The 72089-nt window shown below is 39.3% G+C and overlaps 1 protein-coding gene across 1 annotated transcript; it reads left to right on the top strand.

Annotated features, from left to right (window-relative positions):
• Positions 1-8543: 8543 nt before the first annotated feature.
• On the top strand, positions 8544-48992 carry LOC119775240 (gap junction delta-2 protein). Its single transcript, XM_038273146.1, has 2 exons — positions 8544-9670; positions 47505-48992. The coding sequence occupies exons 1-2, from the start codon at positions 9600-9602 to the stop codon at positions 48352-48354; spliced, it is 921 nt and encodes a 306-aa protein (XP_038129074.1). The 5' UTR covers positions 8544-9599; the 3' UTR covers positions 48355-48992.
• The last annotated feature ends 23097 nt before the right edge of the window (positions 48993-72089 follow it).

The following is a 72089-nucleotide window of genomic DNA, read 5'->3' on the forward strand; positions in this document are numbered from 1 at the left end:
ATCCCAAAGGTGTTCTATCGGGTTGAGGTCAGGACTCTGTGCAGGCCAGTCAAGTTCATCCACACCAGACTCTGTCATCCATGTCTTTATGGACCTTGCTTTGTGCACTGGTGCACAGTCATGTTGGAAGAGGAAGGGGCCAGCTCCAAACTGTTCCCACAAAGTTGGGAGCATGGAATTGTCCAAAATGTCTTGGTATGCTGAAGCATTCAGAGTTCCTTTCACTGGAACTAAGGGGCCAAGCCCAGCTCCTGAAAAACAACCCCACACCATAATCCCCCCTCCACCAAACTTTACACTTGGCACAATGCAGTCAGACAAGTACCGTTCTCCTGGCAACCGCCAAACCCAGACCCGTCCATCAGATTGCCAGATGGAGAAGCGCGATTCGTCACTCCAGAGAACGCGTCTCCACTGCTCTAGAGTCCAGTGGCGGCGTGCTTTACACCACCGCATCCGACGCTTTGCATTGCACTTGGTGATGTATGGCTTGGATGCAGCTGCTCGACCATGGAAACCCATTCCATGAAGCTCTCTGCGCACTGTTCTTGAGCTAATCTGAAGGCCACATGAAGTTTGGAGGTCTGTAGTGATTGACTCTGCAGAAAGTTGGCGACCTCTTCGCACTATGCGCGTCAGCATCCGCTGACCCCGCTCCGTCAGTTTACGTGGCCTACCACTTCGTGGCTGAGTTGCTGTCGTTCCCAAACACTTCCATTTTCTTATAATACAGCTGACAGTTGACTGTGGAATATTTAGGAGCGAGGAAATTTCACGACTGGATTTGTTGCACAGGTGGCATCCTATCACAGTTCCACGCTGGAATTCACTGAGCTCCTGAGAGCGACCCATTCTTTCACAAATGTTTGTAAAAACAGTCTGCATGCCTAGGTGCTTGAATTTATACACCTGTGGCCATGGAAGTGATTGGAACACCTGATTCCAATAATTTGGATGGGTGAGCAAATACTTTTGGCAATATAGTGTATGTGCATGGATAGCGTTCTCCGCCCAAATTTCAGTGAGATCCTCCGTTTTGGCATCATCCCAGGTTGCATCTTTTGATGCCATTTATTGTTAATAGGCTGAGAAGAACTTAGTGTTGTGAACAGGTTAATAGATCTGTGATTTGAAAAGCCAGACATGCTGGATAACCCGCATGTCTGGTTGTATTCCCGCAGCAGTGTGTCGCAGTAAGCTTGTTGCAGGTATGACGCAGACATTTTTTTTTAATGCTCAATATTGAAGCGTGGTCTGCGCTATGTTTATTCCACGCCATAAAGCATGAGGGACAATCACGAACTAGCTGGGGGTCTAGATATGGCCAAGGTGGTGAGGAAGTGAAAAAACGCAAGGGGCAAGTTTGTGCGACATCGGAGGGACATGAGAGCGAAAGAGAGCGGGGATCCAGGTGGAAAAAGGGTCCCAGCTCTCTTGCATTCCTCGCTCTTCTAGCTGGTCCAACTTGACGAGTCGTTTTCCGCGATAATGGTCATACAAACAAAACAAGCCGGTAAGGTACCAAACAGGAGATACGCATATTGTAGAGTGGATGTAGATTTGACTAATCGGAGGCCTCCTGTCTGTGGTCACCTACAATTTGGGAGAGGTGCAGCAAAGTGTCTGCGGAGGTGGCGTCTCTGTGTTCACCACGACACCTACGCAGATGACCTAGTTTTGAACTATAAATCAACTTTTAGTCAGATGGCTGTGAATAGGAGATGACGCGGTCTGCTTATGCTCTCTTTGTTATCAGAGAACCAAGCCAAAACTGAACCGCGCCGAGTCCTACTGTTGAACTAGTACTAGATTTAGCGTGGTTCGGTTGTGTCTGGCACGGTCCAGTTCAGTTGCGTGCCATTTGCACTCAACACTTACTGTGCTCGGACCGTTCTTGGCACGGTTCATAAGGGTTGTGTAAATGGGGCTATGATCACAACCATCTAACCATCGCAGTTTTTTTTGGGCTGAACTCTACTCTGCATACCAAGAACCAAACATGGAGATGCAGCTTTTAGTTCTTATGCTACACTTATCTGAAATTAACTCTGAGAAAACTGTAAAAATGCTGAAAATAAACTACTTTAGGTAGTTATTTAGAGTGGCCTCTGACTGTGAAAGCTAAATGTTGATAGTCAAATTTTGTTGTTTTGATTTAATTATTCATTTGTTATCATTGTTATATATAAATTTCAGTTACTTTTATGCCATAGCAATGTTTTGTTCCCCCATTTTATATACAGCCTTTAGAATGTTCTTACCATTGAAATGTTCTAAAGTATATAAAATACTCTTCTTTTGCCTTCTTGTGGTCAATAAGCCACCAACCTCTCTTGTTACCTTTAGTTAATATTGCTTAAATCAACTTTGTTTTCTGTTCACATCTGAAGTCACATTACCTCAATACTATATTAGTAAATATAGTAAATCACTTTGCAATTTAGCTCAGCTGAAAAACAAAGCTATGCCTGTTTTTCTTGCCTATAACGGACTGGAGCAGCCCCTGTATTGCTGCAGGCAAAGCAGCAGTCCATGTGTGCGTCTCCAGTTTCATCCTTTCATCGTTAGAGAACAAGATACCAAGATACTTAAACACCTCCACTTGAGATAGAGACTAACCCCCAACCAAGAGGAGGCAGTCTGGTTGAAAACCATGACCTCTCACTGAGAGGAGGCGTGTCTGATCCTGGACAATTCCCTCTCATTAGACAACTGCTTCAGTGCAAGCTGAATGTCATGACCTGAAGAAGTAAACAGGGCCAGGTTGTTAGCAAAAAGCTAAGATAAGATCCTGAGGCTCCCAAACCAGACGGTTACCTCATGCCTCTGCAGCAGCCCACAGCGCATACCTCAGGGGACATTGTCCAGTCCACAAGACACATGTAGGTTGGACAAGCTACTCAAATGAGCTCTTTAGCTGATTCCATGAGGGTAAAGATCTGGTACATGTAAGCTTCCTTAGACAAGTGTTGACGTTTGATGCTTGAATATTTGAAGCTCTCCCCTTAGTAATATCCCCGCTCCACTCTGCCACAGCAGCAGTGACACAGCCTCATTGTCATCATTGTAGAGGTTTGTTCACCATGACAGCCTTTTAATCTTCTCTCAGAATCTCAGGTCAAATGTCATCCTTACCTGAAGCCCCATAGGAGCTTTACAGCTTTCTCATTGATGGAGCTGGATTCTCCTGCGTCTTCAGGTTCTGTCATCCCTCCAGAAGAAAATGGTAACTGGATTCAGGAGATCTTTCCACCGTTAAATAATATCCCCAGCCCAGGTCCATATTTCCCTCCCTCCCATCAGCTTGGGATGGATTTGCCTTGAGTTTTTGCTTCCATAAACACATAAGGCACTATTCTACTGGCAACCTGGTACCGTCTTCTGCTTCAGGATTTCCAACCAACCCTAAAGGCCCACTTCTAACCCCAAAAGCTTTCACTTCACTGGTCTCCATCAGCAGATCTTCAGGTTACCACCATAACAACTATAACCTTCTGGCAACAGCTCCTGGAAGCCATATTTATGATGGACAACCTAAACATGGTCCATTCACATTCAACGTCCCCAACCTCCCTCTGGACACGAGTAACCTTTTCCTAACCTGTTCAGAAGCTCTGTTGACAGCCCTGCTCCTCTCATAACAGGATTTCAAAGACGCAACACAGATTTAATACCAAGCCAATTTATGAACCACCTTATGTTTGATCTTTTTAGTTTGTTATTGACATTCTGTACCTCAAACAGAAGTCTAATAACACTGCTATCCAGTGCATAAGCATAGACAATAGTCAGAATTTTCACTCTTAAAGCCTGAGATCTAAAATCCCTTTAATCACCAAAAACTCCAGAATTGAGGCAATTAGCCATAGGGTTGTGAGTATCCTACCCCAAACTAATGCCTCTCTGGCCATGGATGTTTCTGAAATTTTTATATTTTTATATTTAATTGCAAAGGATGCCAGTGCTGGAAGGCCAGAAGAGTTGTGTGCGCTCTTCAGTTGGTTTTTGTCAAAATCCTTGCTGCTGTATTCTGCACAGATTGAAGGTGAGCCAAGGTTAAAAATGATGATAGCATTTAACAGTGATCCATACACTGCAAAAACGATCCAGAAATGAGTTATAATGTCTTAAATTTTGTGTATTTACCCTTAATTTGAGTAGGTAAATACGATTATTTGCCAATGGAATGAGTATTTTTACTTTGAAAATAAGATAATTAGATAATATGCACTTGAAATAAGACAATGCAATATTTTTTACTTATTTTAAATGTAAATTGTCTCGTTCCATTGGCAAAGTGTCTCAATTACCACCTCAGTTCAACAAAAAATGCACTTATTTTAGGAAAAAATTACTTATTTAGATTTACATTTTTTGCAGTGTAAACGATGGCGCCCAGATTTTACTAGAATACTTTTAACAGTAGCAGCAAAATAAACAAAACGCTTTTTTCATCAAAACAAATGAGAAAAATCTTTGTGTACATTTACAGGTAATTTTTGTACAGCCTTTATTTGTTTGTTTTTTTAGACAGTTTGTACGTCTCAGATGTTTAGAATGACCAGTAGTATTGCATATCATCAGCATACATATTATATGACATCTTAACATGTCAGAAAGCCCCTAGGGGGTAAAAAATATAATAAAAAAGGGACATTAATTCAGATGATGTGCGCTACCTGAATAAACCTGGTTCATTAAAATAGTAAAAGACCTTCTGATTAGTAAGAAATTAACCATTTAACCACATCTTTCAATTAGGAACAGTGTGGTCCACAGTATCAAAGGCTGATGTCCAGAAACAGAACGGAACAGTCAGCTGCCATCAGCATATTACTTTAAATCTTTACAATGCCGAATCTGTAGAGTGTGATTTCTGGAAAAAGCAGATTAAAATTAATTTATATCTTTTTTCCTCCAAAAGTGATTGCTCTGCTGCAGCACTCTCAGAAATCTTTGATAAAACTGTAACTTGAAGATGTGTCTGTATCTTTAGGAAAAGATTAATCCAAATTTGGCTTTTTCTACCAGGGGCAGAAGATGGCTTTTTTTTTTAATAAGCAAGGCACAGAGCCAGAAGAAAGAAGAGTTTTATTAGTTTCACAGCAGTAGGACCACTAATGTCAAATAAACAAATATATTAATGACTAATAATGTCATAAAAGAACCGAGGAAGGACAAGGGGTCAAGATGACTTTTTCATTGGACCAAACAGGCCTGTGAAGTTTTTTGTTGACATTGGAGTAAAGAGGACGATGCATAAGAGATGAGGAGAGAAGAGTCCAGACAAAGTGGCGAAGCAGGAGAGTGGCAGGCCCTGGCACGGGACCCTTTGTCTATGAAAAAATCAAAAAGAAGTTGCAGTCTGTGTTTTTAGTAACACTTGAAGGACAGATAGATGATAAAACAATGTTGTTGATGATGTGGACATAAGTCCACATGTAGCCATACAACAGCACACGAAGAGGAGTTTTAAAGACCTCCATGTCAAACAGTGCTTACAGGGTATTGATAATAATAATATTAGTAATAATTAGAACCCATACTTAGTGTGGGGGGTGGGGTTCTGCGTTTGCAGCAGTTCTTCACATGCAAGAAATAATGTTTTCAGTCCCATAAAAGTTTTAAAAGGTACAACTTCAGGCGATGAAAGATTAGAAGTTTTAGAAAAAAGCAGTCTAGTGTCTCTGTTTGAAGATGTCTTTACCCGGAAATCAGACTTTTTCGTGTTAATACCTTTGTGTTAGTGTTTAGTCTCAGTTTAAACTAGGGATGCACTAAAAATTCGGTCAATGGAAATTTTCGAAAAAAAAAAAAAGACACAAATGTACATTTGCAGTTTTCAACTGAAAGACGTTTAACACCAAAACAACACGGCCAAAACTTGCCATGTCGTGACAAACAGCAAATCCGACGAGGGGTGGAAAAGAACTGCAAGCAAATAGCTATGGCAAACTTTTTCGAGCAAAAAAGAAAAAAAAATGAAGAAAGAGCACCGGTGGCGTAATAGAGTTTGTAAGAGTGGAAAACATGGCAGCCTGGTTTTTAGTGAGGAGCTGCAAATCGGTCTCATTGTGCGCTCAAGTCAGTGGCACCAACATTTGGCAGTAGTAAACGTCACCATCACCATTCTGATTATGAGAAGCAACACGGAAAAGAAACCGACAGCGAAAATGCCGACTCCATCTGTGGCGGACGTGTTTGAAAAGACAAGAAAGTTTCCCTGTGATTCTGCTAAGTTAAAAGGCATAGCAAAAAAAGTCAGTGGTAAATAAATATTTTGAGTAACATCTCACTCCTGACATCTCCAGAGGACTTCACCATTAAAATTCAGAGAGCTATAGCTAAACTGACAATGCCCATGTGCATGGCAGTTGGATGTTGTACTACATCCGGTAAAAGTCCAATTCATGATCCTCCACGGACGGGTTCCTGGAGTTAAGATTGCCAACTTGAAGAGGGAGGATTTGCCATTGAACTTCTGGCCAGAGGAAAAAAAACCTAATTAATCTGTTACTCTGTGCTTCGCATAGTGCACTGGTCATGGCCGCCATGGATAATAGCGCGTTGTGACAAACACCAGATACAACCCTGGGACTTGCTCAACAGCCGATACCGCTCTGTGACACAAACCGGTAGGTGGCAGTAGCAGACATCCCAAGTCTCCCTGATATAAATAGTTGTTCACGGATGCCCGTGAGTCGGATAAATTATCCCGGATTTTAGACTATGCAAGATGGTGTTTTTTTAATGTGAGCGAGAGCGTGCAGGCAATACATTAAATTGTGCATCGTGTGCGGATTAGAACTACTTCGATTGTTCAGGCACTACAAGAGAGAGGGGGGTGTGGGGAGGAGGTTGCTTGTGAAACCTGTGCGTATCTGTCCAAAGCGACGGTCTGTTCAACGAGCGTTCCAGGCGACTGGTTGTCAGAGAGCGCACTGATTGGATTAGTCAGAAAATAAGCCAATAAGTTTCGGTTTACTCCCTGACAGTCACCTAGTTACCACTCAAAGCTGTGCATCCTGTGAAATAGGTTGAATCCTCGAGTAAAAAACGAAAATATAAGACACATTTTACAGCAGAATATACTAAAGTATATCCATGTCTAGTGAAGGTGAAGAATAATGAACTGTGTGTGTATGGGGCACGGTGCAGGATGTTCGGCGGGTTCAATAAGCATCTCCCTGAAATGAATACTTGGAACTTGGGATGTCTGCAGTAGTGCTCTTTGAAAAAACATGGATGTCTCTGGTAAAGCACATTCAAATTAATTTACTTTTAAAGGCATACTATGCAACATTTTTCAGTTAATTAATCTGTTCCATAAGGTTTCGATGATTAAATGAGTAATTTCAGGTCGAACAAAGGTTTTCTCGGCCGCCCTGGTGGTCTGTAGGGGAAATATTGTGCTTGCAATTGCAGGAGCCCTCGGCCGGCACCCACAGGCTCAGAAGTCTTGTGCATCGCGAGAGTTGGTCTTGCTTTTCGGCGAGAACTGCTACACGCCCCAAGTGAAAGGCATGCTCGTTGCTAGCGCAGTGGGGATATTTGTGCAGTTATCATGGCGGAACCAGCGAGAAAACAGCGAGAGCCCATGTCGGAGCAGGCAAGAAAGAGGAAAAGGGCTCTCTACCGCAGTAGACATGGTGATTCGTTGCGTTCGCCTGTCTGCTAAGCTCAAAACAACCGCGCCTGGCTTGACGGAGAAACCAGGAGAAAAGCTGAGCATATTTACAACAGTGCACTTTTACTTTCGCCCTCTGGGGGGAGCCTCGCTGGAAAATCAACACCGGTTGCATAGTGTACCTTTAATTAAAAACACTTATTTATTGAAAAGTATGTAATAATTTCATACTTAAAGTACTTTCAGAAGTTTGTATTCTGCATGTGACCGGACTTTTCCTTTAAGCCTGTTTAGTGGATGAATTTATAGGCAATTATAGAAAATACCAGTTTATGACTAATTTAAAAACAGGATCAAAACTGTAGACAGGGCTTACATCTCTGGAGACATTAAGAGTAGGACATGTGGACGGTAAGACATTTTGCAACGTGCTCTGAACATTACATGCCTTTCTATTGTGTAAACAATCATTAGAGTCATTACATTTGTGATATTAATTGGCAAACTGAATTAATAATACCTTGAAGTTTAGCCATGCGTGATTTTCCTGCATAATTTAGGACTCTAGTGCACATTTTAATGACTACCACTAATTGACTTTCCATCGTACCTACGCTCACACACTGATTCTTTTACCTTCTGCCACTCATTCCCCAGTGTAAGCTCAGTATCCTTGCATAGCCTCGGCATAGCGCTGCCTCTCATGGCTCTGTGTGAATGAGAGTGTGTGTGAGTAAGCAGTGATGATCGGCCTGTCACTTACAGCCGGTGCTTGGTATGCAAAGAAGATCACAAAACCATAGATGGAGGGAAGAGAACATTTAGCCGTGAGAGAGGAGTAGAAAATGTTCTTTTATGCCATTCATGGTTTTGGAGCAGAGACAGATAAAGAGGATAGAGACGGGGAGAGGAGGGGGGATAAACATGGTGATGGCGAGTGAGTGAGAGGGGGAGGAGCACAGAGATGATTCCTCTCTAATCCTCTAGACGCACGCTCGGTCTGGCTGCCTCCTGGCTCAGAGAGAAAGAGGCAGACGGAGGCAGGTGAAGGCAAACGGAGAGAAACCAAGAGAGAAACAGGCGGAGAAAAAAAAAACAAGATGAAGGGAAGGGAAGAAAAGAGAACTGCCTTTCTTTATACAGAATGCTGAGACGAGGAGGGAGCTGGAGAAACATGCAAGTCTCTGAGTGTGAAGAAGGAGCTTGAGGAAGAACACGATGCTTCGATCCCGCTGTTCCTGAACCAAACCAGGAGAGTAGGAAGGAGCAACAGGAGGGGGAGTGGAACAGAAGGAATCTCTTGAAAAAAGAAAGAGCACATCAAGACATGCCTGGCTTAGAGAAGGAGAAGCTATGAAGAGAATGGAGGAGATACTGTGGAGCAAAGAGGCAGATCCTTCAAAAGATCGGCTCACATGCACATGGACCTGAGCCCCACCAAACTTACTACGAGATGCTGTCAAAGAACCAGGGCGGAGTGTTGGTGACGGATGTCTGCCTGCACGAACTGCCGCTTCTCCAAACTCAGCAGGAGTAGATGACAGCTGGGTTCTCCTCCGATTCAGGTGAGGGTGAGAGAGCATACGGCCAAGCAGATGTTTGGGAAGTAAACGGAGACCAGGAGGAGAAACGGGGAGGAAAGGGGGAAGACACTCACGTGTGAGTGAGTTAGCAGAGGATTATTTAGGCATCGGGACTTTGTGTGTGAGTGTGTTTGTGTGTAGCTCGCACAACCCAACCATCTAGGAGCTGTTTGAAGAAAGGCAGAACACAGCGGTGCTGCTCTGAGCCTTTCCAGGTTCCCTCACACCTGGAGATCCACCTGAAGACCCTCACTACCTCACCGCTGCACAACAAGTGGACTTTTTGAGCACTTTATCACCAGCGCTGGTTGTTCTCCTGCTGGCTGGGAAGCCCACTGAGGTGTCACTCCTGATTTCCTCAGCCCGGTGGATGCCTGCTACCTTTAACCATGGGAGAATGGACCATCTTAGAGCGCCTCCTGGAGGCTGCTGTGCAGCAGCACTCTACGATGATTGGAAGGTGAGTGGTTGGCAGAGCATCAGGCATGAGAGTAGTCTCTAGAAGGGTCTTTGCATCATTCTTCATGAGAACACAATTCTAATTCCCCCTGTTAGGATGAGAATGTGAGTTACAAGCATCCAGAATATGAGTAATTCTACTGTGCAGGTCAGTGACTCCTGGTTTACAGTCACTGATTGTGGCATTGGGTGGAGGTGGGGGGTGCTTTAGCCTAATTAATTCCCATGAGTGACTTGACGGAAGGGTTATGCATCCTTAAGAGACAGCATTAGTCTACATACAAGCTCTGAATGTCTGGGGACACGAAGTGGCAGGAAGACATCTCCCCTGAGGCTCCCACCGTGCATGCTTTCGCACGTTTCATTTCTCATAATGATTGCTCTGTATCTCTGCCATCTGGTTCCACGGCAGCATTAGAAGCCACAATGTTAAACATGCATCCATTTTTTTACAAAAATACCCCCCATACACACACCCTTTATCAAATGAAGTCATTTTCTGAGCCTGAATAAGTTATTCATTCCAGCCGCTGCAGCTATGATTTATGCATTCTGCTGCATGCAGAGATTTCTTGTATTTTATTTCTGTAAAACTCATTCTCGTCGGTTCTGCAATTATTTATAACATTTTAGCTTCAAAAACCCACCGAGTAAATATGATAAAAAGGTTATGTTGAGCAAACAGCTTGTTACGGAAAGCATTTTCAGGACATCTGTGACACTGCAGGTTCAGCTTAAGTTCAGAAGAAGCTGAATTTCTAGTTCAAATCAGACCCCTCAAGCGACTGATCTACTCGGGTTAGTGGGAGCTTTCAATTATGCAGAAAATCCTTTGATTTCATTCATATGTGGAAATGCTTCTTTTACAAGTATCTAAAAAAAACTCCTACATCTGAATTCTGTGTCATGCTATGAACCGAACTTAGGTGATTTAAAGAGGTCATGAAAGGTCATTAAACCTCTGGGTACGGGCCGGTTACCGGTGTAAGACGATCATGATGTAACAGATTAAAGTCGATTTCCAAGGATACTAGAGAAAGTGCCAGAAGTTGTACGGTTTTTTCAAGATGAATGGATAATAGACTAATGATTACAGCCCCTTCCCCACCTGTTGTTACACACTGCTAGCCAGCGTGCTGAAAGAAAGGTTTGTACACTTCGGCCAGTCTTACAGAAAGGGCAAATTCGACTGTATAAAGATTTTAGAATGTGCCAGACTTCTCTCTAGATACAAAGAAGGTAGAGTAAAAATTAGCTTCCCCTCCCCCACCTGTTGCTGTCTCTGTTAGTCTGCTATCAGGTAGTGTTCGTTCATTTTTGGCTCGCTTGCCATAGTTGTCAATTTGAGCAGTTAGGGAAGACTTGTTAATGTGACACACACAGACTTACATAGGAGCTTTAATAGACTTCCCCAGATCATGATTCATTTTCAACCTATGGGTTAACACTGACCCTCACCCAGGGCCCAGCCAAAGCCTCCAAATGACAAAATCTGATTTTTCGGTCCTACATTTCTGTCAAAATGCTTAAATCATCTGCCAAAATGATCAGATCATTCACATAGCTACTATAGGTTTGTTGTCCTCTGTTTATAGAATAATCAAAGGTAAGAAAATAAACTAGTATTCAGTTTATTTACAGTCAACATGTTGTGTTTTTTTTACTTTTTATTTCCAACTGCAACATAAAAGAGCAGCAACAAACAAATAAAATTGCTTTGATAAATAAAAATAATAAATTAACTGAATAAAAACATTCACACTCGCATTAAATAAACAATAGTATAATGAGATAAATTTGCACTAGGTGTCTCAAGATCTTTAAGACACTGATCCTACTTTATTTATGCGTCAATCCGACTCAAAGGCCAAAATCTTTTTAATATTTGAGTTATAGTTTCTACATGTTAAAAGATGTAATAAATGCATAATTTTATCCCAAAATTCCATGTTTATATAGAGTTATGCATGCAAAAATACTGAACAGTTAATTACTCTTGGGGGCCTCCCAGCTGCCCTGAGCAGTCGCTTAGTGATTTCATATACCCCGCCCTGCCTTCATCCTAAACCTAACCGTTACTAGTACACATCTAAATGTAATTCACACCTTAGTCATAAACCTAACCCCCAAAAAGCTAAGGATCATCAATAGGTCCCCACTTTCAAATAGTGTCCTCACTTTGCTGGTGAATTGCTAAAAATGGTTCTTACTTAGCAATAAGTACAAGTACCTCTGCCCACCCCACAAATTGCTGTGCCCTGCCCCTCAGCTGGCTGCAAGAAGGAAATGTCAGGTTTTTCTCACTGCCAAGAAAAACAACCCTGGAAATATTTCTCAATCTGATGCTGTTTTAATACTGCAGTAAAGGTTTCATAATCTGCACAATTAAAAAATAAGATCTATACAGTGGGCGTCTACTTAGTTTTTTTTTTTTTAAATCAAATAACTGTATAGTTAGTTTTTTAAGCCAAAAATTTGTTTTTTAAATTATATATGCAAAATAAAATATTCATCAGACTTCTTTTGCTAAATGTGATGAAACCTTTAAACGGGTACTTTTACTGAGGTCAAAACAACAAATGCTAGTTATTCAAAGATGTGTTCAGTGTAATGATGAAGGATTTGTCAGCATTTACTTCCACTCATTCATGGCACACCAGGAACGCACTGTTGCTCATCAACCTGGGGAGTCATACTGGCTGTAGGGTCTGAGTGAGAGTGAGAAAGAGGAGAGACTGAGAGAGCCAGTTGCCGAGGATAAAATACATCTAAAAATGATGACATCTGCCAAGGCTTCAGCAGTGGAGATAATTGGCTGAAACGTATGAAGGAGGAAACGAGTAGAAGCAAGAATCAGGAGCATGAGGTACAGATGTCAGATGGCTATTAAGAGCGGTTTTTCATAGAGTGAAGTGAAGTGAGCTGACACATGCGTTAGTCTGCGGGGCCTTGGTGAGAAGCAGATCGGACCGCCTCGTCATCGGAAGGTGCTGGGTGACATGACCAAAGCAGGGTTTCTCCTGCCAAAAACAGTCTTCATCACACAGATTCAATCTGTTGTGCAGAGGGTGGAAATGCTCGTAATACCTACAGTGATGTAGTCATACAGGCTTTCCCCCACATCATCTGTTTGGTTTCCCCTGATGAGTTGTTTTTTCTTGAAGGACGTGAGATTATATATAAATGAGGAAGTGAGTGGGGTGCTGGATGTTTTGTATCAGGTTTTGATGTCTTTAGTTTTAGTTTTTAGCAAAGACGGCCTAAATTATCCTATTTTTTTTCCAGATCTCCAGAACAATAATCCATCTAAGCTAATCCCTTCCAGTTCAGCCCAGTCTAAAAATTGCATTTTTCTAAATTCAAGTTACATTAATAAAAGTAAAGTTTGCTTATTATGCATGCGTTGTTAAGATTCCTGCAAATGTATCAATTCATTGTTTGGATTAACGGTGACACATTACAAATTATAAATATGTTGCTAATACAAAAAGTATTGCAAAACAGAAATGAGACTAGCAAATAAAAAAGTTAGCATAAAAGGAAAAACACATGCAGAGGAAAAATAAGCTAGCTCTTAACATATTTTTTTTTATTCTTAGAGCATTTTTCCATTGCATGCAGGTTTTGTTTTTGCAGCACATTTGCACTTTGCTGCTCTCAATTTATGTTATTGGAGCATTTCTCTCATGTAGCCTTTTGTGTTTGCCATTCTTTTTTTGAATTTGTTGCATGTTTATTCATTTGCCGCATGTTTGTACCTTTTGGCCACTGTATAGATAATTTGAATAAATAGGCTTTGAAATGCAAGATAACCCGGAAATCCCACATACTCCATAACTGCGCCGCTCCACTCCGTTCCTGATCGCATCTGCAAAGCAACTCCTTGAGCCTGTGCAGCATTATTTATTCATTCATAGGAGCACAGTACCAGGTAGTGAACCCCTAATTTCATATGACATCAGTAAAACTCACCATTAACATGCAGTTTCTGCCTTTAAGGATAACTAGGATCCTGTAAAATTGGTTGTCAAAAACGTTGGCAGAATATATCCCATTGATTAAAATGGCTGTGCAAGTCCTTAGCCGGATGTACGGGAACAGAGGATGTGGAAATTTGGGGGTCAGTAGAGTATAACGCCCTTTAGATTTTCAATCCATATTAACATATTAACATTTGAGAATTTTCTATTGGACACAAGGTTTCTGTAACAGACTCCATTTTAACTAGACCTATTGCTGTATTTTAATTTTGGAAGATATGACACCAGAAATGTGTTGCACTCTTACTTGGTCAGATTATATAGTAAAGGCTCAGTTCCCCTCAGGAACCGTCAAGAATAGATAAAGGGGGAGATGTGATCTTTTCCTCTACGGTTTGATGATTTGATGCGCTCTGATCACTTCTAGTTGATATTTGGACCTGGTTTCCTTTGGCTGTCATTTACAAATTAATGTTTTCACTATCCTGCAGTGGCATGCCTCCCTGACATATAGTCTCTAATCTGGGCTGCCACAGCAGACAAGAATATCCTTAAATGCACATTTGAAACGGAAACCCATTGGTCCTCGATCTGTTGCCTTTTCCAGGAAACGAATTGGCGAGTGAAAGTGTCATCCTGTTTTAAAAGGTGCAGAACAGGTTGCTATCCACGAACCGATGCCAGCCTTTGTTCTCATGAGAAAAACGCAGCAACAGCCTCTGTCTTAGAGCCATTCATCACCTGTGAGTCACATAAACACATTAGGATGAAGGTAATGCTCCTGTGAGTTTGATGGCAGATGGCTGCAGAGATTTCCTTCTTCGGTCATATCCCATGCCAATGGGGATAGGTTGCAGTCCTGGCTTCCAGTGTTTGGGTTTCAAACTGCCACCAGAGATGTATCCCTGCTATTACGAGCAGTTGGTGAGCTGATGGACTCTCTGATGCGCTTTGACGCAGCTGAGGCTGTTGGTCCAGAGAGCCAGTGAGACTCAACAATGATAAACTCTGCACTTAACCTCCAACAGAACATTACTCACCGCTTCCTCTGCCGCTGAACTCCCCCAGGCCATAATACCATGTATGAGCTGCCACTGGTTAAACTGGGGCCATCAAAACAGGCAAGTCTAACCTCCCACTCCCTCACATTGATCTTCAATAATGGGACAGAAGAATGGTTTTGATGGAAGATGGCCATAAGCCTGGATGGCATCTTTAAAGGAATCCAAACCTAAAACAAATGAGTTCTTGGAGCAGAATTGCCTGATTTAATGGAAAATAAAACATTTATTCTCATTGTAGGTTTAATATAAACAGATGGATATACAGTGTATATTTATACTCTGACTGTGCCCAATTTAATCCTGCTTTTTAATGACATTCTGGACAGTGACAGATTTCTTGTGCCATTCTTTTCTAAAGCTACATTTGACTTCATGCACACAGCTACAGCCTTCACTTTTGTCTTTTTCCTGCTGACATTATTTTAGCTTAAGTTCTACGAGACAGTTATAATGTTCACTTAGTTTTAATGCATTTTAATTGCATTATCCTATGTGCTGGTAAAGATTCTCAGTCATCCAGGTTATAGTCATTCAAAAAAAGTAAAAAAAACAAACCACTGGACTTTGTTTTCCAAGTTTGAAGACGTTTTGCTTCCCATCCAGGAAGCTTTTTCAATTCAAAATGTCAGAAATACAGGTTGTGTTCCAAGCTTTATAGGGTAGCCCAACAAAGCCTTGTTTTGGCTTAGAAAACATGCAAAGAACAGGTCTGCACATTAGTAATGTTTGCTATGAAAGGGGTGTGAGGGAAGCCATTTATCTTAAGAGAGAAAAACCAACCTTGAAAAACCTACAACGCAGCAATAGAGCTGATTCCTGATTTTATATTAAAATCCCCATCACCTTGCAGGGGACCAAGGCAACTCGCCAGGTCAGCCAGGCCAACAATGCCCCTAATGACCCCCTTTCAGAGGCATAGACCAGTATCAGGTATTGCTAACAAAGACCTCAACGACCCCCGTTCCTAAGGGACGGACCTGTTCTTCCGGTTCAATTTGCATGTTTTCTAAGCCAAAACAAGGCTTTGTTGGGCCACTCTATGAAGCCTGGAACTCAACTCTAATTCTGACAGTTTGAATTTAAAAAAGCTTCCTAATTGGGAAGCGAAACATCTTCAAACTTGGAAAACAAAGTCCGGCGGTTTGTTTCTCTACTTTTTTTGGAATGTCTCTTTATGATTTAATTCTACACATTATAAATCTTGCCCTGCTTCCTTCCAATCTGTTCGTGGAAAGGATTTGTTTCCGTGATCGTTTTTAGCCAGTCATGGAAAAAAATGAATTAACAGTTGCTCTTCCATTTTCAAAGATGAAATATTGGATTCTGACAAAACTGATGTGACAGCAGCAGCTATGTTTTTTTCCTCCTGCGCTTACATGTTTATTTTTGGTTCAGCTGTGGACTGGGCAACTCTTGCTTCACAACTATATGTCCCGCCTTGAACCATAGTACTGCAACTTAAGTGGCCGACCCGTTTTGCATCTGACTTGAATGGTTAAAGCTGAAATGGGTCAAGATAGATTCTCTTGTGTTTAAGAACACACAAATTCCATGAGAATTCACCTTGGAGACAAGGTTAGTACTTCATGTCATAGGTCACATTAAAAGGGGCTATACCTGATTCTCTGCAAGTTTGAACCATGAGTGAAGAAGACAGTTTAAGTCCCGCCCCTGACCTTCTCCCATTGAAAAACCTTTCTCCCACTCCATGTGTAGGTGAGAAAATACTTGTCATTGGGAAATGCTCTTGGGGGGTCATTAGAAACTGGAAGCTCTGCAGAATAAACCCCAATGGCAGAGAAAACCATCACTGAAAAGTTAGAAGCCTACATTAAAAAATGCCTGGACTCCTGCATCTGCTGAATCAATAAGCAATGTATTTTAATAAAATGACCTCTTCCGTCACACAATATCACATGTAAAAGCATTTTTCTCAGATAAAATAAAATCGGAGTCTTTAAACGCGTGGAAACTAAACGAACACAAAAGGTTTTCTCCTGCCTCATGATCTTATCATTTTGTATTGAAGGTCCTAAAATAACTGAATGCTTTTCAACTAATACTATGTGGAAACTATAAACCAATGCAAAATGACTCTCTCACTAATAGCCTTCCCTATACTACAATCTCTCCCATTCTCCTTCCTCTTTTTTTTTTTTTATCTAAGAACAATTTATTCCCAGTATAACAAGCTTAAAAAATCTGGAGAAACATAAGAAGTTTAGTCTACAGGAGCCAAAGCCAATACTTGGAATATGAGTAGGATGTATTTATAACTAAACTTCTCACCTTTACTTCCTACATTCATCAGCAAATTGGAAATTCTTTATTTACAGTAGAACATTTCCCTTTTTCATGTGACTGATAATCACAAGCTTTCTCTCTCTCTCTCTCCTGTGCTTCCTTTGAGGCAGAGCCTTTCTTTTTTCTGCCTTCTGTAACTGTACTTATTTTTGGCTTTCTGACATGTCGTTTTTTTTTATCCCATGGAGATCTGTGGAACAGACTCAGAGGAACTGCAGGAACACGGTGCATCCTCCATGGCAGGAGAGCAAAATTATTTTGGCTCAGCAACATTATGGCTCCATATAACTCACAATTATGCAAAGCTGTGAAAGCCCAAGTTCTTCCCAAATATTAAAAACAAATCCACCACACAGTAAGTTTCTTAGGTCGTATTGAGGCGCTTTTCAAGTCTCTTTTTTATTAGTTTTTTTAGTTTTGAGGCTTCAAACCACTGAGCACATGTTATATTTATAAGAAGATGAAAAATGTACTGATGCAAGCCTGCTCAAAGCGCCCCGATGAACAGGGTTTTCAGACACTCTTACATGATCCGACAAAGACTTGGTTTGATGTGCACTGAAGCCCTAAAACAGCTCATCGGTCCTTGATGTGCATTTAAAATAGTTTGTGCAGCTTCACTTCATTTAAAGCAGTAAATTTAGAGGAATTAAAATAGAGCAAATAGCAAAAGATTTAAGAAATGGACGAAAAACCATTTATTACTTAGTAATAAAATGATAGAAGCTTCATGTCACTGTTCAGTTGTATTCAGATGTATTTCTACTTCCCTTCACAGGAACATCCATATTGAAGTTGTACATTTAAAACAAATGTATTTTATTGTGGTGAAGTACCAACACAAACTAGTGGTAACAAATAAGAATTTTAAAGCTGTGGTTTGCATTTGGCCCCTTTAACCAATACTTTGCGAAAATACCTTTGGCTTGGATTGGTCTATACAAGCTTTGAAAATCTTTTTTTTTTTTTTTTTTTTTTTTACAGTTATCTCTGGGAAATAGCTAAACTCTGTCAGATTGGTTAGATCGCAGCTGTTGTTACGAGGTTTTAAGTCTCGCAGCACCCTTTCAGATGGATTATCTGATTTTAACAAATACATAAGGTCTGATCTAAACCATTTTGTTGCAGCCCTAGATGTATTTTTGGGTTGTTTTTCAGCTGGAAACTGAACCTCCATCTTGTTCTTGAGTTCTTTGTAGCCTTTGAAAGGTTTTCTTCCTGGCGTGCCGTCACATTAAGCTTCATCCATCCTCTCATCAACTTCTACCAGCTTCCCTTTACCTGCTGAAGAAATAAAGACCCTCAGCATAATTCTGCCACTACCTTGTGTCATAATCTGGTCTTTGGATGGATAGTATTAGTTTTCTGTCACATTAAGTATTTTGCATCATGGGCAGAAAGTTCAGTTTTGGTTTGGTCTGAACAGAGGTGCTTCTTCCATATGTGTGTTTTGTTCCTAAGTTCTTACGGCTATTCCTTCGCTAATCCTCTATAAAGAGCAGATTCGGTTTGTTTACGAGTAATAGCTGTCCTGTCAGCAGCTTGAGTGTTAGTAGGAGTTTTAAACTCTGCGAAATTTGAAGTTGGAGTGAATTATTCTAGCTTGAAATGAATCCATTTTCCCTAATTTGAGCAGGTGGGTAGGGACATTTGTTAACAGAATAGGATTGTTTATTTTTACAATGAGAAAAAAAAACTCAGTTATCTTATTATAACTGCATAAGATCTAATGTGTCATGATCGGTTTAGAGATAAAACCACATGCAGAACACCACTGGAGACTTGGTAAAAGGTTTAACAGAGTTTATTTAAGTTTCACATAAGACAAAAACAAGATTCAGGTTCTGGTCCGGGCAGGATTCTCTGGCGTCTGCAGAGACGGATAGTTGGTTAGCTGGGTATGCAGATGAGTTAAATGGGTTATCAGATATTTCAGTGGATACCTTGAAGAGGTCCAGGTTAGTTCTGCGAGAGGGAACCGGTTGGGTCCAGAGACTGTTGGTTCAGCAGAGTGCTTAGGCAGCAGCAGCGTCTAGCTTCTGACTTCCAGTGAACAGACCTTGGTTGGAGTGATTAGCTCTTTCCTAAGAGCAGCTGGTGGATTCCAGAGTGAGGTCTTCAGGTTTGGCTCTCTAGGGCAGGCAGGCAGATTCAGGTTAAGCTCATCCAGAGCTTCTCTCGAGAGACTGGTTCCCTAGGAGCGAGAAGACAGAGGCAATTAGAATTTGGTTTCTCTAAGAAGATAACGATTAGTAAATTCAGAGGCTCAGGTTCGCTAACCAAACTTGGCTAACACTGCAGCGTCGAAGGAAGGAATGGCAGCTGCTTATAAAGGCCGGTCTCCTGATGAGCTGATGAGCGTCAGCTGTGCTGGAGGGCTCCAGCCCAGGAGGATCCACAGCGCACTCTGCTGGAGAAGGTGGAGAATCTCCAGATCCCAACATAATGAATATATCTTAAGGGAAATCCTACTCGTTCCATGGTCATATAATCTTAATTCTCAAATGAAGGTAAACTACACTTATTTTAAGAAGTATTTATGCATTTTTAGACATCTTTTAGTCCCCTAAGCAGATAGATCCCTAGTGATGCTCTAGCACCTGCCTTTTTGCTCTAAAGAAGAAGAGTAATTTATGCTGGAGCCCCATTTTCTTCCTTCATCAACACAAAAAAAAAACTCCCACCAATTCCCCCCTAAATAAGTTTTGATATTTCACAGGCATTAATCTGAGGTCTATGCTGCTTTCGCTCAATCAACAGCACACACAAGCTCCTATCTCCCTTCTCCTCCTCCTTCTTGGCTGCAGAATTAAGTTAGATATATTCTACTTTGCCTTTTCTTATAGATTCTCTTTATAGATGTGGGGATCTGCAGTTTATTTTAGATGCGAAATGCTCAAAAGTTGGGATATTATCTTCAACTTAGACCTGCTTGCAACATTTTCCCCCTTACCTGTCATTTGCACTCCTCAGTTGACGCTCTCTAAGCATCTCTGAGCTCTCCATATAACAGCCGTATTCACACTGAGGTTAAAATAGAGTCTATTATGTGACTCCTAAAACAGTTCGTTGAATTTTGTATGACTTAAATACACAATAGCCACACATTTTCTTAAATAAAATGTTAGGGGTTAAGCAGTGCTTTGTGTTGGTTAAAAGGATCCTATTATATGATATTTCTGAATATAATAGTTAAAAAAATATAAATACAATTAGAAGGTTTTGTATTTCTCACATGCTCTATTTCAGTTCAAGCTAAAGCCAATGCTCACTGGTCACTGTGCTGTTTACGTGCATGCCTGTGTCTGGTGGCAGGTTGCATCTCTGACATTATGTGACCTTTAGCACATCAGGCTTTTATTTAGCAGCCCCTTGTGGAGCCCTCATCACCCGCCACAACCTCTCAGCTTGGCCTCATCTTACATTTGTTGGTTAAACTGCGGAAAACAAGAAATAGGCTGTCATATCTTCTCTCCTCAGGCAGATTTCCCTTTGGGGAGATTGTTGAGAAGACACTCCACGTGAAACATTCAGCATCAGCTCACTCCTCCCTCCCTGCCTCCGCTTTCACACTTCCTCCATTCATATTGTAGCGACTCCAGAGACGCTGCCGGCTGTAAAGTCAGTGGCTTCTCAGCGTTGCCATCGTTAAAGTGACCTCACATGTTCCGTAGGGAGATTATGAGTCACCGATGGGAGGTAGATACATGTCGTTCCTGCATCAACTCAGATTTTAAAACTGCCATGCAAAGAAGACCTGCTTTTAAGCCTTAAATCATCAACCAGATCAGGAAAATTAATTCTTTACCTAAAAATTAGCACATTTAAAGATGTCTTATAAATGTGCTTTTAGTGTTTACCGCATAGTGTGGGATTGAACCACTCAGGCTCTGATACTAGACATACAAAGATCCAGGAAATGACACCCGGGAGCAGGAAAGAGCTGCTGTACAGCTTTTCATGACTGAAGTATTTTAGTCAGCATCCGTGGGGACTGTTGAGGAAGCAGAGTTGTAACGGAGGGAGAAAAAAAAAGAAGAGTCAATTCAAATAATTATGCAGCTCTTTTGTTTTGTCAAACATTTATTTATTACCATCCGCGTCTATTTTAAGGTCAGAGTCGACACATCATTTGCATGCAGATGTTTTAAGCTCGTGATGTAAGCATGTGTGCTGATCAAGCACAATGATGGAAGGTTAATGGTTATCCTTACGCTAAGCCTTCATCTGCCTCAAATATCTGAATTTAAGTAGTATCTGTAGATAGTTTTCTCATAGGTAGTGAAGATGACATGAGGTTACAACCCCAAATTTGAGAGACTTATTTTATTTATTCTTTTGCGTGCGGATAAGTTCAGATGTTTTCATCCTCATTTACTCTAATGCCCTGATAAATCTAATACGATCCACTTGACATGATTAGGTTATAAGCTATATTGCAACATTTGAGCATTGCACAAACACAAACCTGCCAAAACATGTTGGTCCTTCTAAACTTACTTACCAGGCAGAGAGCATGTCTCTTGGCTAATATAAACATCCAACAGACATGTGGTTACTTTGAGGGAGCTGCATAGATCCAGAGCTGAGGTGGAATAATCTGATGTCCAGGTGGGTAGAGTACCAATAAATGGTACTTAAGTAAAAGTAGCACTACTTTATCATATTTTAGTCAAGTAAAAATAAAAAATAGCCTTTAAATAAACAACTTAAGCAAGAGTAAAACGGTAACTGGGGGAAAACGTGACTCTAGTATTATGTAACTGAGCACAATATCTGATTTAATGTTTTAAAAGTGATGTATACTAAGCATATAGATATCTGTAGATTTTGAAGTTGAGGTAATGAAATAAATATGTACCATTCTGTAATAAAAAAATTCTTTTGGTGGAATAAGCTGGAGATTTTTTTTACAACAAAATCTCTGACATCTTTATTAATTCTATGCTATGTAAATATGTAAATAGGTTAAAATATGGTAAATTACTCCCTGTAACTTGAAACAGTAAACTGTTTGCTGACCTACAAATCAGGATTAGAAAATAGAAAATAGGTTTAAGCTGGAGTAAAAACAGTCGTCTCACTTAAACATTAACTGTAAGTATTTATCTCTCTGGTCAAGCTTGACAAATTCAGTTTAGGCAACCGGACGTCCAAGACGCTTCCTCATTTCTAACTAGTGGTGGGCCCTGAAATTAATATACTGTAGGTGTAATAAAGAATTAAGGGGAAACAAAGGGTGGCTCTGATCCCTCCTGATTGGCCATGGAGTTCACCTGGGGGTTGTTAATGGTCGTTAGGGAGTTCTGATGGGTCGTTAACTCCCTCTTCAGAGTGGTTTCGGTCACATGCCTTATTGAAGTGTGGGTCAGGTGAGGGCCCTCCTGTGTTGAGCCAAATCTTCAGGACAGGACTCAGCCGTTCACCTGCACCTGAATGCTAAAGGACACTCGTTTGAGGACAACAACGTCCATATACTGGACAAGGAAGAAAGAGGTTTTGAGCGAGGGGTTAAGGAAGCCATCTTTGTTTTTTATTTTTTTTGTTTTTTTAACAGTGTCCTGTCTGGCAATGTTGCAATAAGAATAATTGTCTTGATGCCAAAAAGAGCCCAACAGATTTTTTACTTTCACAAGTGTAGCAGTATAGCAATTGCCATATTGCTCCACTTGTTTCATGCATATAAATTGCTTTATTATAATTATGCAGGGAGTTTTACAGATTATATGGACACTGCAATGTAAATAGAGCAGAAAAACAGAAGAAGAAAAAGGAAAAAAGAAAAAAGAAAAAGAGAAAAGATGAAAGAAAGAGGAGATAGAAAGGAGACAATGACAAAACCTTTTCAGTCTGCTTCATCACCTGTAACGAGATGAAAAAAGAACAGCACAACCGAAAGACATGGTACGAGACATACAATAAAGCATCACCTTGAAACTATCGCTAAAGTAATATTATTATGTCTGACATGTACTCAGGTTAACAAAGCCATCTTTGTTAACCTGAAAAAAAAAACATCTCTCAACAGAGGAGGTGGTCTTTCTTCTTGTTTTTATTGTCTTGTTTTCTAAAACAGTTTTCCAAAAGTCAGGCAGGAGGCGCAGAAAACATTTGGAAGGAGATACTTTGGAGCAATAAAATCAAAAATGAACTTTTTTTATCTACATGAAAAATTATTTTGTAAGCTAAAAATTAGCTCTAAACATTAGCCAGGACACACCATGCCCACAGTGGAACACGGTAATGGCAGCATGACTCTATGGCGAGGGGGGAATACAACTCAATCTCTGTTGATGCTAATCTCAAGATCCAGAGTGAGTTAGGATGGACAAGCTCCAGGTTCAGCTGAAGATCTTTCTTTAGGGCATCAAATCTTTGGAAACAAATGCCACACTTTTACATTTTTCCCATATGATCTTAAAAAAAGCTTTTCATATTTCTTCCCCTACTTCTGAGTTTAAATTGTGCTATTAGAGCAGCAGACTTGGTCAGAGCTCAGGCAGGTATCACCTTGCATTAGATCTGCTCCTGGCGGAGTGACTCAACATGGTTTATAGGTTTGCTGTCAGCCGCCCGCTGCAGGACAGAGCAGCTCAGTGTTAGAAGGATACTGAGAGGAGAAATTAAATTATATGATATTAATTCAGACACAAATGCAAATATATCCTGACAGAACACCAATCTATTTGAATTCCTCCATCCTTGTTTCACAACATTATAACATTAAGATAAATGGAAATAATGTGAAGGCTTAGCATTTCCTCTGTGATTGGCTCTCATTTATCCAACCTTTATAGCCAGATTCCTGCATAATTAGATCACACTAGATATCACAAATCCCTTTCTACTGTAGATACATTCATTTAGAACCAGAACCAGGTTTGAAAATACGTCCCTAATGCTGAAATCAGGGTCTCACAAACATCCTGTGCCTTAGCATCGATCACCAGCCACCAGGCTGTTTGTCCTCAGAAAATCAATCCCTCTGATCCCCACCATGAATGCTATTTTTTGAGACTCCCTCTTTTTGCCGTGTTACACGATTTTAAAGATTATTTTAAAATCAAGTGGCATGGGATACTGAGTTTTTTAAAATGACAGTTCATTAAGGAGCTCTTGTCTTATGGATAAAAAAGATTAAAACCATCTCTGGTCTGAACTAATTCTTGGTATTCATGTTGAAACACAAACCTAAAGGTGTCTCCCTGGATTATAAATGGGTGATAACCTCAGCATGCAGTCCAGTTCCACATTTTGTTTTTGATTTGGGTTTGTTGAATCCAGTCAGCAGACCTCTCCATGGTTGTGGATCGGAGGCTGACACCAGTGATCTAAAACATGCAGCTTCTAGTAGAATGTTCTCATTTATCTCTTGGCTTTATTGTTGTACACTGCCCAGTCTTATTCTAAATCAACTGGGGATCAAAAATATGTACTGGAGGGGGTCACATAAACAAGTCAGCATGTGTGAAAATTGTTCCGACATACAGCTTGGGAAGAAACTGAATACTAAAAACTGTTCAGGCATGTTTAACAGTTGTAAATCTAATTAAGCCAATAAGGAAATTCATAATCCCGGATAGATGATCCTATACTTTTGGTTGCTGGGTTTTTTTCTTGCATTTGTATAGCTGTACGTGGGCATGTTTGCAGATTCAGTTTTAGTTCAGCATCCAAGCAGGAGTAAACCAACGTTGTTTGCAGCTCCCTCCATTTGCTTTCCAGTGTTAATCTTCTGATTAATGTCTCTTTTTGCTTAAATTATTACTTGTGGGACATTTGTAATCATCAGCTGCATTTCCATTAACCACTAAATCGTGCAAATTGTTATGAAGATAGATTTACTAAATGGAAACACTGCAATTTCTAAAAAAAAAAAAAAACATTTTTCGATACATTTTTTTTTTTTTACTTCTATCTGTGGTTTTTGCTTTTTTTTAGCCTCACATGAGTCATGCCATCTGCATCTTACTGCCTGGTAAAAAGACAAAGACCAGATTTAGCTGGAGGATGATGGTGATATTGGGATTCTGAGAAGACTGATTATTTTTCCATTTTGTTCACGTTTAGTTTACCATTTAGTTTGTGTGAACAAAGGTATTGACGTGCAATTTTCATTGCATTTCTCCTTTAATGGAAATTTTGCAAATAAAAAAATGCATTTTTGCTATTGAGTAATGTTTATCATGTAAATGCAATAAGTGAGATATATCAGCCTAGAGAATTGGCCCACAAAAATCGGCGACACAAATCAGGGATCAGTTAGATTGACACCAAACTATCAGTATTGGTCTTAAAAAAATATTATTGGTTGTCTGATCATAATTTCAATTTTTACTTACATCCACTGTTGTTGCACATGCTGCAGAGGGTGATGCTAGCTTAAAGAGGACGCCCAGTAGGGTGCTGGATAGGCACAATCCGGGAAGAGTCGCCGGGTGAGGATGCATCCATATTTGATCGAGTTTATCAGAGGTTGTAGGAACCTCTGCTCAATAATCCATTTATTTTTGTGTCCCAGCGGCACATTTCTTTTACCCACTGAAGACTTGTCAGAATGGGAGCTTTGTTTATCTTGCCCCCAGACTTAGTCAGTGTGGAGGGTAGAATTAAACTGTAACAATCAGGGATCTTAGGGTCTCCATAACATTATTTTATACATACTAACCAGTTGTCTGAAAGTCCTGGCAGGAAGAAATATCCTCTCTGCTTTACCATCACTAATGTACTAATAAGGAATCAAGTAAAGTCTACTGGAACCTTCCCTGCTACAATTTAGATGGTATTCAAGCTGAGTCAAGTTGGGATGATTAATTTAAAAAGCACTAAAACCTGATGTTTGATATGGTGGTGAATCTGTAATGCTGTGGGCATTTTACTGTGTGGGAACTTTGTTAATCCTAGATCATGCTCTGATCTTGTGATCAGAAAACTTCCCTTTAAGGCAAACAAGGTTGGCCAGTAATGGAAATAGTTATTTCTGGAGGCGTTACCCTCTCCTCCCTCCAGAAAACATGTACTGAAATGATAGTTGATCTTTTTTGTGTTCCCGAGACACCAAGCAGAAGGTCATGAGGTTTTCATAATAATTTTAATGTGATCCCTGAGGTATAAGGATGGCCAAAATATATCATGAAATACATAAATGTGATCATACAATATCATAAGTATATGTAAAATATTTATTTAATATAAAACATGATTCAAACCTTAAAAAACATTAAATCCTAAAGCATTTAAATAAACAATGAAATGGCCAATCAGGTAATTAAAAATACATCTACTAAGATTATTTAAATATAATGCCAATTTAAAATATGAACTGACTTAATTGAATATAATTGCTTTACTTTATAAGCATGAATAACTAGTGAGGATTAAGAAATATCTTCTGATAAGTCCAAATGCCCTCATTGGAAAAAATCTAAATCTAGATAAGTAAAATTTCCTTAAATTAAGTGCATTTGTTCTTGAATTTAGGAGGTAAGTCAGAAACTTTGCCAGTGGAACAAGACAATTTACATTTAAGATAAGAAAGAAACAATTGCATTGTCTTATTTCCAGTGCATATTATTTAATTATCTTATTTTAAGAGTAAAAATGTTCATTCCATTGGCAGATAATCTTATTTACTCACTCAAATTTAGGGTAAATACACTTAATTTAAGACGTTTTTACTTATTTCTAGAATGTTTTTGCTGTGCTGTTTCTGCTTCAGGTGGCTAGTTTGATAACTTTTACCCAAAATGACCTTAATCCTGCTGCAATGTAGGCGTGAGATTGCTCTTCTCTTCATATACATGTGTGCAGCTCTTCAGCACTAGTTTGAAGCCGTACAAAGACCCCTGCAGTTCTGTGGCAAAAATCACTTTTAGTGTACAAATGCATGCAATTCTAACAAAACACTCTGAGGCTATATTTTAATGATAATAGTCAAGCTGAGCCGTAAATGTACAAAAAATGAGCAAATTAAGTTACATAAAAAAAAGAAGAAGTCTTAAATAAAAACAAATAGCCAACTTTGATCTTAATTTGGCTTTAAAAGAAGAAAAAAAAAAAAAAGCAAAGCTGAGGCTTTTGAAGTTTTGTCAGTTGGGTCTGTTTGCGTGAGCTCGTGGCAGGGAGCTTTATTTAGACAATCTGATTTTATTACACATGACTTACAGCATTTCTGAGCAGGCATCATAAAGCTGATGCTCCTGTTTTATCTGATTGATCATCTCGCTTGTCTGTTGGCGTTTCTGTAAACCTTCTCCCCTTTTCTGTACCTCTTTTTTTATGATATTGCCTCGACACTTTATCCTCATCTTTCACTTTGAAGATTAAAAAGATACTCGTTTGCTGCTGATTTATTCTCTGTTGCCCTGTAGATCCCATCTCTCCATCTAAACACTTAGCTGAAGTCTCTAATGAGTAGGACCAGAGTGTGAGAGCAGCTCAGCCTGTGGTCCACAGCTCCTCAGTGGGACTATCAGCTTCTGCACAGACTTATAAATCAGAAGTCAGAATTGCACACCAGGCACACACCATCTCCAGCATGACTGAGATACTGTACAAAGCCCTCTGACTCACTGCCTTCTCACACATATGCACGCACACATGGACGCGTTGCTTCCAGGACCAGATGGTCGTCCAAATATACAAACATGTAGCACGCTTACTATCTATACACACTATCAGGGGCCGGGAAGTACACACAGACACGCTTTCTCATGCGTGCCTTGTGCTGCCAAAACTGTCACAGTCCTTTTTTTTATTCTGTGGATCACATGAGGAACCAGAGCAGACTGTGACAATGCATTCACACTCCTCGCACTGCCTCTTTTGCAGATTCTTTAATTATCCGAGTGAAGCCAGGCTTCTGGGAACACACTTGCTCTCAGCAATATGCTGCGTTCACACTACTCTCGCAGCCAATTACCAAAAACCGACGACTTGGTAGACGGCGCTGTGATGTCATAAGGATAAATTTAGATTTCACAACCTGTAGAGAGACAAAAGTAGGGCTGTGCTGGCTGCCATTTGTTACAAAAAGCTGTCTACCTGGGGACATTTTTAGTTAGATATTTTTACTGTACTTGCATTGCAGAGCATAAGAACCTTCGTTCCTTCAACCTTCTGATATTGTTTCATTATAAGCAAGAAATTGCATCTTATTATTCACATAAGAGAAGAAGGAAAAGCAAAAATAGTTTATTAAACCACCTGTTTTGCTATTCCTTTCTGGTACGTATCTCTCTGCTTTACACCGTTAGATTTTATTTTTTGTTTTTTTTCCCGATCTTCTTGGGAAAATTCCTTAAAAGTTTAAAAAACAATCCACTGGACTTGGTTTCCAAGGTTTGAAGATGTTTCGCTTTCCCTCCAGCAAGCTTTCTCAAGCTTTTTCTTGGGAAAATCGCTCCAGCTCAGTCAGCCTGACCATAGATTCTTCACTAGACTAAGTATGGGTTTCGACTGGATAGTAAACTGCTTTAAATAAAACTCATTCTGACATCCCATTAGCTGAAAAACAGCTCTATGTCGCTAAGAAAAACAAACTTTCCCAAAGGTTTCATCATGGTCTGCTGTTTCCTCTACATGAGTACCTGCAATCTGCAACACCTGAGCCTTTCATCTCTGCAGCTCCTCTAGACTCACCAGCGTTGGCCTAGTGGTTAGAGCAGTGCCCCCAGTGTGCTCTGAGAAGGATGCAAGTACCCCCTGCTTGCATCCAAGTCCCTGAGCAAGACCCTTAAACCCAAACTGCTCCCCAGGGGGATGGGTTAAATGCAGAGAGTTCCTTTCGTTGCTTTGTACTTGTGACAGTGTAATGACAATAAAGTTGAATTCTATTCTTTCTATTCTCTCTATGATTAATGCTCTCCCTGAGCAGCCTGCCAGGTTAGGTAGACAAACATATCAGAGTAGATTTAAAGGTTTGGATACAATTATTTTTTTTTTGAGACACCTTTTGTTTTTTGAGAGTTAAATGTTGGGATTGAGAAGAATTAAAAAAGTACATTTTTTCCTTTGGGGGGAAGCCAGTTCCCATCAATGGCTCCCCAGATGGTTCCCTGTAACAAACCATCTGTCTTGTCAAGTAAATGTTTGGTCTTCCTGAAACCTCTAATTGCCTTTAGAGTAATTACCTGTAATTGGTTGGCATATGATCATAATGTTAAATAAAAATAGTCGTCCAGCAGATTTCTCTTGTGTAACATCCTGACAGAAAACAAAAGTCTGCTGTTGGAGTGAAAACATTCTGTCCTTGGTAAATTTATTAAATTTGTCATTCAGAATTGATTTAAATGTGAAAACAAAATAAAGAATCCTATGATCTTAATTGTATCACTATTCCACACTAAATGGGCAGCTGTAGGTTCAGTATGAAATAAAATTGAGTTTATTTATATAAATACTCCCAACGTACGAAAAAAAAGAAACGTACGGTATGTATAAATCCATCACTAAAACAGCGAGAAGTCAGTTATCCAGCAAAGACAGAAGAGCACAGAGCCAACGTGACAAAAATAAATTAAATACAGATTGGATTTCCCTGTAAATTAATAGAAATGTACCTGACATATTTTCATGTTGTTCTTATTTCTTAGTAGTTTCCATTTTGAAACAATTAAAATAAGGATTCTTCCGTTGGACTGAGTGTGTCTGGGATGTTCCCTGCAGGGCTTGTGTGTCATGGAAGCTCCCTGCATGTGCCAGAGCAGCCGATTTGGGCTGGAGCTCGGCACAGGAAAGCCGTAGTGGGTGTGTGGGTGGGGGAGTTGGAACAAACGTGATGGCCCAAGCCTGGGATTGTCCAAAACCCGCTGATTTAATCCGGATTACGGCCTTTTTTTCCTCTCTCTCTGTAGTTCCCTCTATTGACCCGTCCCTTCCTTACCGCCCATCATGTTTGTCTCTCCAGTGTTGTCTTTCTTCTTCTTGGTCATACCTTCTGTACAACAACCGTAAGTTTAGCAACAAAGCTAATACTTTTAAGGTTCCATTTTTACTATGTTGTTTTCCGTTCACCTATAATTCAGTATTTTTCCATTAATACACACGAGATAATCCTTTGGAATAGATTTATAAAATCCAGTTGCAGATTGTATATTCTCTTACTGTTACTTTAGTGCCAAGCATGTTGCCAATAGCTGCAATCTGCCATTGTCATGGAGACCCCTGTGAATAGCGTTCTTGTATTTTTGCCCTGATTGGAACATACAATGAGGCCAATCTGTTCTATTCCGTCATGAGAGGAAAAAGTCTTTATCATTTCCTAATTTTATTTTTATAAAACAATAATAAAGCTATTTACATTACAGATTTGCTCAAATGAGAATGCATACAAAACTAAGTTGGATAAAGTAAGATTTTTAAACAATGTTCTTCAAAAAGATGAAGAATAAAAAATCATGATTTTAAATCAGGGTTATGAATCCTTGTTTAGAGAACAGCAGAAAAGGTATAATTCTCATACACAGATTTATATTTAGCTCACCACCCACTTACTACATTTAGTGTAGTAGTTTTTATTCTTGTTGTTTCCTGACTCTTATAGAATGAAAGAACAATTCAATGTACCAGTGGGAGCATTTGTCTTGAATTAGAATCAATTTCTTTTCTTTTAAGTGAATCAATCCACATTGAGTTTTTACAATCCCATCTGTAGAAAATCTCTTGTGGATAATTTTAGTTCCTTTGTAGCCTGCTGATTAGGTAACTTTACTAATCTGTGTATCATTCAGCAATCTCATCAATGTAGAGGATAGACCAAACAAGATTATCTACTGACTTATTAAAAATAATAAAGAAACATAATAACCTTTAATTTAAAATAACCATGAAATGTGAACTAGTCAGACCATTTACAGTTGGTTCTAGTGAAGATAAAAGACTGCAGAAAAAAATGCTCAAGACAGACTGTTGCAGATTTGCAGAGATTCTGGTAAAAGTTCTTCATCATCCACACTTTGTACACCACTGGTAAAGAATCAGTGCAACTTACATTAAGGGACATATTATCATGCAAACATGTTTTCTTAGAGATTTAAACTGTTATAATGCCAACCCTTTATCAAAATAATGCTCGAAGGGCTATTTTACAGGATTCATGTCTCTGCAATCATTAGGAACTATGCTCTCTGAGCATATCCATCTGAAAAACCTTCCGTTGAAGTAATTTTGGGAAGGGGCGAAAATACTGGTTAGCTGATTGGCCTATGTTGGTGATAGACGGGCCAAATAAACCAATCAGATCAACGAAGCATATGACGTAACAGAGCCACGACGAAGAGGAGCCAATTGATAGATCAAACTCTTGCCGAAACCAGTCTGGAGAAGAGCAAAAACATCTTTTCTTCTGAGAAAAGCCTCCAGAGCAGTGTTTTGCTCTTCTTTCAGTGAAGAAATACTCTGTAATTCCGATAAAACTTGCTCGACAGCCACGCTTACGCTAGTTTCATCGGCTGAAGCCGCCATGTTCTTTAAACTGAACTGTCGCGCTTCTTGTTGCGTCACACCTCAACCCGCCTCAAAGCCAACGCTGATTGGACGTTTGTTTGGTGAACGGCTCCAAATTTTATTCAACAGAGAGTCTCCAGACTGATTAGCGAGTGAAATCTTGAAAGCTCGCGAGATCAGGATGATCTCACGAGGCTAGCAACCCCTTCCTGTCCTGAAAAACAAGACATGTCTTAGAATTGTCATAACTTGTCCCATCTAGGAAGCGCCTACCTTCAACGTGCTGTACCTGCCCAATAAACAATATGCCCATTCCCTACGTTAAGCGATTGGTGATGAGAGTCTGGGAGATTTTTTTTCTGCTCAAAGTTTAGAAGAAGCGGCAGATAATCTGCACAGTCACAGCGACTGTTTTTTTTGTTTTTTTTGTTGTCAAAATGTCTTTTTTTGTTGGACATTGTTTAGACTTGCTAAAGAAGAGCATAGCTGCCAGAAGTGGCTTGAAAATATTGGCGCAGGGAGTGGTGGCATCTATATGAAGGCAAGTATCTTTCTTCTGGGTTAAAAAAAGAAAGCAACTAATATAGTTGACTTTGGCTATGAAAAGCATCATAAATTACCTTTAATATTACTCAGTCTTACATCCCTCTATGCCAGGGGTCAGCAACCCAAACTGCTCAAAAAGCCAAATTAGACCAAAAAAAAACAAACAAAAAAAACAAATCTATCTGGAGCCGCAAAAATGTAAAAGACTTATATAAGTCTTATATGGCAACGCAGGCTCTAAGTGTATTAGCCCAAAATAAAAAAGGACTATGTGGGCTAAAATATATAATAAGCATTAATGATTAAATGTTTATCCTAAATCAAACGTCACATAGTAGCAGGAGGTGAGGGTGGAGCAGTGAACGCTCTCAGCGCGGGGAATTCAGAGCGTACTGTTTCACGTCCTTTCATTGCGCGTTTTAAGTTTTGTTGCATTGATGAAATTATTGAAACATGATAAAGAAATCTTTCTATGGTGGACGTGTTTCTGTTAGGAGGAGCTTATTAAGTCATGAGGAACCAAGCAGGAACTGACATCCATCAGAGCAGTGCTCTCAAACCCCGAAATCCCACATCCTCTGTCACCAGTGTTCCTCTGTGTGATTTTTATTTTGAGTATTTCGGGGGGAAAATGTAAGAAAGTTCACATTCCTGCATCAGAGTTCTACCTGTTTGATCTGTGAACAGTTTTCCATGCTTGCAACCAAACTAGCATCAGTAGTGGAGTTTGGAGATGCAATCCACCTCTTAAATCTGTCTTTGCTCTCCTCTAATTACCCGAAGTTCTGCAGTTGCACTTTTTCTCCCACTCCCAACTTTGCGGTTGGCTGCATATTTAGCATTTAGCAAATGCCTTTATTATCTGACAACTTCTCATTACAAAGCAAAAATGCAGGCAATCCTTCCGCATTGGTAATGAAAGCAAATGATTCGGTCCATTCTTCTTTGAATCCCCTGTTCTCATCAGCTATCTCACTATTTTTCCCTTTTGGATCCAAGGTCCAAGACACACCCGTTGCTTTGTTTGCCTGGCACTGCGCCGTGCTGAAAACGGACACTCAAAATAACTCCCAAACAACAATGGGCATAGGCTCCAAATTTGGCATGCATGCTCCCCTGGAGGGCTTCCACCATCAGAGCAAGTTTGGTGTCCGTGGCTCGTGTGTTGCACGCCATGACCACTGATCTCTATGGCTATGATGCAACTTTTCGTGGAAAGAAATGTTTACATATATTGATTAAATGTATTTATTATACACATTTTTACAGAATTGGAAAACATAATGAATCTTTGTTTGACCTCGTTAACACCATATTGAAATAAAAAAAAAAAAAAATCTATTTTCATAAATTTCTGAAAAAGCTACAGAGAGCCGCAAGGGGTGCCCTAAAGAGCTGCATGCGGCTATGGAGCCGCGGATTGCCGACCCCTGCTCTATGCTATCCAGACCAAAAAAGACAGTTAGCTTTACTTGGCATTAAATGGAAAATGAAAATAAGATTTGAATAAATCACTGATTGATCCTCCCAAAAATAACCAGTCCTTCAGGGGAGGTTTATGAAGCATAAAAATGTCATACCTTAGGTTATTAGTTATCCCTCAAATATGTAACATATTTCTAGTAATAAAAGACATTGCCATTACAGCAGAAGTCCATCCTATGGCTGTGGATAGGACATGTCATGAAATCCCCTTTCATTCGCCCTCATCTAGACATGAGAGCAATGTTACTGGGAAACATTTTTAGCTACATGCGAAATAAAGTTAGTAGGACCAGGAGAGAGCATACAGATCATACAAACTCTGTGTGCATACCTCTGGCAGTGATTTGAGTCCAGGACCTTCTCACTGTGAGGTAACAATCCTAACATCTGTAACACTTTGTGTTTCTGTTACCTTAAAATTTATACAAGTTTGAAATATTATTATCAAACAAGAAATGTACATCCTTTTAAATACTAAAACCAACAAAGATTTAGTTTGATAACTCTTGTAATTTCCAAAATTCAGAGTTGAAAACCAATCCCAAAACTGATCAGTGAAAGAGTAATTTTCACTTCTTGGTATTTCATTACTATGTAGCACACAGTGTTTAAAAAAACAGAAACATGAAATACAGAAACATGCTTTTGGTTGTTGAGGCTATTAATAGTTGGCCTGGTTAACATAAGTTTGACATCTTCTAACTGCTGAGTTGGGGATGATGTCATTCCAAAATCCCATTTCATAACAGTGAGGCAAAATGAATGCAGCAATTTATATTCTGAGGATTTAAACACTCTGCAGCTCCCTCAGCAGTGGTTAGGGACCCACAGGCCCGTTCTGTCCCCAAAAAGTAGTTTGCTAGCTTATGCCTCAGGCTGCCAGTGGTTCTTTCCTCATTATCTAAAAAAAATTTCACAAATTTGATCTTAAAATATCAGAAAAATAAAAAAAATGGAATTCAATTTTGAATATGTTCCTGCTGTAGTTTTCACATGAAGCTGCATGATTTCCTGCAAAAAATGAAACAGTTTCATTTTTTTTTTTATTTACATGGAAATATGAAGGTGTGGGTGTAGGGAGATGGATAAAGGTCTTTCAGCAGGGAGGACTGCAGCCTCCTTACTCCTTCTGTCACTGGCCCGAAGCACCGGAACATCCCTTCTGGTTGTATGCATACGTGTGTGTGCGATCGTGTGTGAGAGAGTCCTCCTGAGCGTGGCTTGATTCAGTTTGATCCCCATGACCTGCAAGAAACTACAAGCTATTGATAAATCTTGGCAAAGGAACACACAGACTGACAGATATAGCGAAGGAATGACAAGTGTCAGTTCACATCTAATCTGACAGGATTACATATGTCAACACTGTTGGTTTGTTGCATTCGGGGCACACAAAGGGCTGACAGGGAAAACAGTGAGAGGGAAAAACAGGGAATGAGACTAAAGCCCAAAAGAGGCTGAAAATGTTGATTTTACTAAACATGGATATAGAGAACAAATGCAGAAGATCTAATCCTGCTGAACAGAAATTGGTTGAAAAAACGTCAGGATTTACGTCCAAACGATGTCTACATTTGTTTGAAAAGTGAAAGATAAAAAAACATAATTTTTAGCTTGTTGAAAAGACGTTGAAAATTGGTTACGCAATGTCTTTTTAACGTCTTTTATTGGACAAAAGATGGACAAAATCATGCAAACCAAACCCAGCCTAATTTTCAACTACTATTTTAGGACTAAATCAAGACTACGATGGGCTGACCAGATTTAGCTTAAAAACCAACATCTAAATGATGTCTAGTGTTTGGGGGAATTAAGGATTGAAAAGAAAATAAACTTTGCTAATTGTTCATACCATGCTTTAGGAATAGGTTTCATTTGTTTAGATATGGTTTAAACTCTAAAATGAAGGAACTGGAAATAAGTTTTAAGCACTTAACAGGAGTTTAAAAAAACTGTTTCAGACCCTTTGAAAAAAAAAAAAAACTACAAGATTAGGGATTAAAACCTCTCTCAGGGAGGAAGAAGTAAAGAAAGCTCAATTTAAAGACGAGTCAAGTTTGGATTGAAGTTTTTTATTTATACTTCATATAAAGTGATCTTTTAATTTCACCATCATGTTTCTGTTGACTGGAAGTGACAGTGGTCCAGCTAGAGTCCAGATTTGAATTTACATACGGTACCAGACTGGAAATGGAACTGTGAATCTGGCTACAAAAAGGGACAGAGCAGACTGTACTCCTTAAGGAAGATTAAGTCATTCTGTATTTGCACCAAGATGCTGATTATCCTCTATACATCTGTTGGGGAGAGTGTGATCTCTGCTTCCCTCATTTGTTGGGGTATCAGCATCAGAGCGAATCACCTAAAGAAGCTCAAAAAGCTGATAAAAAAGGCCGGCTCTGCTCTAGGAAATCCTCTAGAACCTCTGTGGATGATCATGAAAATAAGAATTCCTTATAAAATAAAAAACATTATGGATAACCATGTGCTTCCTCTTCAGAAGACTGTTGAATATCAACAGTGTCCAAGGTCTTTCCAGATGAGCGTAAGACAGACTGCTACAAGAGATACTTCCTGCAACATCTATACAAAATTGTTGAAGAAACTCCCTATAGGAGTTCAAACAATATTTAGTTAATTAATACTTTATCGTTATTATCATCTCTGAGTTGAATAGATATAAGAAGACTTTTATCACTACCAGAAATTCTAGCCAGTGAAAACAAAGCTCTGACAAACACAGGATAGTTTTAACTGGGACACAGTGAAACACATTAACTGAGGCATCAGAAAACCTTCCAAGAACGACAACAGGGAAAATGTTTTTTGCAACACTTGGATAAAGTTATGAATGCAGCAACTGACAAATCAACGTTAAAGCCCACACTTTCCACTGACGAAGATTAACGGAGGGAGTTATGGGGCTGTGTTTTCTGTCACCTTTTGCAGTCCAGTGTTGCAAAATTCAATTCACTTCATTTTATTTATTAAACGCCAATTCACAACACATGTCATCTCAAGGCACTTTACGGAGACAATTCAACCAGATCATACAATCAGATTGGTTCAAAGTTTTCTATTTAAGGAAAACCAGCTGAGTGCATCGACTCAATCAATTAAATGCTATCCCTCACACCAAGCATGCTTGTAGCGACAGTGGAGAGAAAAACTCCCTTTTAGCAGGAAGAAACCTCCAGCAGAACCAGACTCAGTGTGAGTGGCCATCTGCCGAGGCTGACTGGGATTCAAGGAGACAGAAGCAGAAGTACAAAAGTTAACTGTAAACCAGCTCAACAGGCGAGCCCGTCCAGGAAACACACAGCTAGGCAGAAAAGCTCCGAGCCAGCTCCCATGTCAGAGGATGAAAAAGAGCACATCCAGCCAGTCACAGTCAGAGAAACAGGACTACACTGAAAAACAGGCCGATCTCCAACATCTATAAACAAAGGTGTTAATGGCAGCAGCACAGTTGATATTTATCTGCAGGATGTTGTCATAACCAGACGTGAACAGACCAGATGAAGCTATTAGAATAGGAAGACAGAACATTAAATTAGAGGTTGGACTAATAGATACTGCAGAATAGGAGAATAGAGATAGAACAAAGCAGATTGATGAAAAGTGGTCCCTATGTCCTCCATCATTTTAAGTCGGTGTGAATAAAATGTATTCGACAAACAAGAGTAAACATTTTAAGCATACTATTATCACACATATTATTAGGCTGTGTATAAATATTTAAAGCAAGCACACTGACTTGGAATTCAATTCAATTAACACATGTATTCATAATTAATCAACCAATGCAAGCTTTCTAAAAGCTAAACATAAGAGAGCAATGTAATTATGACAAAACAGAAGTATTGTTTATTACCTTTAGACGAATGACCATTGGATGCTGTCGTGTACAGCTGCTTACTACAAGCCTGTCTTTAACAGACTCCTTTTCTGTAACTTATTTTTAAAAGTGCATATTCCCAACTGACAACAATTCACCGTTTATTAGATGTCTCTTTGAACAAAATTCCCATGTCTGCTATGACTTCCTATTGCAAAATCTGCTCCTGCAGAGAAGGGCAGTTTCACTTTGGAGCAAATCTCCACCTCTGATTGGTCAATCATTCTTGTTCCTAGAGGGCTGAGTGACAGGTTGCATCGTATAAATTCATTTTCAGTGATGATATGTTGAGGTAGCTAAATATTATGGTGATGGTAACGAGGCCCTTTAAATTCATGACTTTGAGCTCTTCCTCATCATTAATGATAAATCATCAATACCTGTGGAAACATGTTCCAAACCTATTTAATTTAAAACCTTGTTAAAAATAAAGATCTATCCTTTATTTTATGTTTTTCATAAAGGATATACCTTACACACCGTCTATTTATCTTTGAAGATGAGTGTTTCCTATCCCTGAACCTTAGGCTTCGGTGTTTCCTTGCTGCCAGGTGCTTCACCTGAATGAACGGCTGATTGGCAGGCCTCCGCAGCACTGAATAGCTGCCGAGGGAGTAATGCAATCATTTCAATCAGATGTGCTGGAGCAGAGACATGTCTGCAACATGCTGGACTGAGAGCCCCGAGGACATTACATTTTCAATAAGAAACAAACTTTCAACTCGAATGCAAATACATTACTTATTAAAAACTGCTGGGGTTAAAGAATTTTGGACTTGACAGTCATCTTTGAAACTTTTTGACAGATTTAAAGACCTTAACTTTAAAAATATATTCATAAATATAACAACACAATAAGAAAACCTTAAAGTAAAGATCCATAGTGGTGATGAGAGAATATGTTGACAGTTATGCTGTCCACGAACATCTTTATTGATCCAACAGAAACGTGAAACAAACAAAGCAGGAAGGAGGAACAAATTATACAAGATTGAAGATGTTTAAATGTGACTGTGTTTTATTGTTTTAATTTCAAAGAAAGGATCCTTCACTTATTATAAATTAAAAACAGTAGCTCAGTCGAAATGTGTAATTAAACCCATCTGTGGATTATTAATGCATAATAAATAGTTAAAAGGGTGAATACATGGTGTAATTTAGAGCATGAATTAGTCTATCTGCAGTCTGCACAGGGATTTCTCTTTAATTAGATTGAAGAAAGTATTTTAGTGAAATTACAACAAACCTCAGTCTGATTCTTCAGGCGTAACATTTCACTGCAATGTTACGCCTGAAGACATAAAAATACAAAAAAATACAAATAATCAGATGTAATTTTTAGCTATTTGGTAGCAAAAAAGTGTTAACATAACCCTGTTTTACAGAAATCTAACTTTTAATGATTTTCTATAAAGTGTATTTTTAATCATAAGTCCTCAAAAGAGAAAAAAAAATGCTGTTATTTTTATGCATCCAATAAGCCTGGGTGTGCAGATCACCGCTGATTCAGTTTGATTGTGGGGCTTCGTGAGGGAGCATGCACGCACACACACACACACACACACACACACACACACACACACACACACACACACACACACACACACACACACACACACACACACACACACACACACACACACACACACACACTCACACACATACACACAAACGTGTGGCTGTGAATGAGATGCAACATGAGAGGCTCAGTTGGTAATTATCACGGAGACACAAAGTAGGCACTGAATGAAAGAGGTTTAATTATTTAATGGTAGAGACCGACAGCAATGAGGCTATGATGGAATGGAAAGTGACAGCGATAAAAGCTGTGGTTCTAAAAAGGATCAGCAGGTTACTGATAACATGAAGCTTGTTTATATCCTGGTCTGAACCTGGAGTGACTCTTCAGGTTGCAGAAAGTGCTGCCACATTTTTTTAACTTAAGGTTTGGGAGGTGCAGAAAAAGGAGAATAACTGTTTTATTTTCCTTTAGAAGCATAAAGTGTAAGTTTGAAGAAAGAGAAAAAAAGGTAATTTATTAGAAAAGGTCACGGTAGCATATGAGTGGTGTTAGGGGCACGGGGTGGCATGTTCTGGTTCCCCACATAAAATATCATTTTTTGAAAACTTCCACACAGCGTTTCCTGATCGGTTAGCTGCTGTAATTTCACCGAGCTCTACTGGGCTTTGGAAATAAATGAGCATGACTCTCTTTGAGGTGCCTCAGCCACGCTCTGGCTGGTGCAGCAAATCCGCTGCCGCTCTTTAGTTGACTTAGCCTCTCGTCGTTTTCTGCCCCTCGCCTGTTGCCGTGGCGACCAGCAGAATGGAGCCGAGTAGAGGGGATTGAAGTGAAAGGGGTGGTAGGGGGGGAGGAAAGCAGCTCTTCCACCACCCATCTTTTTCATCCGCTCTCTTTATTTGTTATAATCTCCACAGGCACATCTTCCGCACTTCACCATCAATGATCCTGTTGATCCCTCTTGTCATGTATCTGTGCCCTTTACCCCTTTTTTATTATTTACACTGAGATTATTGGATCAAACCTCAAAAACCCACCAAAATATGGACCATTTCGATTAATCCATTTATTTGGTTCTAACTTGCAGAGTGACACTCTGTTCCCACCGGACATCTTATGCTTCACTCTTCTTTACAAACTACTGATCAATCAGATACAAGGCTTGATTTTAGACTAAAAATGTCAAAAATAAAGGGAGGAATTTCTATTACGAAGGTAGAAAATCATTCAAATCTTTGCAGGACTGAAGTAATGAAATGCTTTTAGTGAGTTTAGATATAATTCGGGTTCCTCCGATACATCTTCACGTGAACATTTAATTCCTCCACAATGATTTGTGTGTCCGTAATGGGAGCTTGGAGCACGGTGGGGCAAGACCTCCGCCGTCAGACAAAGACAAAAGATGGCGAGTAAGGGATGAAGAATTGTTTGAGGAGAGGAGGCGTTTTTGCTGCTGCCGTAATGTCTCTGCATAATCATCACTGCCTGTGCAATGACAAAGGCAACACATTAGTGAGAGGGAACAACAAACACTGTCTGCTGTGAACAGAGGGTGTAAGGGTGTGGAGATTTGTGCTAAATATAAAGTGTCACTCCTTTCAAGCACATTTATAAAAATGGATCAGTTGCTACTCAGGGTTGGACACAATCCATAAAAAAAAAAAAAACAGTTACTTTTTATGACTAAAGTATGATGTTAAGGATTTCTAGATGTTTCTTCTAAATTTTGAGCATTACTTTCAGAGAATAAAGCAACAAAAATCAGCTTTTTCCCCCTAGACTTTTAATCACTAAACAATTAGATGCTAATAGATACAGTGCAGATAAAAAATATCCCTCCTCACAGATTTCTTGTTCTTTCGTTGAACTTAAATGTATCACGTTATGAAACTAATTTGATTATCTAAAAAAAATGAGCCCAGGAGAGACAAAATGCAGATTTCAAGTGTTGGTTTAATTAGTAAAGGAACACGTTACCCAACCAGCATGGCTCTTAGTTAAAAAGGATTCATCCTCTCAAATGAGACGCATCCAAGTTTAGTTTTTGGACAATTTTTTCAAATATTTTTTATTAAATTATTTTATATCCAAAACTTAAGTCAATGTAAAATATCATTAATACTCTGATTTAAAGCTTTTTTGTACCTGATTACCTCTGACTTTAGATTGTTTACATGATTTTCTATACTTTTGCCATTAAGGTTCCATCAAACATAAAAAAAAAAAATAAAAAATAAGGTTTGCACCCGAGTTTTTGAAAGAATGCGAAAGAAAGAAAGCCAATTAGCCAGGTGAGTCCATTGATTCATGGTGAAGATTGGAATTACCTGCTTCAGTGGTTGGGTAGATTAAATACATGACATGGAGATGACTTGTTGGCTCCACATTTCCCATCTCTGCAAGGTATGCTAGAATACTCTCACACTGGGCTCGAATAATCTGGCACCAATGGCTGGGAACAGGTAGGTTAAATAGAAGCAGGAACAGGTGGATCTGATTAGAGACAATGAGCGCTGGGAGGAGCAAAGCAGATGTGAGAAAAGAGCTAAATCCAGTCACATGTGCCAAGATCATGAAACTTTAGATCTTGTTTTGATTTTTTAGGGACCGCCTGGTTGAATCATTGACAACAAGGGAAAGAGTCCAGCCTTGGTCGAATCTTTATAATTCTAACTCTAAATCCTTACACAAACTTTGTTTCACAATCTTCTAAAGGCTAAAGTTATTATTATTACATTTCTACTTTTTTCTTCAACACACTTTTATTACCTCCACTCGATTATCTGCTGTTTGATAAAGACACTGGGAAGATTCAGCTTCTTTAGCAACGTTTTGCTATTAGCCCTGTTTCTATGCTAGACAGTTTAAACCCTACCAATCCTTCCAACCAATTATTTTCTAGGCAACAATACAGAACTATCTTCTTTCAACTCATTTTTCTATATTATATGGTATATATTTCTGATGGACATAAGGTTGGGTTTTAATCAGCCTTAATTTATAATAATCAAAAATAACAGAACTGAATGCCAGGCAGGAAATAATCCTTTTACTTCCCCGTTAGAGTGAATTTGTGAAATATGAAATTGAAATACCTGTGGAATACACATTTTTCTCAGTAAAAATGCAATCTATTGTTGCAATGATGGATATGTTCTCTGTGAGGGAAAATAACGATTAGAAATGAAAAAAAAAAAAAAATGGAGCCCTGCAGTGAGGAAAAACAGGTGGGGGATGCTGGGGCGGCACGATAATCTACAGCCATGGCATTAAGAAAAAAACACCACCTAATGCAAGAATCCTCCCCTGGCCCTACCACAGATTACACAGAACTGGGTTTGCATTGGCATGCTATTATATAATTCATTCCCTGTGATGAGATTTTCTTTCATTGCTGGTTTTCCGTCCTAACCCCCCCCCCCCTCCGACCCTCACACTCCATTCTAGTACTGGCAGGTTTCTTTTTTTAATTTAAGGATAAGATGTTAGAGCAACACCAGAGTTTTTGGTTAACTTTATAATCTTTTTATCCCTGCCTGGAACTAATTCATCTTCAACAGCGACTTGAGGATTTCTCTCAGCCCTAAAACTCTCTCCCCTTCACTCTGAAGATGGGGGCTTTGTCTCTAGGATTTAAGTCTGCCGCGTGTAAACGTTTGGCCATGCAGTGCTGCCGGTTCTGTGCATGTGCGCTCATCGATAGCAATTCACTATGAGTTGGATATTGTGAATTCTCTCCTCGCTAAGCTCCTTAACGGTGTCACAACAAGGGCAAAAGCATTTTCATTTTTTGGCATTTATCTTTCCTCCCCCCCTCTACCCCCACCCTACCCCCAGGCTGTGATTACAGGTGGGCAGATTGGTGGTGACAACTTTTTATTTTTTATTTCAATGGTGTGCTGGCGCTTTTGATGAGGGTTACATGTGAGCTGCACGCCGTCAGGCTGGATTAAATCTGCCCTTCAACGTTACATCTGTGCGGCACAAGTCTGGCAAAGCTACTGGGCTGTTGGTAGATTACCCTTTAAACAGCCAAATGCCATCTAATGATTATCTGGCAGCGTCTAAGGTGCAGCAATTTAGAACTCCACCCTGTTTTTCTACTGCTTTCTACACGGAAATCTAAATTGTCCAGTCATTTTTTTGTTTTTTTTAGAAGCTTCCATCTTTTACCACAGAACTACCTTAAAAATTTGTGGCATAAAATTAACGTGTCACAAAGATCTGTTAGATGGTTTTCCTCCATATTATAAAACAAAATATTTCTCTACCATAAATGTGACTCTGTCTGAACTGAACTTTGAGATTGTTCTTTTAATTATGAACTGGCACAACACTGCTTAGTCAGAAATTCTACTTAAGTTTATCAGCTGTAAGGATTTAAAGCTATTAAACTTAAACTTTATATTGATAGTGGGGGTTAGTAAAAGCCCAGCTAAAATCAAACTCATTCAAATTAGACATTTATTTTAGACTCCTTTAGAAGCTTTTACCCAAACAGTAATTTAAAAGTAATTATGAGTCTATGTAAAGTTTCCAGTCTTGCACCATTATTGGTGACATTGTTGGGCAGTCAGGAAGCTCACCCAGGCTGCAAAAAGCCTACTTTCTAAAGTGCTCTCTCAGCATAGGGTTTGAAAAATAAATGAGAAATGAATAAAGTAAGAAAAGAACAAAGAAAAAGTTGTCTGCCAGAAAGCGAACAGAATAAGGAAGGAAGAAGAAACTGCAAACCATCTACTAACACTATAGACGTGTTGAGAATAAATGTGTAGATCTGTCAAGTCAGAATGTGTTCCTTTATGCTTGGCTGGATGCAGATTTAAATGCACACAAGCACACAGGCTGAACTAAAGTGAAGAATTGTTGCAAAAATAATCTTTCTGTCTTCACTCTCCCCAACACAAATGTGGACTAATCTGGAGACAACACACCTCAGAGTCACCTGTTGCTATGAGACTGGAGGCAGAACTAACCAGGGAGGGACATGGTATGCGTGCAGTGTTTCTTTGGAGTCAATAAGAGCTCTAACTTTAATGAATCCAAACTGTGGTTGCTATGTCATCTTTGCTAAAAACACTAAAATTAGAATAACAGACACTCAATCGCCCCTTTTTATCTGTAAACACTCTTTCTTGTTTTTCAAAGAGAGCAGATAACACGGAGTTATGAGGAGAGATGACTGAGCTCAAATTCTCCTGAATGTTTATCATCTGCATGTTTTACTTTAGTACCAGAAATACTTTACAATGCCTCTTTATTTCATAAGTAGAGGTTTTATATCTCCTTCACTTCCAATGACACAGCCTGTCATAAAGACCCCTGATAGTTTTAGCTCATGTTCCCTAGCAAGATTTGATTGGTTGTCCTGTCTTTGCTTAGTGAATGCATTTTATTTTACAGTCAGCAATTCATAGTACATTAGTAGATAATTATGATCAGTTCTTTGTTTTTAATAAATCCAGATCAGTTGTTAATCATGTTAAAACACAACCAGCATCAAAAAGTGATGGCTATTTAAAGGGAGTTTATTTCATAAGACTTTATACTATCCTAGGTTCACTGGATGAGTGTTTAGACAGAATACAATGATTATTTATATAGGATATTTAGGTGCAGGTGTGGCATCACAACTGGTCACAGCAGAACCTGTGAAGCATTTCCGTTCAGAGCAGCTGTCTAAAATGAAAGCGAGGGGATTATAAGTCATCACTATTAATTGATTTTATACCACTTTGCTTTCATATCACTTATTCTAATGGTAAATGCTTCTGATGTTATGTTTCAAAGCTGTTTAACTCAGGGATTTCATTGGTGAAGCACAGTATCCTATTTGAATTTCTAGTATAAATAATCCTTGCCTTGTACATAAACAGCCACTAAAACAAACGGGACAACAGTTGGGCTCATAAATAGCCTTTGTCATGATCTACTCTGCCAGACTTTGGTTTTGTTTATGGTCTACTTCTCGACTTTTGGCTTTTACATATATATATATATATATATATATATATATATATATATATATATATATATATATATATATATATATATATATATATATATATATATATATAAATTAGCTGTTACACAAAGAAGAGCTTGCAAACGTTATCTGTTCAGTTAACGTGCAACAACTGAGAGGAAGATTAGTGTGAGGTTTAATACAGAGATTAAGTAAGAAAGAAATGATAATGAAAATAAAATATGCTGATTTTTCTTTGTGACGGAAGTCTTAGTATCTCCATTTAGTATCAGTCATTGAAGTCAGAAAAACAAAAGTGAATCTAAAATGCAGATTGTCACGAGCTTAACTTGGCTGTGCGCTCAGACAGCAGAACTTTAAGCAACAGAACTTACTGCAAAAAGGTAAAGTAAGACACACAACAAGAAAGGAACTAAAGGATTTGAGGCTTAACAGTTGTGTAGCCTTCAGATAATCAATGTTCAAGTAGGTCAATTGAAGAAAACCTTCAGGGGAAAATAAATTAGAATCTGAAGAAATTGGAGGATATGTGGTTAGACAAGTCCAGATTTACCCTGATCCTGAGACAAGGACACATTAGAAAAAGATGGCAGTTGTATAAAGTGATAATCTCATTCATGATCTAGTTTCTGCAGGTGCAACACTATTGTTTGGGGTTGCAGTTGGTCAAATCTAAGGTCAGATACTGCCTAAAAAAACATTCACAGATTTCTTCTTCACTTATGTCACATTATTTTAAGCATGCTTAGTGTGAGCGATTGTCTTCGAGTCAATGAGTCAATGCAATCAACTGGTTTTCCTTAGATAGAAAACTTTGAATCAATTTGACTGTATGATCCGGTGAACTGTAAAATGCCTCGAGATGGCAGGTGTTGTAAATCGGCACTTTAGAAATAAACAGAATTGAATTGAATATGTCATTGTTATATATTTCCTGAGAACAATGTTAGAATAAATTGGTCTCAAATTGTGCAAGAGTTCTCCAAGTGGTAGGGGACAGAATATTGATTTTACCACTAATATGTCCAGACTTTAAACCCATTAACAGTAAATTGCAGATACGGAGTTTGGAAACCTAAAGGACACTACATATCTTATTTAGTCCCCTTTTGTTGAGATGTACCCTAAAGCTTGATGCTAGGTGGTATTTTGTCTCCAATTTATGTGTTGTCTTTAGGGAAGTAAAACATTCCGTTGTTATGGTAATGAACCCATGTATTTATTCCTTTTTAATGTGAATAAATAAGTCCTACTGCATTTGTTACTGTGAACTCCATTTGGAAGTTGTCCCCCTGTAGATGACCCAATTATTTCCTTGGTCTTCTGCCTTTATTGTTCCTCCTCTATCGGGGTGTTTTTCAAGCAAGCAAAACTAGCTCTCATAATCACTTGTGGTCACCTATGTTAAATCTCATTATTTAGCCAAAAGACCTTGAAATTCCATAGTAATGCTTTTATCACCTCTAAACTTGATAACCGCTATTCTCTGTAGACAATCATCTTATTATTAGTTGCAGCTGGTACCAATGCTGCTGCTCAAGTTTTAGGCAATTTGCACTGGCTGTCTTTTTGTATCACTTTTAAATTTCCACAGTTTATTTATACTTGATGTCTGTATGCTGTTAGCACTTGAAACTGAAGTGAAATATCAGCTTTGTTTACACAGAATTCTTACATTTAAAGTCTTTAATGGTTTGGCACGGCTTCATCTTTCTACAAATATTTCCCCAAAAGAAAAGTAAGATCATTTTGTGCTTCTTGTGCAGTGTAGCTCCAAATTCGAGAATATGGGGAATGGCCTTTGTGGTGGCCCCCACAGACTCTTGACTTTGGGTGATAGTGACTCAGGAGGTATGGGTTTGTTCTGTAACTGGAATGTTGGTGAGTGCCGTCCTAGTGGTTAGGGCACAGGGCTTTGAATCCTGAGGTTGGGAGTTTGATTCCCCTCTCCCACAGACTGCCACTCTGGGTCCCTGAGCAAGACCCTTAACCCCACACTGCTCCCCAGGTGCTGCACAATGGCAGCCCACTCCTCCCCAAGGGGATGGGTTAAATGTAGAGAATTAATTTCATTGCTCTGTACTTCTGACAGTGGAATTGCAATAAAATTGAATTATTATTATTATTGCTGGTTCTAGACCCTGCTCCATCCATCCCAATAATTGTGTCTGTTGGCAAGAAACTCACCCACCTTGCATGCCTTTATTGGTCAGTGGGCCAGTCAACGGAAGTTGTATAGCAGCCTTGGCTCTGTCAGTTGCCCCATGGCACCTTCGGCTACAACATAGCTTACCATAATCAGTGCTTGAATGGTTTTTGATTAAATGTAGTTTAAAGCAAGTCCTTTGACTTCATAAGGCACAATGCAAGTACATGCCATGTGTCACAAACCACACAATTTTTCATTATATTGAAGATAAAAAAACTTCTAAATAATCCCATACACCCCAAATATGTATGCAAAAAACTTTTCCATATTAGTAAAAATAAAGGTGATCTGCAGAAAATTAGCCTAAAAAACCCCCACACCTTTGCATTAAACTTTTGTCTTATAGAGTAACTGTTTCTGTCAATAACAACGTTATCTGTGTGTGTTTTTTTGTAGGATCTTGCTGACAGTTGTGGTGATCTTCCGTATCTTGATTGTGGCCATCGTTGGAGAGACGGTGTATGAGGATGAACAGACCATGTTTATATGTAACACTCTTCAGCCCGGCTGCAACCAAGCCTGCTATGACAAAGCCTTCCCAATCTCTCACATCCGCTATTGGGTCTTCCAGATCATACTGGTATGCACTCCCAGTTTGTGCTTCATCACCTACTCCGTCCACCAATCTGCAAAGCAGAGAGACCGACGATACTCTTTTCTCTATCCCATAATGGAGAAGGACTATGGTGGACGGGACGGGGCGCGAAAGCTACGCAACATAAATGGAATTCTAGTCCAGCATGGTGGAGATGGTGGGGGTGGAAAGGAGGAACCTGACTGCTTAGAGGTCAAAGAGATCCCCAATGCTCCTCGGGGTCTCACCCATGGGAAGAGCTCGAAAGTTCGGCGACAGGAAGGAATCTCACGCTTTTATATTATTCAGGTGGTGTTTCGAAATGCACTGGAAATTGGCTTCCTAGCGGGCCAGTACTTCCTTTATGGTTTCAGTGTGCCTGGTATTTTTGAGTGTGACCGCTACCCCTGCCTAAAGGAGGTGGAGTGCTACGTGTCCAGGCCCACGGAAAAGACCGTTTTCCTGGTGTTCATGTTTGCCGTCAGTGGCATTTGCGTGGTGCTCAATCTGGCTGAGCTCAACCACCTCGGCTGGCGCAAGATAAAGGCTGCCATCAGGGGAGTCCAGGCCCGCAGGAAGTCTATCTGTGAGATCCGGAAGAAAGACATGGCACATCTGTCCCAGCCGCCCAACCTGGGACGCACTCAGTCCAGCGAATCTGCCTATGTCTGACAAAAACCTTTAAAACAGGAAGAAAAGGAAAGGAGGAGTGGGATGAATGTGTGCTGGGTTAAATGGATAAAAAGCTTGGGGTCGGGCAGGGACAATCTCTCTTCTGTTATGATGGGAGAAAAAAGAATGTAAAAAAAGACCCAACAGTCTGACTCTGCAGCTTTAAAGTCAAGAGAAGGAGGCAAAGGAAGGAAAACATGATAAAGTCTAAACTAGGACAAAATGTTTTTTTTTACTGCAGAATGGACTTAATTAACACAATGGTCTCATGAGAAGATATTCCTGCCGTTTTTTATTCCTTTCTTTTACAACTAATTACCTATTATCCTTTGTAATGAAAAAAATATATAAACCCACATGGGGCTCGGGAGTGAAGAACAAAAACTAGAGGCGAAGGAAGATGTTGATGGTGTTCTCTTGGGAAATTGGAAGATGGCTGAGGTGTGTGATCCATCTGATGGTGCTTTTCATCTGGACTTTATCAGCTTCCCTTAAAAAAAGTTGGAGGTGGGGAAAGGATGGGGGATAGGACAAGTAAGAGGAACAGCAACATCATTAAAAGAGGAACGGAAGAACTGTCACGGCCTTGACAGACCCTAAAGGATGTAGACAAGTTTGGGAGCTACTTGAGAGTAGAAGGGGGGTGGGGGGGTGCACTGCAAAAACGATCTAGAAATAAGTAAAGAATTTCTTAAATTGAGTGTATTCACCCTTAATTTGAGCAGGTAAATGAGACAGTTTGCCAATGGAATGAGTAATTTTACTCTTAAAATAAGATAATTAGATAAAATGCACTTGAAATAAGACAATGCAATTGTGTTTTCTTATTTTAAGTGTAAATTGTCTTGTTCCACTGGCAAAATGTCTCCTTTACCTCCTCAATCCAAGAACAAATGCACTTATTTTGATAAAAAAATGACTTATCTAGATTCAGATTTTTTGCAGTGTGGGGTTAAAGCTTTCAGACAACATATGATAGAAATGTGAGGAGCGAAGAGAGGAAGCGTTTTTCCCTTTCCGATCCTTTCTCCGTCAGAGCCAGACTGAAGCCAGGAGAAATGGAGCTGCCTCCGAACATTATGTCTTGCCTCCGCTGGAACATCGACACAGGCCAAACCGAGAGAGAAAGACTGACGATGTTTATGCCTTGTCTCTTGGCAAAAGATGATTTCAACACAAACACAGCGTCTAGCTACCATAAACACTCTTTTCTTCACCTCCACTCCATCTCCCTCCCTCTCAGCTTCACGGCTGGCAGCTGTAGAGACAGGGGGCAGGGAGGAATGCAAGTGACAGAAATAACCCCTGCTGCTCTCCTGCTGCATAAACTTTGAAGAGTGAACAAATGGGCAGGAGGGATGGTTAGTTTAAGTCTCTTCTAAAGCGCAATCCACACAAACCTCTATCCATCATTTTGGTGTGCTCATAGACAATGAAGAAGAAAATGAAAGTAGAAGGAGTTAAGAGGAAATTTTTCACCTTACTGTACTGTAAACATTTTTTTTTACAACAAACCACTAAGATTTCTTTTTTGCTTTCAAAAACTATGGTGCCATCCAGATATTTTTCAATATCCTCTAAAAATTGCATAGATCAACCTGGTAGTATTATTTATTCATTTTTAGTATATCAAAATAGACTTATTTATCTTTTGGGAGAGGTTGGATGAGTAGTCCCTGTTCTTTCAAACGTACAAACTGTCTGTGTTTTTCATTTTTGTTTTGTGTGAAGTGTTTCTCACCACTGGGTGGGGTTGATCCATGAATGGTATGAGGGGGCAAGTTGGTGAAAGCTTTGAGGATGTACAGCTGATTTTAACGTCTTTATTTTTATTTTTTACTCTTCGGACTAAACCGAAGTAAGTGCAGATCAACAGCACCTGCACCGTATGTTTCCAACACAGAGCCTTGATTTTTTGTTTTTTTCTGAAAATCAGCTGCCCACCCTTTAAACGCTTAAGGCCTGAGAGCCTGTTGATAAAGGCATGTTTACATGATCCAGATTTTTTTTTTGAATGATCAAGCTGTGTAACAGTACAGTAGCTTCTCTCTAAGAGATTGTGATGTTTTTTTCAGTCTCAGAGGGTTTTTTAATTTAGCTTTTTTTTGTCTTCTCCTTACTGGATTTCAGCATGCATGCAGAGTAAAAGAAAATGTATGGAATGATTTGAAGACAAAGAAAAAAGATGACGGTGGTGCACCTTGATTGACGCAGAAGAGAGGAAGAGTGGCAGACTGTGGCAGCCCCCTGTTGGGATGATGATTGTGTTTCTCGGTCCTCGCAGATATGAACAAATGCATAATTTAGAGCACGGAGCAAACACAGTGGGAAAGAAGAAACCAGATATAGAGACAGTGCAGTGGACCTCATGTTGTATAGTTTTAAAGACATTTTTAGCCAGGACAGTGTACTTCTGTCATTCGTTAGGGACGAGGCTAAATATAACCAAACACTGACACCTCCCTGAACTTTGGTTTCGTATTTTGAAACAGTAAGTATCCTTTAGCTGCAGATTTCAACATATAATGGGACCTACATCTTCCAAATGATGGGGAGGCGTTTATTCAACAAACACTTCAACAATCTGAGATTAGAGGTGTGATACAAGAATTAAATATGGAGCTTCCAACTAATTGAATTTCATATACATAGACTAAATTTGCACTAACTTTAACCTTCCACTATTTATTTGACAAATTGTGGTTCACATTAAAATATAGTATTTAAATATGTTTAATACATGTCAGAAGCTTTTATACAAACAAAAAAGGGACAAAAATTAATTAGTAAAGCTAAAAAATTACATTCAATCAGATTTAAACAGACAAAATGTGAAAACTAGCACATAAATATAGTATTTAAAGTAGTGATCCATATGTTGGGACTGTATATTATTGTCCTTCTTAGATCAGATCTTGGACTGAAGCCACCATTAAAGATTTCATGTCTCTTAGGGGCTGGTGATCATTTTGTTGCTAATTTAAATGGTCTTGGTATTTTAGGCCTTTCAAAAGATACACCATAATTAAATAAACTGCATCATAATAACATATTACACAGATGTTTTCTGTCTGTAAAAGTATTGTTATTAGGTTTTGTAACTTAAATAACTCAGCCTCTGTCCCAAAAACGTTAACATGGCAGCTTAAAGAAGAAATTAGTGATTTTCTATGTGAGTAAAAACTATTCATAATTTACTTTAGTTAATCCCTGTGAGTTTTCAAAATCTTCAGGCTGTGAAATTTGAAATACATGGAAATCTGGAGGGATTTTCACAAAAGGTAAAAATATGTGAAGTCTAAAAAACAGTGAATAGATTACTGTTATAATTAATGGGGCTAATGGCAATGATTGCAAATAAAAGTTGTTCAAAAGGGTTAAAAAACTCTGTTTTAGGGTTACTTTTACACAAAAAACAACATTCTCATAATATTGATCTTAAATTATGTCTCACATTCACACACAGTGGAATAATATCTTAATTGAAGCAAGACCTTTTAAATTACATCAATACACATTAATTTCATTGTTTAGATGCAGCATTTCAATTGAAAAAGCCACAATCATTAGCAACAGACTTTCTGTAAACTAGACCTAATTACCTTTTAAAGTCGACTGATTGCTATCATGAGCCCTGATCTCTTCAATCCACAGTGCAGATTAATAAGGAGCATAGTTAACGCCATAAGTTAATGAGCATATTGGCACGAAATGATCAATCTGAGACTGATATAATCCTGTAGATCTAAATAAACCTGCAGATATGCACACAAAATGTAGCAGTGGAGTTAATAGAGCCTGTGGGATTTCTGTACAAACAAGATGAAAAACAATAGGAAAAACAACAACACTACATACTGAGATATACACTATATTGCCAAAAGTATTTGCTCACCCATCCAAATTATTGGAATCAGGTGTTCCAATCACTTCCATGGCCACAGGTGTATAAATTCAAGCACCTAGGCATGCAGACTGTTTTTACAAACATTTGTGAAAGAATGGGTCGCTCTCAGGAGCTCAGTGAATTCCAGCGTGGAACTGTGATAGGATGCCACCTGTGCAACAAATCCAGTCGTGAAATTTCCTCGCTCCTAAATATTCCACAGTCAACTGTCAGCTGTATTATAAGAAAATGGAAGTGTTTGGGAACGACAGCAACTCAGCCACGAAGTGGTAGGCCACGTAAACTGACGGAGCGGGGTCAGCGGATGCTGACGCGCATAGTGCGAAGAGGTCGCCAACTTTCTGCAGAGTCAATCACTACAGACCTCCAAACTTCATGTGGCCTTCAGATTAGCTCAAGAACAGTGCGCAGAGAGCTTCATGGAATGGGTTTCCATGGTCGAGCAGCTGCATCCAAGCCATACATCACCAAGTGCAATGCAAAGCGTCGGATGCGGTGGTGTAAAGCACGCCGCCACTGGACTCTAGAGCAGTGGAGACGCGTTCTCTGGAGTGACGAATCGCGCTTCTCCATCTGGCAATCTGATGGACGGGTCTGGGTTTGGCGGTTGCCAGGAGAACGGTACTTGTCTGACTGCATTGTGCCAAGTGTAAAGTTTGTTGGAGGGGGGATTATGGTGTGGGGTTGTTTTTCAGGAGCTGGGCTTGGCCCCTTAGTTCCAGTGAAAGGAACTCTGAATGCTTCAGCATCCCAAGACATTTTGGACAATTCCATGCTCCCAACTTTGTGGGAACAGTTTGGAGCTGGCCCCTTCCTCTTCCAACATGACTGTGCACCAGTGCACAAAGCAAGGTCCATAAAGACATGGATGACAGAGTCTGGTGTGGATGAACTTGACTGGCCTGCACAGAGTCCTGACCTCAACCCGATAGAACACCTTTGGGATGAATTAGAGCGGAGACTGAGAGCCAGGCCTTCTCGTCCAACATCAGTGTGCGACCTCACAAATGCGCTTCTGGAAGAATGGTCAAAAATTCCCATAAACACACTCCTAAACCTTGTGGACAGCCTTCCCAGAAGAGTTGAAGCTGTTCTAGCTGCAAAGGGTGGACCGACGTCATATTGAACCCTATGGATTAGGAACGGGATGTCACTTAAGCTCATATGTGAGTCAAGGCAGGTGAGCAAATACTTTTGGCAATATAGTGTAGATCTGGATCCAAAAAGCCTGGATTGCAGTATCTCTAATTAAATATTCACAGATGGACTGCTTCATTTACATTCACTTAATATTCACATACAAAGCACTATATAAATAAATAGGAAGCACACATTAAACATATGATATCAACATGTAAGCTGCACAGAGATCCTTCTCAGTATCCAGTCACAACTACACAGATACGAAAGACAACAGTTGGTCTTTGCTGAAGCATCTGCAGCCCTAATTCCCCCCCTTCATTCTTCACCACTGTCATAATCTCCTGGATTCCTACAGGTGATTATCTCCAGATTTAGTTTCCTCCAAGGATGTTTATGGGCCTCAGTGCCACCAGTACAGTCCTCTCTACATGCAATAGGAAAGGACAATTTCTCTGACATGACATGCTGTAATGTCTAATAATAGAGGTTGGGTTACCCATTACTTACAGTGCTTCTAGCAAAAGCTTAAGTAGTGACCTTGAGCTTAAAAGCCAAGCCAATGTTCTGTGCTATATGCAGCTCTGGTTGGAAAGTCTCTTCATAGCTAGAACCCTGGTCTAATCTGCATCAACCATAGGTCAGACCTGCTTTGAGGACTATTTTTTACTGAAGAACAGTCATACACATGCTCAACATGTGCTCTTTCTGTAGGTTTCTTTACATACATATATATATATTTGTAGATATATATATATCTATATACATATATATATAAATGTAGCAGTAAGCAGTTTGAACTCAACTTGTGCTCTTGGGTTCTGTGGGTATGTCTGGTTTCATTCAGGTCCGAAACACAAACATATCCTTAGTGTGAGGAGACGGAGGGCCATAAATGTGTCCTGCTTTTCTTCGGTTTACGTTTATCCAGCGTTCATTAGTGACTCAAGCCTCCTGTGGCTACAGTCACTGAGTTTGTCACTTTCACTGTAAAAGCAGGCCCCCGTCAACAGTCTACTACTCTCCAACACTCTGCTTTTCTATTTGTCAATGTGAATTCAATTATGCAACCTTTCTGGTCTGTTTTGCTTCTCTTTTTTGACTTGTGGGTTCTTTTTGTTGTCTGTTGCTCTTTCTGTGCAGTGGCATATCAAAAAAGAAAGATATTTTCTATCTATGTAAAGAAACTTTTTTTTTAACGAAGGGTAGAGAAGTGAAGTACAATAGCTGAAAAAGATGTTTTAATTCCTTCTTTGCCAAAGTGATATGCAACGTTTCTTTCATTTACAAAAATCTTTTTTCAAGCGCATGTTTAAAGGCTATTATAAGCATGTTTCTATGTTTTTCTTCTACAGAACCTTTAAAGAGAAACTTTTATAGTCCAAATTATTAAGTGAGGCTATTATGCCTTGATGCCAAGTGTGTATTTTAAGGCTGCAGGTTGTTTGATCCCTTCGCTGACTTGTTTTGTCCAGTTAGTGCTTGAATTTTCTGGTTAAAATGCCGACTACGGAACGTTTTGTACCGAGCATGCATTAACTCGTACCCACCAGGTAAATATCGTCTTACTTTCTATATTCAATTTACAAGTTATTCGACATCTGAATCCGGGTAATAATATATACCTGCAGGGGAGATATTATTTGGTTACTATATAGGATGTGGTACAAGGTGTTTTTTTTTTGTATTTAAGTAATATTCAATTCAATTGAACTTTTAACAAGATTTAAGCATTTCATGACTATCTCTAAATGAGATACGCCTGTCTTGGGTATGGTAAAAATAAGCGAAGGGATGAACTGACTTGTGGCGGCATTTTAAACATCTAATTCTTCTGATTACACAAAGCCAGGCAGATTATACCAAAACAGTGCTACCTTTCCTCAAAAACATAGATAACCTGTTCATACAGTCAATGTTCTACTTTGTGAAATTTGCACATGAATATATATAAATATACCTTTAAAAGAGTAGTAAAAGATGTTATATATATATTCATAAACCAGTTGCTGAAATGATTTACTGTAAAAACACAGGGTACATACCGATATACAGTATATATATATATATATATATATATATATATATATATATATATATATATATATATATATATATATATATATATATATATATATATATATATATATATATATATATATATATATAAAAAATATATATATAATATATAAATATATAGTCAGTAAACAGGTAAAAGACTGGCACTGATAGATGTCAGACACTAGAACATTCCAGGATTTAGCTTTGAGCACAATCTGCATTTTTACCTACAATTTTAGTATATGAATAAATCCTCAGTGAAGCACCCTAAGGACAAATTATTAGAGTACTGTTCACAGACAGCATACTCAGGAAAGAGAACAGTGTTGATCTGTAAAAACGCTGTTTCCACTTTACATCAAATCTTGCACTAAGCCCACCCATGTAAACTGTCCTCAAGCCTGAGCTTCTACTCACTGGTGCTTTTTGGAGCTCGGACCCACTGGGACACATTTCCTTCAGCCCAACTAAGTACTGCCCAAGTATACAGGTCATGTAGCAATGCAAGCCTCCTTAAAAACAAAGAAATCAGGCTTTTTCTTCTAGACTGTTACTAACTAGTGGGCTTATTGCTTTTTAGCCTGCAGCAGGTAATGTAATTTTCATCCATCTCTTCGGTTACTTTTTACTGCAGCACAGTAGTAAACAACTTGAATCCTCAGGAATGCGGCATAATGAGCTGTCTCATTCATTAATAGAGAGTCTACTGCTCCTACTTTATTACTGTTCAATCTGCTGCCAGGAGGACCTTAGACTAATTTAGTAATCACATTATGTAGCCAATCGTAAGGGCTCTCAGCAAGTTAAAAAAATGCCCAACATTAAACATCTAAGGGCTTCTTATTCATTAAAAACTAAAAAGCCATATTTAAAAAAAAAAATTAAATTAAACTTGACTCACTACATCATGTTGAAAGAGCACAATGTGAGTCAAAAGATTAATCACAATCATTTGTGGTCAGAAAATGTCTCTGTATTTAAATGGAAAATTTGATATCTTGTTTCATATGAAAATTTTTATTCTATGCTTTGATTAATGGGGGGAAAAAGACATTAAAAAAGCTTGTTAATGCAAATATTGAGCTTTATATTTCATTAAACTGTCCAAGAAAAAGCTCCCACCTCCCCTCTACGTCCAGTGCCTTGCACACGTATTCTTACCCATTGGAAATTTTCACATTTGAAGTTGTTACAACCACAGAATTATCATATTTATTCTGTAAAAATCTGGAAAGTATTGCAGCCATTATTAGTAGCAACCGAAACATGAGCCAATTCATTATTATTTTATAATGTAAACCATCTAATGATGCTCTGATGGGTCACTTTTCTGCTGATTGGTAAATCTCCAGTTTCACCTTCTATATGTAGCTCGTTCCATTTCCCCCCATCATCCACACTATGATAATCCCACCACCGTGTTATGGCTTTGTGGATGATAGTTTCACAGTGTTTTCTGCGCAACATTCTGACTAGACAATCTTCCTCTATGTTTACTGTTTACCCTGCTTAGCTTATGAGACACTGTCAACAGATTTCCTCATGGCCTCCTTTCAACAATGGCTTGATTCTCGCATCAGAGATTTCTTTGTGGTGTTTCCACTTGGCTGAAGACTCCAAATTTGAGATTTTTATTTATAAAAAATGTTTAAGAACCAAACAAAAATGCAATTCACCAAAATTTTTTATTCAACTTTACGCTTATGTGCTGCTTTGGAGCACATATAAATCACAATAACGAATCGTAATCCTGCCAAAATAAAGTTGAAGTTAAAATACGTTGGAGTTTTCCATAAGTTATGAAAAAAGTAAGAGAGGTTTGAACACATTTGCAAGGCACTTATAGTCACAGGCTAAATCGTAACTCCTTCAGCATTCAGAAACCAACCCGTCAGCCTGTCTGTAATCTGTCATGATATCAGTTTTGATAACTTTATCTTCTTACACTTGGTGGCTGAGCCTGAGAGAGTCTACTTTAAACCACTGCCCAGATATGAAATAAAAACTGGCCTTCTAGAAATGCTGAATTTTTACTTTTATGAGATCCCGATCCTGAAAAAACCTCCAGTGAAGTCTCACCTTTTTTGAAAATGACATCACAAACCCAGAGGACTGCACCTCTGTGTCATGGCGTGAATGTCGACGGGATGAAGGCCTGAATGGATACATGTGAGGGGAGCTGGGGAGCAAAGTGAAATGTGGCCAATATTTGGCATCCTGAGAGATGAAAAATTAGGATATGTTAAAAGAAGAGATAGATTTTAGCCCTAGGAAATTACATTTATCTGCGACATCTCTTTGGATGTAAAACTTGGACTGAACACACAAACAATGTACTGCACACTAAAACACGCTCACGCTTTGTGACCTTCATTGAAAAGATTTAACGTTCATGACTGCAGATTAGATGTAAGCAACGGACTTTTGTTCAAAGGTCCTCTGTATATTTCTGACTGGTGTACTGTATGTAAAGACTGAATAAAACCTTGAATGTTATTTCAAGCCTGAAGATCTTGTGTCCGATTATTTATGACCCTTAAGTGCGAACCAGTTTTATCCCTGCACCTTAAGATGTTAAAATGAAGATTCATCTCTGACTGAAAATTTAAGGAAACAAAAGACATGTGTGTGCTTTTTCAAAGGAGTTTAACTTTAGGGAATCATGTCTTTACCACAGTGTTTGGTATCCCCTAATAACTGTATTCATCCAGACATCCCAAGTCTCCCGGAAGTTCTGGGAGTCTCCGTGATATTGATAGTTGTTCATGGATGCCCGCGTGTCAGATAAAGTATCCCGGACTTTAGACTATGGGAGGTGGTGTTTTTCTAAAGCGAGTGAGAGCGGGCAGGTAATACAATAATACATTTTACAGCAGAATATACTGAAATATATCCACTTCTAGTGAAGGTGAGGAACAGTGGTGGATCTGCTTGCCCCCTGGTACATTTGGTACCAGGGGGCAAGCAGGGGGCCAGCCTGTTTTCATTGGGGCCCAGAAAAGCGTGAAATAAAAAAACAGGGCAAGGAAATTAAATATATTAAGAGAGCAGCATGAAGTGAAATTTCTTTTCAATTAGGTTAAATAAAAATTCTATTTTTTATGAGGTCAATATACATTTATAATTTATAATTCTAAAGATTTTTGACTTAATTTAAGTTAAAACTACCGTTTTCTATAAAATTTAGATCAGAATTCAAGAAAAACTTAAAATCATCTGTTTAAAATTAAAGCATTTTTTCTATTTGTGGTGAAAAAAAACATTTAGCAGCTGAAAACTGGGATTCTATCTCAGTACCACTGAGTATCACCTTATTGTTTTTGAATAATTAGTAAAACAGAATTTGTAAAATAATTAAATAAAATGTAAATAGATCCAAAGGGCCATCAGTAACCATGTCTGTTCCAGCGCGTATAATCATTAGAATTTCTTTTAAGTATTATGTCTTCAGTACAGGGGCCATAATAGGAGATGATCTACAGGGGCACCGGCCCCTGTTGGCCCCTGTCTAGAACCGGCCACGGTGAGGAATGATGACACTGTGGCGAGGTGCACTGTATGCAGAGAGCACAACTGATGTTCAAGGCTACAGGATTCAAAGTATTAAAGTTGCTGGCCTTAAGTGTCTATGTATGGGGCACGGTGTATGTGTGTGTGTTTTATTTTTTATTTTTGGGGGGGGGGTGATAAACATCTCTCTGAAATGAGTTTTTGGAACTTGTGATGTCTGTTTATCTATCCCCAAACAGAGTGAGAAAGATGATAAAGGGAGGGAAAAAGGTGCCACTACAACTAAGCCTCCCTAACAACCAGTAGATGCTATAAACTATGTCTCAACCTATTGTCTTTATTAGGACTTGTTGAAGCCATCTGACATGAAGCGCAGGGATTGCAAGATCTGATAGAGCTCACAATGGCTTCTTCTCAATGTTACATCTCAGAGATTCAAGACAAAAGACATCAGTCCAGCTTTGGAGTACTGTCGCCATCATAAGGAAGTAAAGACTTAGAATCCATGTGTGCAAATGCAAACCAAAGAATAGCATTAGCATTAGCATAAACTTCTACAAATTCTTCTTTAAAGCGAAATAGTTTTGGAGGCTATAGATCTGCATGCACCAACCTTGTAAAATGTTGTACAATCACTTCCTAACTTAACCCTTCCATCCCCACCACCACCTCTCCCAACTCCATTAAAATCCACTCAAGTTAAAGGTTGTGTTTTTTACATTTTCATTTTCTGATGCCATATAATTAGAATTTATTTATGTCATTTGTGGGATGCATGTGATTCCTGCATAAAGTAACGACTGAAGATAAAAGGTGAGTGTGTGGGAGGAATGTAATAAAGGTTAGGAAAGTGGAAATAGAGTCATTATTCTGCCCTGTAAAAAGAAACTGGGCGCAGGTGACATGAGCTCATATTGATAGATGTCTAAATATAGCAGGACAGAAAGCAGCACTTGAAGAGAGATGCGTGCAGCACAGCTGGTTGGCGTAATGACATTTGTGAACTCAGGAGGTGATTCTGAAACGTTTCAGTGGGATTAAAATCTTTCCACCGTGGCACTGATGAAAGGACAGGAACCTGAAACGTTTCAGTGGTATTAAAATCTTTCCACCGTGGCACTGATGAAAGGACAGGAACCATATCTGTGTGCTGCTGCATGTTTTTCACATCCTCCTGTTATTAGGAGCAGGCAGTTCACACACACACACACACACACACATACTACAGTAGGGGTGCATTCACAAAACACACTGTGTGGAGGTGTTTCCAACTTCTAAACCTGGCAGTGTCTAAACGCCATCCACCCTTCTCATGCGGGTCACATGGTGGCTTCACTCGACCGGGATTGAAAGCTTGTTGCCATGGTGATAAGCCAGTCGGTAATATCTCTAAGCACAGACAGGATTAATCTGCTGACAGACGGCTGGTTGTGCGGCGTCACTTCCTGAAACGAGCACATTCACATTCATATAGGATTCATATTCTTCTCATTCATTTCCTGCAGTATTGTCACCTTTATTGTCACAATACCTCCACCGCTGGGAATATACATCCCTGTGTGCCTCTTTCATGACCTAACAAACCATGATCTCATCCTACTTGTCCTAAACGTTACAGCAAATATTATCCAAAACACTTGAGCCATTGCCTGCCAGGAGTGCAGATGATCAATACATTAGGAGGAGGTTATATCAAGTACATGGCTTATCATTCTTTAAAGCTACAGTGTGTAATTTTCAGCGACATCTAACGTCCAGACTGCAGCAACATGAACATCTCCCCCCCACCGCTTCTCCCCCCCAACAGTACGGCGAGCGTTACGGGACTTGTCGGGAAATGTCTTCCACGACGTCAGCATCACCTACCTTCTCAAGTGATGAGGTTTGTTTACATAGATAATTTTACAGATAGTATTTCATTAGTCTGTGTGTTCAGTACCGTCTCAGTTCATCTCTCTCAACTTCACGTAGTTACTTTCGAGCGTAATGGGCGATCTCGCAATCACTAGTTTGTTGGCTCTGCTCTGCCGTAGCGCAAAGATGCCTGCCTCCATGGCTGCGAGACCCGCTCCTATGTAATTATAAATAACGAATTCTAAGGCAACGCAAATATTAAGGTTAAGAGGCTGAGCTCGTAGATGATGATAAATAAAATAGTTATGTATAATATATTACATTTCTGACTGTATATCCCTGTAATTATTACACACTGTAGCTTTAAAAGATCAAAAATGGAGTACATTATTTTATGGGTCAGGGGTTCTGCACATCATCCATACCAGGAGTTGTGGTCTTCATGGCTAGAAAAAACTTTAGAGGTGAGCACAAAGGCTAAACACACTCACCATGCCTACCTTTAACATTTTATGTGTTATGCTTAGATTTAAAGTCATGTTTTTTTCTAGTATCTATATGCTTTTGGAGATTTTATAGAATAGCCATTACTGACAAAAACAGTAAAGAACCCAAAGAAAAAAATGGAAATACATGCACTTATACACATGAAGACTAGCTGTGGGTGTGTAACAGATTTGATTTGCAATAGGAAAGCAACCATATCAAGATCAGCCACCAGTCAACCATTACCGCAAGTTTGGGTCACTGGACACACAAAATTTCTCATAGGTGCTTAAAAACTACATTACCAGAACTTGAAAGAGTTTGATAAGGGTGACAGGTTTGTTGTGGATGCAGAGATTACACAGTGGCTGATGGTTACATACGGACAACCTTTACCATGAACAATAACATCTGTTAATCTCAGAAATGAGCATCATTTCTACACATATTCAATTTTACTCCCCTCTGATGGCTAAGGTATGATGCTGAGGCCCTATTTTTTTTTTCTTCCCAAAAATATAAATTAAATTAAAAAAATTATTAATAGTGATGTTCGAGAGGCCGTTTCTTTCTTAGCAATTTCATCAACAGTCTCCTCTTTTCTAGATTATTTAATTAGTCTGCATATTAATATATATTAAAAGATTAAATATATGCATACCTGCATATTTCAGGAAGATCTATTCTATATATGATGGCACTGTCATTAGTTAATGGTGTTGAGAGCAGAAAATACCTTTTTTCTTCATCATCCCAGGAACAGTTTCTATATTAAAGAGATGCATGTCAACTGACTTATTAGTGTCTTTATAAATATGCATTTTTTTTTATATGTTTCGGTTATACATTTATCAACCATAACAGTTTTACTTTTTGTTATTTGGAAATTAGCAGCATTTCGCTCCTATAATGCCACAGGACATTTCCAAAGCCCCCTTGGTGGGGAAGTGCATTAAGCCTCTTATCGTAATCTCCTTCCAAGCTGTCATCAAAAGTTAAGAACCCTTCTTATTGATCATTAAACCTTAAACAAAGCCTATTGATTTTTAGAAGTACTCAATCAGAAGTGAAGCAAACTCTCTTTTCAGCTAAACTAACAAAAGCAAACAGCTCTTTATGGAGGAACTGAGAATGTTTTCTTGGTCTGTAACCACATAAACTTATAGTATAAGAATAAAAAGAGACTGGAGGCATGCTGTCATTGTCTGACAGCTGACACAGCCTAGACAAGCTGCGAAGATCATAACTGACAAACAGAGACAAGGAACCATGAGCATGGTGCATCTTTGAACCAAAGAGATGCAGGTGCAACAACATTATAGTCTGAATACACATACTGCAGGGAAAATGCTCTTTTATCAGAGTTTAGAATGGACTAAAGAAAGCATTTTTGTTGTTTTTATTTGTTTTTGTTGCCACTGCACAGTGATAAATAACAATAATTAAGTGAAAAAAATTGAGCGATGCTGGTTAATTATGCAACAAAAATGTAAATATTCAGACTATCATTAAATGTGCCATTTGCAATTTTCTACACGCAATAAAAAAAAATAAAAACACATTTATGGTGTTTTAATTATTAGCAGGCCATACACCAGGTTGTAGCACTCCAGTCCTGGAGAGCTACAATCTGGCAACCTTTAGATAAATTCAATTCAATTCAGTTTATTTTATTTATATAACGCCAATTCACAACACGTCATCTCAAAGCACTCAACCAGATTTAACCAGATCATACAGTCAGATTGGTTCAAAGTATGGCTGCAACTAATGATTTTTTTTGCAAATCGATTATCAATTATTTTTTTGATTAATCGATCAAAAATCAGATAGCTAAAGTTTACCGAAAGAAGATTTTTTTTTACATAATTATACCGGCTGTAACTTAAACACTTCCATATGAGTAGTTCTGGATAAAGCATTTGGACAGACAGAAATGTTTTTTTATCTTAAATGCTAAATGTTTATATATATTTTTGTTTTACAATTTTGACATTATTACTGCTCTGTCAGTTAAAAGCATGCTTTATAGTCTCTATACTCCAGTTAATGATTAATCGATAACTAAATTATTTGACGATTATTTCAGTGATAACGATTAATCCGAATAAATGTTTCAGCCCTAGTTCAAAGTTTTCTTTCTAAGGAAAAACAGCTGATTGCATCAATCAGGGGTGGACAACTCCAGTCCTCGAAAGGCTGTATCCTGTAACTGTTATATTCATCCTTGGTCCAACACACCTGTGTCAAATGGCTGAATAATCAGCTCAGTAGGCAGCCAATGGCTGTTTTTGAATTGTCCTCCGAAGGACCCGGTCTACCTGGACTGGGTCCTTTCATTAGTTCAATTTTTATTGTCTTTAGTCTAACTGTTTTTGAATTTTCTGTTTTTGTTTCTGCATTTTTTTATTTTATTTTATTTATTTTTTTCTAATTGCTTTGATTCTGTTTTATTTTCCTATATTTTAATCATATAAAACACTTTGCATTGTCTTTGTAATGAATTTTGCTATACAAATAAATTTCCCTTGCCTTGCCTTTGCAGGCTGTGAAAAAGAGGGGTCCGAAAGACTGTGGCTGTGCATTTAAACAGGTCCAGATTCTCCGACTGTCACTGTCCCTCATCTAGCGTATTTTCTTTCCCCTTAGCAACAGTAACAGTTGACTCACAAAGCAGGCAAAGAATGGATGCCAAACTGCTCACCATTGTTTTGTGTGATAATTGCATTTTTAAGGAGCTTTGGCAGTACTGTTATCGCAAATATCAGCTTGTACTCCTGACAGTGCAGAGATATTGGAATCTGTTCTTAAATGCCAGCCAAACCATAACATATTTGATTCGCTAACCAATTAAAATTAACTATTTTCATAAATCTAAGACAAACCTATTCACTTACTGGTGTAATATTAAATATTCACCACTGTTCGTCATCATATTCTTTTTTCCTCTGAGCATCAAATCATGGGATACTGTATTCTAGGAAGGATAGAGGGGAACTGTCTTTAAAAGCAGAAGAAAAGGGGGCTGCATACTGACCCTCAAGGACTGGAGTGTCCTACCCATGCATTAGATGCATCTCTTCTCCAATACACCTTGACCTAATGGCTGAATTCCCTCAGCTTGTCATTCAGCTCAGCAGAAGGCTGGTAATGAGCCACTCTTTTGATGCAGGTGTGTTTGAAACATCTAAAAGTTGCAGGATGGTATCTCTCCAGGATTGGACCTTGTTATGTAACATCAGTGTTGGCACTTGTAGCTCTCTGCTTGTTGGGAGCTGGAGAAATTCCACCTTTCTCCAGCAGAGTCCGCCGTGGATCCTCTGAGGGAGCCTCCTGCACAGCTGCAGCTCATCAAGACCATCAGAGGATCCACTATTTAAGCTGTCTTCAGACCTTGCCTCAACGCCGCAGTGTTGATCCAGTTGGTCAGCGCTTAAGCCTAGATCCTCAGTGAAACTCTTTGACTTTGAATCCAGCCTGGATTCTAATTATTGTCTCTGTCTTCCAGGAAACCTGTGTCTCCTCTGTGAAAGCTCTGGAAGAGCTAACCTGCCGAGCCAACCCTCAGAGCCAAACCTGAAGAATCTCAGAGAACCTCCAAGCAGCTCTGGACTAGAGCTGGAAAACCCAAACCAAGGTCTGTTCATTATAGACGTGAGACGCTGAAGCAGCAAACGGACTCTGCTGATGAACTCCTCTCCAGACTCAACAGTGACTCTCCCAAAGCTAACCTCAAGAACCCTCAAGGTACAATCAGTGATCCTCTGGAAATCAAACCTCTGTTGGCAACGCTAACTGAACTGTCTCTCACGCAGACTCCGGTGAACCAGTATCCAGGCCCCGAACCAGAACCAGTACATTCTGTGTGCTTGTGCATAATAAACTTGTTAAACTTTCATCCCTGTGTCCGTTAGTGGTGTTCTGCATTCTTGGGTCGCTTTTAGTGAACCCATCATGACACTGCTGGCTGTCCACTTTAGCTGCATGATAAAACAACCTGATGTCATAGCTTGGATGTGCTTGAAGGCAAAATACTTATAAAATGGAAGCATCTATACATTTATTGCATTTTATTGTATTTGGAAATTGAGTTCATAGAAATATCTTTTACAGGAAGACATAATGCTGTTATCTGCTACAATATTTTACATTGCTTACCTAAGGAGAATACTGAGCTATTTTCTAATTCAAAGCCAGTGCCCTAACAGTTCAGCAAGTTTCAGAAAAGTATTCTATGATTGAGGATAGACAAATTAAGGAAGAAAAGTGTATTAGCAAGTTTTTTCGGAAAGTTGTTAGACTTTAAAGTGTCATTTGTCATAAATAATTGACTAAATCTTTCTAAAAAATATGATTACAAAGTTCCACAGGGTTGTGTGGTTGGATGTGTTTTAATTTTATTTTATATCTGCTTTTGTTAAATAAAGATTGTTACAAAATTATTTAAGTATGCAAAAATGTAAACCCAGAAAAGAACCCATAATGTATATTAAAACCTTGCAGCATACACCTTTTTAATCATTGATAAATCTGAATTAATTAATTTTGGACATAAACATCTAGATGCATTTTCTTGAATTCACCTCTAACTATAAAATAAAACCTAAAACACATTTTCTAAATAAAATTAGAGTAAATACCAATGTAACACATTCATTTCTTCACATTATTTCAATAGGGAAAATCCTGTCTGAGAGTAACGCAGTTAGTGTAGTAGATCCGGATGTTGGTTTATTGTAATTTAGCATTTCCTAAGTCCCCTGTAAAATCCAGACTACATATAAAGCTCTAAATGACCAAACTGCATTGTATCTTAAAGACCTTATATATATAATCCTAGCAGAGTGCTTTGCTCTGTGAGTGCAGGCTTACTTGTGGCTCCAGAAGTTTCTAAAAGTAGAACTGGAGGCAGAGATTTTAACCATCCTGCTTAACCAGCTGCAAATATGAGGAGAGAGTCTATATTAAAAGAGATACCAATCTTTTTTTATGTACAATGCCTTACCAAAGTATTTATATCCCTTAAATATATAAAATATTCATCAAATTGGGAAAAAAACACCAGTTAGATTTTATGCAAAAGAAGAACAAGTAAAAATGTGATGGGAAAAAGATGCAAGCACTATCCTGGTACCACTGATTCGATTTCTTTGCAATTATTTGCCTTCAATAGTACTTTTTCAGAAAATAGTTATCAAATAGTAAGAATACCTGTGTATAATTGCTTCTAAATATGTAATTCACCTGCTCTGCAGAAACATCAAAGCATCAAAGCAACGTTCAATCTGTTGTCAGAAAATACAGTAGAAAGAGTAGGATCCAGCTGTGATTCTAACAACCTGTGGCCATCGATCCAAACTGATTGCAGGGGAGAGAATAGTATTCATGTCTGTAACAGCAAATAACCTGTTGGGGACTCTGGAAGACCTGCAGACAGCTATAGTAAGACAATATTTTGACGGGAAAACTTTTAATAGCAAGCCCACAAATCTGGCTCTTAAAGGAATAGTACACCCAAAACATGATTAGCCTTCATTTTCTACTCACCCCCATGCTGAACAACACCCTGGAGTACTTTTTTGATACACTATATTGCCAAAAGTATTTGCTCACCTGCCTTGACTCACATATGAGCTTAAGTGACATCCCGTTCCTAATCCATAGGGTTCAATATGACGTCGGTCCACCCTTTGCAGCTAGAACAGCTTCAACTCTTCTGGGAAGGCTGTCCACAAGGTTTAGGAGTGTGTTTATGGGAATTTTTGACCATTCTTCCAGAAGCGCATTTGTGAGGTCGCACACTGATGTTGGACGAGAAGGCCTGGCTCTCAGTCTCCGCTCTAATTCATCCCAAAAGTGTTCTATCGAGTTGAGGTCAGGACTCTGTGCAGGCCAGTCAAGTTCATCCACACCAGACTCTGTCATCCATGTCTTTATGGACCTTGCTTTGTGCACTGGTGCACAGTCATGTTGGAAGAGGAAGGGGCCAGCTCCAAACTGTTCCCACAAAGTTGGGAGCATGGAATTGTCCAAAATGTCTTGGTATGCTGAAGCATTCAGAGTTCCTTTCACTGGAACTAAGGGGCCAAGCCCAGCTCCTGAAAAACAACCCCACACCATAATCCCCCCTCCACCAAACTTTACACTTGGCACAATGCAGTCAGACAAGTACCGTTCTCCTGGCAACCGCCAAACCCAGACCCGTCCATCAGATTGCCAGATGGAGAAGCGCGATTCGTCACTCCAGAGAACGCGTCTCCACTGCTCTAGAGTCCAGTGGCGGCGTGCTTTACACCACCGCATCCGACGCTTTGCATTGCACTTGGTGATGTATGGCTTGGATGCAGCTGCTCGACCATGGAAACCCATTCCATGAAGCTCTCTGCGCACTGTTCTTGAGCTAATCTGAAGGCCACATGAAGTTTGGAGGTCTGTAGTGATTGACTCTGCAGAAAGTTGGCGACCTCTTCGCACTATGCGCGTCAGCATCCGCTGACCCCGCTCCGTCAGTTTACGTGGCCTACCACTTCGTGGCTGAGTTGCTGTCGTTCCCAAACACTTCCATTTTCTTATAATACAGCTGACAGTTGACTGTGGAATATTTAGGAGCGAGGAAATTTCACGACTGGATTTGTTGCACAGGTGGCATCCTATCACAGTTCCACGCTGGGATTCACTGAGCTCCTGAGAGCGACCCATTCTTTCACAAATGTTTGTAAAAACAGTCTGCATGCCTAGGTGCTTGAATTTATACACCTGTGGCCATGGAAGTGATTGGAACACCTGATTCCAATAATTTGGATGGGTGAGCAAATACTTTTGGCAATATAGTGTATCTCAAATGCATCTGGAGATCTGGGAGGCTTCTTGCTGTCTGCTGACATTCAAATAATGGAGGTCTATGGTGACCGAGACAGAAAGGTCCATAAAAGTCCACAAAAAACGTGTCAATATTCCTCCATACTGCTCGTCCAATGTATTCCAAGTGTCCTGAGTGGGTAGCATCCAGAATTTACTCGAAACGAAGTCATTTAGAATGTTTTTAGAGCATAAACAGTAGTGTATAGGATTTCCTGAAAGCGCGCACCTGCGCGTTCATGACGCTACGGAAGGAGGCAGACCAAACCAGATGAAAGTGCGCATTCAGCGTCTGCTCTGCCAATAATGCAAGCGTAGAAGAAGAAATGTGCTGTTTACCTGTGCAAAGAAAGAAACAACGAAAGAAAAATGTCTGAGGACTTCAGTGTTGAGGAAGAGCATGAGTTCTTTGCTGAGCTGAATGCGCACTTTCGTCTGGGTTGGTCTGCCGCGGTTTCTGTAGCGCCGTGAACGCGCTTTCAGGAAATCCTATACACTACTGTTTATGCTCTAAAAACATTCTAAATGACTTCGTTTCGAGTAAATTCTGGATGCTACCCACTCAGGACACTTGGAATACATTGGACGAGCAGTATGGAGGAATATTGAAACGTTTTTTGTGGACTTTTATGGACCTTTCTGCCTCGGGTGCCATAGACCTCCATTATTTGAATGTCAGCAGACAACAAGAAGCCTCCCAGATCTCCAGATGCATTTGAGATATCACAAAAGTACTCCAGAGTGTTGTTCAGCATGGGGGTGAGTAGAAAATGAAGGCTAATCATGTTTTGGGTGTACTATTCCTTTAAGGAAAAGCTGTAAGAAGAGATCCTTTCTGAAAGAGCTTCCTTGAGTAAACTTTCCCAAAGTCACAAAGGATAGGACGAAAACATGGAATAAGGTGATCTGCTTACAAAAGATACATATATTTTTAAAAATTGCTAGAGTAGTAGAAGCTACCTGCTGTTGAAAACAGTTCACACAAACGTGCCACCATTAAACATAGTGGTGGCAGCATGCTGGGAGGGTTTTTATCTATTATTGGGCTTTAGCCTTCAACATGATGGCCATAAACATGCAGCCACAGCTAGTGGAGTAAATATATTTAACTATTTAGTATCTAAATTTCCTTAATATTAAGACTAAAAGGGGAGCGAGTACCTTTGTACCTGTTTTATCTTTCAGAAAGATTGGTAGCAGGTTAAGCCTGGTGATATTTACAACATTATATATCCGACATATTTATAAAAAACATTTTTTAATCTGAAACCCTGATGCTAAAAGCAACAGTTTTTTTGTTGTTTTTTTACAATGATGCACTTCATATGATCCCTTCACTCCTTTTAAAGCTATTCAGGGTCATAAGAAGCCGTTTCCATGCCTCTGTTGCCAGTAGAGACAATGCAGTGTACGCCATGAACAGATCAGAGGTTAATAACATGAGAAAGCAGAAACATTCGGCATAGTATCTAACAGCAAATAGGATTTTTAAAGTTGATGATGCACAGGGGAAACCTAACATCTAAAGACAATAAATGCCTCAGCTGAGGTTTAACTCTGGGACACAAAGAAGTGGAAAAAGAGCCTTTCCTTTTCATCTTCATTCTGGTTTAAATTGACTAGATTTGATAGTGAGCTCAAATTTGATTTTATGGCGCAGTATATAGCAATCTGCCTAAGGCTACTTAAAACCCCTTCATCAGACAGCTGCGTCTTTGCTTAAGGGTAGAAGAAAAACCTCTCCCTCAAGACTCTTTGAAAGTCCTAACAAGCAAAAATGTTGCTGAGCTTGTTTGGAATAAATTGATCTGATACAATCATTTTGAATTCAACCAATCATGTCTAATCCCCTTTTTTTTCCATCACTCTTCAAAAAACAGTTGAAATTTAAACACATATTATGTGTTGGGATCTGGAGGTCTGTCCACTTTCTCCACCAGAGGTCGTACTAGATCTCCTGGAGCCGGAGCTGATTGCTACCACCTGTCCCTCATCTGCTCATCAAGAGATCTGTATTTAAGGAGGCAGAGGACGTCTCTCCAGTGACAGAGTGTTTGCCAGTTACGGTTAGCAAGCCTGAGCCAACCTGCCTGTCTGAATCTCTGACTCCCTGAAAACCTGAACCTGATCTGATTTCTCCTTTCTGCTTCCCAGGTTGAACCTGCCTGAAACCAGAAACCCTGAAGAGTATCTCTGTTGGAAATCTGCCAGTCTGATCTCTGAAGAACCCTGGAGAATCATTCCTGTCTAAGACCTGCCTGCCCGCTCTCTAAAGAATCTGGAAGGGAAACTCAAATCTGTGATCTGAAAACACTCAAACCAAGCTCTGCCTCCGCCAAGCCCTCAGCCTGCCGACAGCCTCTGGACCCTCAAGGTTCCCCCCCTCAGCAACTCAGCTCAAACTCCAGAACAGTGAACCCACTCGTGACCAGTCCTGGATCTGATTTACCCCTGGATCTGTTTATTCTTTGTTCAGAAATATTTCAATAAACTTTTGAACTTTTCTCCTGCTTCAGTGTGTTCTGCATGTGAGTTAGGAACCTTAAGCCAAACATGACATTCTGAGTGTGTTCACCCTCCTTGGACCTCCTCATTGGTTCCCTTTCCTATTTCTGCTTTAGATTTGGCTTTGCTTAAATAAATTACTTTGTTTTGTTATTTAAATGTTTGCTGTCCTGCATTTTGCATCTCATTTATACCACAACTACCTGAAGACTGAAACTAATGGCGTTGTTGAGTGGAACCAAGACCAAAGTTGATTTAAAGCATCTGAGAATAATTAATTTCAGTGTCAGTTTATGTGACTGCTGTTTCATTCAGAATATTAACGTTTTCCATGGTTAATAGAGAAACAGATGCTCTACCAAATAAGAAAAGGAAACCAGTGTGTAGTGCTTAAAATTTATTTTGGGGTGAAAACAAAATCTTCTGTGTCTGTTTGTGTTATTCTCAACAAGGAAAGGTTCTGAACAAACAACACATTTTTTTTTAAATCAAAGCGAGCAGAATAATCAGAATAATTAACTGTTATGTTTGACTAATCCACATGAAGAAGTGGAAACTTGCAGGAAATGTATTTCCATTTTTCACAAACTGAAGAAAAGTTACATAAACTCTACATAGCCTCACAGAGCTGTTCAGTTCAGTTTGTATCAGTTGAAATGTTATGATCATGGCACTTATTGGCTTAATTATTCATTCCATTCACCTGTCCAATTCTGCCTGGTTTCTAATATCCACTCATCTGATCCACCTGCTCCTGCCTCTATTCAAGGTACTTCCATCCAATTATCAGGGCAAGATTAATCTTGTTCTCTCTAGCCAGTGGAGAGAGTGTTTTTTGAGTTCCTTGGTGTTTCTGAATCCCTGATCCTGAGCTGTTCTGCGTCTCGACCACTGAGCCTGCCTCTTCCCATCTGAATGGTTTGCCCGAACTGTCTTTGGACTCCTAGACCTATGTTTTATAGAGGGGTAATTACTCATGTTAAATTCTACTGATTTTAATATTCAGTTTGGTCATCGTTTGGATTATTCATTAGCTATGGCTTCTGGGAGCAACTTATATGGGTTTGTTCAAAAGAACAATACAGAGAGAGTAAGATCACAACTCCTAAAAATTATTTAATTGAACCTTACTTAAAAAACTGAATCAATCCCTGAAGTATACATTAGCAGAGTGTGAAGCATATTAGAGCAGAAGGGGGAAAAAAGAAATGAAAGAAGAGATGAATGATGAAAAAAGAAAAGATAAGGGGACAATCATGAGAGATATTAGAAAGCAGTAAAGATATTTAAAGTGGCTGTTAACATAATGTGTGCTGAGGCTGAGTAAAGGGTGTATGTGGGAGAAACAGAGAGCTCTGCTGAAGAGATGGTGTAAGAGAACAGGGGAACATGCTGGCTGTTCTGCCTGGCTGAC

This window comes from Cyprinodon tularosa, unplaced genomic scaffold (genome assembly GCF_016077235.1).
Source record: "Cyprinodon tularosa strain WSP-4 unplaced genomic scaffold, ASM1607723v1 ctg86, whole genome shotgun sequence".
Lineage (NCBI taxonomy): Eukaryota > Metazoa > Chordata > Actinopteri > Cyprinodontiformes > Cyprinodontidae > Cyprinodon > Cyprinodon tularosa.

Coding starts and splice junctions, on each gene's coding strand:
- LOC119775240 (XM_038273146.1), top strand. CDS start 9,600: ATGGGAGAATGGACCATCTTAGAGCGCCTCCTGGAGGCTGCTGTGCAG. Junction 9,671..47,504: donor CACTCTACGATGATTGGAAG/GTGAGTGGTTGG, acceptor GTTTTTTTGTAG/GATCTTGCTGACAGTTGTGG.